Raw genomic sequence first — 53,031 nt, forward strand, 5'->3', positions numbered from 1 at the left:
GTAACAGGATGACTTTTCAGTATATAGTAAAATTCTATGATAACTGGTAGGAATCATAATGAACTGTTCACACATTTACCGTAGTTTAAGAAGTCTTTAAGTATATATGCTTATCTACATATCTACATTGGTCAAGTAAGTCGTTCTGATGATTCTATGTAACCACCTGAGATCTAAGCATATAGTGGATGATGCTGAGTTACGAAAAGTGGTAGGCAAATTAAAAAATTGATCGATCAAACTTTGTTAAAACCCAAGGACCAAACAAACGCGGAAGTAATTACTATCCAATGAGCGATCAGTCAGTTTAACTAAGATTAAAATTTAATGAATGACACGAATTAAGGTATTTTTTGGTGAATAAACACCTTCCACATTGTTTAGATTTCTTGTTCTCTAATTTTATGTCTAATTCACGAGTTCAATGCTGCTCATGATCAGTCGTATCAAGCATCTTCCTTTGATCTAAAAACTATACTCACTTCATGTTAATATGTTCATTATTTTATGAAGAACACTACCATACGATAAAATTCACTTCATACGGGATTAGATCTACTTAATAATTGAATCAGGTGTCTAATATAAAGTTTGTGGAAATCATTAAATTTGGTAGTTAACACCATCAACTGACTTAATTTAGACAACCACTGAAAGCCATGGGGCATTAAATACTTATTTTGTCCTGATATTGCACTCTCTAGAGTCGCTCATCCACGATTTCACCAAGGACCGAACACATGATTTTCAGGTCCCTTCACAAGTGCTTAAAATATGGACAACTAAGCTAGTGTCTAATGCTTTATATGTCTTTAAGTTAATCAATATTTTAAATAACTAAAGTTTTACCCATTTAATTTGTCATATCCAGTCACACACACACACACAAGTAGCCAAGTGATTCCAATTTTCAGAAAGTTTGATGTGAAATATTTATTTCTCGAATAATTAATTCATTTACTTATCTCTCGAAAGATTGAATGGAAACGACAAATCATTCTATCGCCTTGATGATATTTTAATTTGCAGACCTTAAGTTGAATTACGTTAGGTAAACATTTATGTTGGTTGTCGGCTCAGTGGTCTAATGGTTAAGTGCTCGCGCGCGGAACCAGTAGGTCCTGGGTTCGAATCCCTCTGGGCGCGGGATCGTGAATGCGCACTGCTGAGGAGTCCCATACTAGGACGAAACGGCCGTCCAGTGCTTCCAGGTTTCCCATGGTGGTCTAGCTTCAACTGACTCATGATTTCAATCTGTGAAATTTATGTTTATGTTTTTCGAAGAGGTTAAACACCATGTAACGAGATGCCAATCTTTTTTTTTTAATGATGAATCATCAATTAGACATTTGAAGAATTACCGAAACCTAATTGGAACTAATAATCAATTAGAATGATTAAGCATTAGAAGTTTACCTCACATCAAAAAGAACCAATCTAATTCTGTTTTAATGTTTTATGCTAACACTGAACGGTTGATTATATCCCTACATATTGTATTATGCTTTTAATATGTATATATAAGCTAGTAATTATACAAATTTTGGAAGTACAGACTCGACGACGACTTGAAAAAGGTGGAAAGAAGATTACAGTCAAGTCTATTTGAGGATATATGTATGGAAATTAGTTTTTTATAGTTATACATGAAGGTATGTATGTATTTGATGTTTGTTATAACAGAAGGGATATTGAGGGGTCTAGTTTAACGATCATTTTCTTTATAATTAGCAGATAATTATGTTGTAAGCTTTCAGTGAACTTATTAACTACTGTTATACATTATACTTTTCGTTAATTATTACTAATTGATTACGTTCAGTTCGCTTCGCTCTCTACTACCTATGGTATGATTGTGCTTAATGTTTTGGTTCTTATTTAGCGTACTGTATGATCAGACATTTTCAGTACATTATTATGAGTTGTTAGTTATCAACAAACTGGATAAAATAAGAAATCAATCATCCGGCCCTCTTTTCATCCTACTCAACATATTGATGTGAATAATTAAGAACTATGGGCTTTATATCATCTGACATTGTTCTTTCAAGATATTATCACACTGTTTCAACGCTTTTAACATTGATATTATCATTAACTCTTTATTCAGATCTATTTACACTTATTCAATATTTACACAAAGTTCGAAGAATGATAAATCATTCATTCACAATTGATTGATCACTGGGTGGTGACCAATGTCATGTGTGTCAAGTCCTTATTAGTGCAAATCGAATGCTATCGACCATGTTGCAATGTGGGCACCAGTCTAAATGACTCGACACTGTGTGCACTATTGTGAGATTAGATGGGTGACACAGGATAGAATCCGTCAGGGAGCACCAGTTCCCTCAAGATTACAGGTACACCTTGCTGACGAGTGTCAAATAGCACAAAACCCGGGTCCAGGGTTTCCTGTCGACTACCTCCAACCACCATCTAAATCATTCATTCCTTAGATATTACACATAATACAATTCCAACAAAATCAACTACCTCAATTACAAATCTTCTCTACCACCCTACATAATATATTTAAAATAATAACAAGTTGTATATCGATTTAAAATTTGGAATTTATTAAACGTTAAAATTCATAATTTATTCAAAAATAACAAATCAATTAATCAATTAATCGATCAATCAATCAATCATTAGACCATCAAAGATTTATAGAAAGAATTCATTCAGTTTGACACATGATGTAAATCGATAGAAATATGTGAAATATCAAATTAATCATGACTAAGGTATAAATTCTGAAATTCATGTAAATGGAGTAATAGATAAATAAGATTAGAATAATATTGTTAAGGTTAGTTTTGGGAATAAATTTAAAGTAGATTTTTATTAGAAGGGATATTGTGGAAATTGTAGTAATTTTAATAGTTAAGAGCATGGGTCCACATTCAACAGTGATATATGTTCTCTTTTTAATATAGCTGGTACTTCTAGGAAGAGCGTGTCAACTTACTTACTTACTTACTTACTTACTCCTGTTACTCTCAAAGGAGTATAGACCACCAACCAGCACTCTCCAACACACTTTGTACTCGGCCTTCCTTTCCAGGTCTGTCCAACTTTTGTTCATTTTCCTCATGTCTGTCGCCATTTCTCAGCGTAATGTGTTATTTGGTATTCTACTCTTCCTTTTGCCTTGAGGATTTCATGTGAGGGCTTTTCTTGTGACTCAGTTGGGTGATTTCCTCAATATGTGTGCCCTGTCCACCTCCAGCGCTTCTTCCTCATTTCTTCCTCCACAGGGATCTGGTTTGTTCTCTCACACAATAGGTTGTTGTTGATAGTGTCTGGCCAACGGATCCGAAGTATTTTGTGTAGACAACTGTTAATTGTCCAAGTTTCCGCCCCAGTAGACAGTAGAACTGACTCGACATTTGTATTGAAAATTCTGACCTTGGTTTTGGTTGACAGACAGTTGTTTTGAGTTGCAGATGTCCTCAATTGTGAATATGCTTCTCTTGTTTTGCCGATCCGCGCCTTCACATCTGCATATTATTATTATTACCATTATTATTATTATTATTATTATTATTATTATTATTATTATTATTATTATTATTGGTGATTATTCGAGAAATATCCAAGTGCACATAATTTTTGTTAAATTTATCCGAAAATATTCGAAAAACATGGTGATGTAACAGGAAAATATATAAGTAATATATGTAAAAGTATTATAAGAACTGTTCATTGGTTGGATCCTTTTCAAGCTAATTATACAAATATTCTAGAAAGAGAAAAATTGATAGTTATATAAAGATCGGTTTCTTAAATAGGAAAAACAGAAATCATTGGTCACATAATACCAAACTTATTTAATTTCTCAGGTAGTATTGTATTAATTACGGTGTCATTTTGATTGAGATCATGAACCGATTGATGTTCAACCATCACTGGAGACCTGGAACCACTCGCGCGTTCGCGCGTGAAGCTGAAGACCCTGGGTTCGAGTCCCGTGGGCGGGATCATAGATGATCACTGCTGAGGAGTCCCGCAATAGGATGAAACGTTCATCCAGTGCTTTCAGGTCTTCAATAGTGGCCTAACATCAATCGGTTCACGTTCTCAATCAATACTTACTAATCTCCACAACCCCATACGGTATCGTATTGCTGGATTCAGTACATCTTTTACTCTGAATAGAGTAAACGTTTTCTTTTTGCTACAATCTAATCTCTAAAACTATACAACAGTGTATAATGTTATCATAATAACTTACAATTTTCATATGACAATTTGTTACTAAGCATAAACTAGGTCAGACAGAGAAGAAAATTATTGTTTCCAAGTGCTTTTATGTCACAGAAAAAAATTGAAATTCTTCAGTGTTTTTTTCTTTTTCAAAAAAAATGGTGTATCAACATTTTATGTTTGTAGTCTGTGAGAGTAAAATAATAATAAAAAAACTAGAGGGTGCTGAGTCGGCTTTCCGAGAACTGCAACAGAGCCTCCAGAGACCCTAAAGGAGCCGAAGAGTCCTAGCCAGTCAGAGCATGAGGGAGCTTTCTAGAATGTCAACGTGGCTTGCTACTATTGGTCAGTAGCGTAATATGTCTTTTAGCGCATTGGCAAAAATATGATGTTGATTTAACAAATCTTAACATCTATAAATACCCATGTTTTCTGTACAAAAATGAACCTTTGGAGTAAAGTGTTTTCGCTTATTTTGTGCCCTTTCTCTCGAGTTAAGTTCGCTGCGTAGTTATAGCTTGCGGGTTGCCAGAACAGCTTAGTAGCTTTGTAGCTTAGGTGGATAATTTTGATAAAGTTTTGTTCTTTGAGCTGGACGGTTTGGTCGTGGAGAGATAATCGTTCTTCTGAATAACATCATCAGCACAAATTTCATGTAGAAGTAAAGTGTTCAAATTTCTTCACTTGTGTTTCTTGTTGACCTTAAACCTGTCATTGTTTACTTCTTTGTTTTGGTTGTCATCTCCTCATATGAAGTTGTTGACTTGAATCAGTTTATAAGTGAAATGAAATTGTGAGATAAATAATGATCAGAATAAATAGGGTCAACATGGCGTGAGAGGGTGGGTTGGAGTGTGCTGGTCGGCGGCCTATGCTCCATTAGGAGTAACAGGCGTAAGTAAGTAAGTAAATAGGTAAGTGGGGTGAGAGAGAGAGAGAGGATAATGTAATTACAAATCAGAAATTACGTAATATGTAGAATAATATGAATTAAAGCATAATAAATAAAACTTTCGTCTAAATTTCATCGAATCGTTTCACAGTATCTAGGCGCCGAGTTGATATGAGACATTAAAGAGGAAGAATGTTGTATTTGTAAAATCTCAGTGAATGAATTTGAAGTAAATCCAACAGTTTCCCTTAGGCGGCCTGCTTGAATATCTGGGCTACCTGTTTCTGCCATCTGATTATTTCAACAAGTTATCTGTTTTCATTTGTTTTAATTTATAATTATGTCCATTAATCGCATAACCTATTCAGGCGCTTTTATGAAAAGCCTACGACCTTTCGCTGCACAAGTTACGAAAAAGTACTATAAAAGGCATCGTGGTGGTTGGCAATATGCGTTAAAGAGAATGAACATTAATCGTATGTCAATTCCCGAGCTACTAAATTCTAACTGCCGATCACTAATCAACAAAGTGGACTATCTGCAATTCCTACTTACTCAAAATACGTATCGTAATTGTGGTGTCATCACAATTCAAGAATCTTGGTTGAATGATTTACAGGATGACTGCCTTGTATCACTATGTGATTTTAAAATTTATCGTCAGGATCGATCGAACAATAAAAAGAGGTGTGGTGGCGGTGTAGCTACGTTTGTAAACATAAACTGGTGTCGATCTTCGTTTGTGTGTTTCAAGTTTTCAAATGACTTTATCGACTGTCTAACTCTAAGATGTCGTCCAAAACATCTGAATAAATACAAATATGTTTATGTTACCAATATCTACGTGACTCCAGATTGCACATCATCTGCACTATCTGTTTTTGCTGATGAATTCACTGAGTTCGCTGTTACTGCCTTCAGTGATTCACTTTCAGTTGTATGTGGGGATTTCAATTCATGTGACTGTAGCTTCCTTACGTCTCTAGGTCACCAAAACGTAGTAGATTTTCCTACTCGTTTGGATGCTCATTTAGACTTCGTTTATATGCGACTCGTAAACGTGCCCTATTGTCTAGCTCGGATCACTGTATAATTCCTGTTCTACCTAAAGTATATGGAAAGCATGGGAAGAGTACACTCTTACATCAAACCAGGAAAGTCAAATATAGGAATTACTCAGAAGAAAATATCCGAAATCTGAAAAACATGTTTCATACGACTAACTGGGAATTATTTACAGATGACTCACTCGAAAACACTACTGATGTTATCACTTGTTACCTTAAATTCTGTTTTGATATTTGTTGTCCCACTGAAACCATTTTTGTAAGTTTTGATCGACTTACATCTTCACAACTAAAACGACTACGAAGGATGAAAGAAAGAATGTACAAGGAGAAGAACTCTAATGAAGTTCGTAAACTAAATGGTCTGATAAACCTAGAGATTAGACGTCTCAACTGTATGTTTACTCAAAAGCTCTTATCTTGCAAAAACTCTCCAAGTATGTGGAAATTCTTTAAAGAACTTACAGATGACAGAAAGTTTAGAAGCGACAACCAGCTGAATGTTTGTGACTTAAATAAGTCTTTTGTACGTCAGTCATCTGATGTGATGCTCCCTCTATCCACGGGTTTAAAAAATAGCTGTGTTCCTACTTTCACTGAAACTGATGTATGAGGATGTCTCCAGTCGCTTAATTCATCTCGATGTTTGGGACCTGATGGTATCCCAAACATCCTTTTTAAAAAATGTGCTGACGTTCTGTGTCATCCGTTCACAACTATATTTAACAGATCCTTCTCATCTAATCTCATACCGAAAATGTGGAGAAAGATGAAGATAATTCCTGTACCCAAGAAAGCATTTGGTGATAAGAATGTAAAATTTAGACCTATTGCAATAACTTCACCCTTCCTCAAAGCCATGGAAAAATTATTAATACTTCCACTTCAGCCTGCGATAAAAGAGCATACTGACCCATACCAGTTTGCATACAGGCGCAAAAGAAGCACTTTAGATGCTGTTGCAGTTCTGCATCACAACATAGTGTTCAACTTAGAAAAGGGTAAGAAGTATGTTCGATGTGCTTTTCTGGACTATACTTCAGCTTTTGACTCTATACCAAGACAACGTTTACTTAACAAGTTAATCAGCGTCAACACTGACAGCTGGATAACCAACTGGCTATGTTCCTACCTCTCTGGAAGGGAACAGTACACTGTGTTTGGAGGAAAGAGTTCAGAGTCTCTACTGTCTCATGAAGGTGTACCACAAGGAGCTGTTCTTTCACCTCTTCTATTCTCCTTTTTTCTGCATGACCTGCCATCTTCCACAGAAAACACTTTTGTGAAATATGCGGATGATCTCACTGTATGTATGCCTATATCTTCCTCTTTACATCCCATAGAAACGAATGAGTTTTTGTCTCGTATTGATTGTTGGTCTGTTGGTAATGGTCTCATACTTAATCCGTCTAAATGTCAAGCTGTTAACTTTAGCATGAGACATGAACGGAATCTAAACACCATTTTGAGATCCCATAGTGCTTGTACCATCGGAGACTCTTTGATAAACACAGTGTCGAAGGTCAATTATCTTGGTGTCACCTTTTCCTCTGATCTGTCTTGGTCTTCCCACGTTTTATTGTTATCAAAGAAGGTTTTCCGTCTGACCTACTACATAAAGAGATTGCATGCTCTTGGGATTACTCGTCATTTACTCTTACAATTTGTCAATTCTTGCATATTACCTATTATTCTTTACTGTTCTCCATTATTCTTTCCCGGGCTTTTGAGAAAAGATTTTGCTGTATTGCGAAGAGTGCTGAAGGCAGTCAGCAAGGTGTGTGGTGAATCTTTCGAGGTCATGATTAATATGGTTGTGGATAGACATTTAAAATCATGCAAACTCCTGGCAGGTGTCATTTTATCAGACACTAGCCATCCCCTTCACTCTTATCTTTCTCCTTGTATATCTTCTGGTAGAACGAGACGTAATTACATTAAAATCCATGCATGCAAGGAAAAGTATAAAAGTTCTATAATACCTTACCTAGCAAATATACTCTGTGACGAACAGGTTGTTAGAATTAACCTAATCAATAACTTACATTCTTAACATGTCTTTAATTTTAAAAAGTTTGTACAGTTTTTTTTTAGGGTTTTTTTTTAAAAAAAACCTTTTTTTTATTTCTTTTTGTGTTTGCTACTGCCTTTTTGTTCGTTGTTCAGTAAGTAACTTGTTGAAATACCCTGTGCTGAGAATTCTATATTGTACCAAAAAGATAATATTGAATAAAGCCATTAATAATCATAATAATAATTATTATTATTATTATTATTATTATTATTATAATAACGTCTTGCCTAACAATGTGGTCCATGCTTTTCCTTGAAAAAGCTGAGATTTTACAAATACATTCTCCCTCTATAATATGAATTAGGTCAGATATAGTAGATAGGGATGAATGATGAATAAACTTCTCATAAAGGTTAGCAAGTGTAATGATAATAATAAAAATAATAATCATAAGTTAGGGACATAAAAATGAACATTAATCAAACCTTTATTATATAATTGATTATTAACTAGTTGACCCCGAAGTTGGTCAGGGTAAAAGGATCGGCTTTGAACCAGGTTGCCAGGTTATACTTTGGATTTACTTCAAATTCATTCACTGAGATTTTACAAATACAACATTCTTCCTCTTTAATGTCTCATATCAACTCGGCGCCTAGATACTGTGAAACGATTCGATGAAATTTAGACGAAAGTTTTATTTATTATGCTTTAATTCATATTATTCTACATATTACGTAATTTCTGATTTGTAATTACATTATCCTCTCTCTCACCCCACTTACCTATTTACTTACTTACTTACGCCTGTTACTCCTAATGGAGCATAGGCCGCCGACCAGCACACTCCAACCCACCCTCTCACGCCATGTTGACCCTATTTATTCTGATCATTATTTATCTCACAATTTCATTTCACTTATAAACTGATTCAAGTCAACAACTTCATATAATTCAACCCCAACAATAATCCTCGATTCACATATTACAATTTTAAATGATGTACTCTACCTTAAATCTGTCCAATTCTATGGATTATTAACTTGGATATAAGTGTAGGACCTGATGAGGAATTATTGGAATGGAATTTAGCCAGTAGTGAAATCGAGAACACGTGTTTCGACTGTGATTGAATTTCAGTCAAAATATCAACAATGAGATAATACAAACCATTACAAATTTAATTAAAAATTAGACTTGTTGCACAAGTGACTAGCTATCAGGACTCAGCAGCTAAGTAGATAGCGTGATAGTGTTCGAGGCGAACGGTACTGAATGGAAGTCGCGGAGTGAACATCAACTCTCGAATGAAGATACTTCCAGCTGACGAGCTATATGTAAAACGAAACGCATGTACTTAATTCCACTGCTATCGATATCCCATATATCCTATACTCCCCAGTGTTGTGAAGTGCGGTGTTTGAAATCTGATACATGGTATGTTACGCGCTACCCCCCCCAATTGACTGCCTGAGAGAGAACACAAGGGTGGGCGAGAAAGTGTATTGTACTGCCGAATTATATATATACATATATATCGGTCTACCCTTAGGAAATTTGCTGATTTTGACTCCAATTAAGTGCACTTGACCTTTATGTCACTTCTACTTGCCATCGATTGACCTTTTTCTACTTCTGATTGATTCTCCATATCAACTAGTAGTTAAAATCTCTAGTCAAAAGTCGTCAAAGCAACAACACCGAGATTAATTCAGTTATTATTGATAGTTTTTTGTGATAAAAGACTGTTCACAGTCAAGGAGTAGTCACGTAGATTGTGAAGGTAAAGTACAAACTAGTTAGTATCTTTTTGCAATAGATCATAAATTAGGCATTGTTGTTTACATCAATAACAAGGCGTTAGTTAAATCTCAGTCAAAAATTACTTTTCAGTGAAAATTCTAAATATTGAAGTGATATGCCTTTAGTTTTTCTGTCTTTCAAATACATTCATCACTTTCATATACAAAATCAGCATACCAATTTATATTATCGTGGTCTGGTTAATGAACGCTGAAGCGTTTACTCTGAAATATAGTTTATTTGAGACCATCTACCGGTAAAATTTTGTAAAGGACAATGGAAGTCCATTACATTCTCTATTCTGTAACATTTAATGGATTTTGGGCATTCAACTTGTACTCTGTTTTTTTAATAGTTAAATCCATGAGTCGATTAAAGCTAGACCACCACAGAAAACCTGGAAGCATTGGACGGCCGTTTCGTCCCAGTATGAGGCTCCTTAGCGATCAGTAACCACAATCCCGCACACGAGACTCGAATTGGGGATCTTCAATCTCGCATGTGAACGATTGACCCCTAAACCACTGATTCGACATCTAACGGTATTAATGTCTAAATTCAACCGATCGATTCATGGTCTTAATCAATAACACAACAATCTCCACAACCCCATACTGATAATGCAACCATATATAATATTGTTGCCCCGTAGCCCTATTCTTATTCATTCAGTTGGATTTACATTTATCTTAATTGTAATTATCAACAGAACAAATGATAACATGATATTTATCAAACGGGTTTTGTGGATATTATAGTAGTTTCAATGGTTAAGATCATGAGTCAGTTGAAGCTAGATCACCATGGAAAACCTGGAAGCACTGGACGGCCCCCTGTGGATGTGTCGCTCAATTTCATGGATTAGCTGAAGTTAGACAATTACACTGTTGGATGCCGACTCAGTGGTCTAGTGGTTAAGTGCTCGAGCAAAAAACCAGTAGGTCCTGGGTTCGAATCTCATCGTGGATGTGCACTGATGGGGAGTCCCACGATGCGACAAAAAGGCCGTCCAGTGCTACCAGGTTTTCCATAGTGGTCTAGCTTCACCTGACTCATGATCTTAACCATTGAAACATAATATTTCACAATTCTAAGTTTATAAATACTATACATTTCTGATTTCCAACATTTTTGTACATAACTTACTAGTATGTGTTCGATTCTTTATATCAGTTCTATATACTGACTAATCAGTAAAACAAAGAAATGAGTAAGTTAAGCTTTAATAAATGTATAATTTAACATTTACTTATCTTTATTTACATTTTTCTTTCTAGGTTTGAAATTATTGAATGACATATGTATGCTTCGTTCTATGATAGTATTATTCTATCATATATGGATATTTATGAAATTGTTATACATAACTACTTCATATCATTTATCAGATATTGCTAATGATCATATTGAATTAACACAATTAATAAGTAATGATAATCAAATACGTATTCGATGCGATGCTAAAAGTCGTAATACAGTTGAAAGTTTAATACTTTTAAGTTGTCCACTTAGTAAAACTGGTGTATGTCGAGAAAATTGTATCAATCCATGTCCAGTAAATGAAAGTAAGTAAACTGGTACTATTATTATTTATTATTTAAACACATAAATATTGGTACAAGAGGGCACCAAATATATATGCGCCACACCATATTTGTGTGTGGGGGGGCTGTGATACTGCCCGGGTGCCCAAATCGAAGCAGGTGGTTTTCTTTGGGGGCCACACCCCGAGCCTTTGACCTAAAGGTCTAACCCACAAGGCAATGGAACATCGTGAGGAGATGCAGTCCCATGGTAGCCAGTGACCAACGATCGGTTCATACGCCATTTGTTCCCGCAGGATACCGGAGCCCATGGGCACCAGCGGTTTTGGATCCCGTTAAAGCCCCGGACATTCGCTTTTCGCCCTCTCATTTTCGTAAACAACACCCCAGCCACGAGAATGCAGTTAGTAGGACTTCCCTGGCAGAGGCTATATACGCGTGGTCGTGTGAGAGCATTTCGAGAGGGAGAGCGGGCCCACCCCACTCTCGGCCATTTCGTCCTAGTATGGGACTCATCAGCAGCGCGCATCCACGATCCCACACCCCGCGAGATTCGAACCCAGGACCTACCAGTCTCGCGCGCAAACGCTTAACCACTAAACCACTGAGCCGGCCGGCATTTAACAGTGTTAATGTCTAACTTCAACTAATCCACGAAATTGAGCGACACATCAACTATTGTCATCAATGAGTTACTATTTCACAACAGACCCGTTTGAACTCTATTGGTCACTTTAATAAGCTAGTGGTTTTCTTTATAAATCTATACCAATGATAACTTCAAAGAAAACCAAATAGTACCAGTGATCTATGTCGTTTTATTTATGCATGCAAGTTTTATTTGCCCACTTAAGAGATCACTAAGGTATTAAATCCACTAATGGATCCATTTTACTCCAATAATACTAATGACCACTTAAACAGTTAGCTCTCCATGGTGCGGATACATTAGACCATGAAAATTGTTTTCACGATCAACTAACCCAATCAGAACACGAGTAGATTAGGCCAGTTTGTTTTCTTACATTCATGTATCGAAAGCTTACGTCACAAAAAGTCTTGAACTACATGACTGTAATACACACAAGTGGAAAACTACAACTTGTGCATAACTCAGTCATTTGTGCTACAACACAGATTAACCAGTATATAATTATTTTTTTTGATTGAGATCATGAACCTATTGATGTTAGACCATCATTGGAAACATGGAAGCACAGGACGGCTGACTCGTCCCATTATGGGACTCCTCAGCACCGCGCATCCACGATCCCGCACCGCGCGAGATTCGAACCCAGGACCTTCAGTCTCGCGCGCGAACGCTTAACCTGCTGGACCACTGAGCTGGCATCCAATGGTGTTAATGTCTAAGCTCAACCAATCCACGAAATTGCGCGGCCATCTTCCATTGTACTGAGGTAGACACCTGTTCCTACCCGACACGGATTAATGTGACTTAAGATCTATAAAACACAGATAACAACAGTTGATGAGTAATGAATATTTTCAATAAATTCTTTTCAGGTTCTACTGTTATATATATAAGTGAATAGTCGAAAAAAGTGGTTGGGTTTAAGATAAAATACATTGTTTAAAACTTTAGTACATGAATTTAGGATTTATGGATGACCCTCGAGAGATGCTTAGGTGACCGTGGGAATCTCCATCTACTGACTAAGGTTAAAACATGGTTATCGATTAATGTGAGGAATTAGAATTAGGATCTATAGTGGACGTTAGAGTTAAGGTCTTCACTACGAACTGACACTAACTATAATGATAAAATGATATTTAACCAACATGGATGAGTGGATTTCGCGCCAAAATCCAAAATTATTCTAGATCTGATTGGTTCGTTCATGATGATGATGCTAGTCTGTGATGAAAACTCTGACTACGATTTCTAACTCTAACTTCTAACTCCAAGTCCTAATGCTTATTCCTCACATCAATTTTTAACTGTTCCTTGACCCTCGTAAGTGGCTGAGGCTTCTCAAAGTTACGTTAGTATTGTTTAGAGAACATTCACAAATTATAGTCTCATCATACTGATTCGTTATACTAACGCATAACCCTAACTTAATTCTTATTACCCAACCCAAACTGTCATGAATTATAGCTGATGTCAACTGGTGACTGAAACCCTATGAGGTTTTAACCCCAACTCGCAACAGCAACTCAACTCACAATATGTAAGCCTGACCTCTCTCATTAAAAAGCCATCTTAAGACCATTACTCCATTGTAATTTTACTGCTTTTTATTATTAATTGCGTATAACTAAGCAGTGTTTCCTGATTGTCTGATACATTGGTCAAGGTCGTCGTATAGCAATTTTACCGCTATAACTTAATGACGTCTGAGAATCACGCAGTTGGTAGGTTTCTTCTTCAATCGGTGTAGTAAAAGGTACAACACCACATTTGATTTCATTCCTTCTTGATAAATAACTATCACAATGATATAAACATATCTGTCAAAATGTATTTTCTTTTTGAGGCAATAAAATTTCATTGTGGGTAGGAATTCTCTCGAAATTCCTAGGAACAGGAACAAATTACATCTAAACTTATTTAATAATGCAATTCTCATCCAGTCTTACATTCATGGGGTTACTTCCTAGTTTCATCTAAGAAGATATAGAAGGATTCAATGCAAAAGCAGTTAAATATTCAAGACACCTAAACATCGTTCGAGGTTTGAAATTTCACAAAAATCACTATCTTAAATTCACTTGGTGTTGTTTGGTTTATTTCTTCCCACTGAGGTTTTAAGACTGGAATTGATCAGTCTGTTATTGACATATGTGCATACTGTGCATATGCCTCGACATTGACTTAATTCACATGCTTTTTGTAAGCAATGGTGGATATTGGCTAGCAGTGGAATCCAGGACGCGCGTTTCGTCCTATTTGAGACTTGTCAGCTGGATGTATCTGCATCTCAGAGTTGATGTTCACTCTGGGACTCGAACCTAGTACTATTCACTTCAAACGCCATCGCTTTATCCACTCAGCTACTGAGTCCTGATAGCCACTTGCTTGTGCAATGAGGTGAATTTAAATTCACTTGGTATTGTTTGGCTTGTATTTTCCCATTGATGTTTAGGACAGCAATTGATCAGTCTGTTATTGGCATATATGCATACTGTGCGTATGCATACTGGGTTCGAGTCGCAGAGTGAACATCAAATCTGAGATGCAGGTACATCCAGCTGACGAGTCCCAAATAGGACGAAACGCGCGTCCTGGATTCCACTGCTAGCCACTATCCAAGCACTATCTTAATTATTATTCATTCACTCAACACTGTCAGCATAGCATACCTTTTACCATTATGATCCAAGTAAAGCCTAGAGCAAATGTGTATCACCCCAAATCGCCATATCACAAAACCATAACTAGATAGCGTTAGGAAGATGAATAGCAAAGGAGTCATAATAATAATAATAATAGTATTAAGGATAATGAAAAAGACTGGACACCTAGAACATGATAATAAATACAGTTTTGTGATGTTCCAATGAGTAGAAAATTGTATTTCTGACGTTTATTGACTTACATGAAGTCACTTCTATAAATAAATAACTGAAATAAAATCAATACAAGTTTACATAGTACAAATGAAGCAATCAAAAACACAATAGGTCTGAACATGTCAATGTCGTGTTATTTTCGGTCAAGGTGATTCTTCTGTGTTACGTATAACCGTATAAATTTATGCGTCAGATAGTGGGTATGAAAAATATATGAAGTAGTGGAGTTAAAATTGGGTCTCTGTGTGTGTGTGTGTATGTGTGTGAAGATTGTGTGTTAAATCAATAGGGTCAAATGTGGTTATTTGAAAAAAACAGTCTAGGTTGAATAAATAGCCAGGTCTTGATTTTATTTCGGTTATTTAGTTATATACTCTATAGAAGTAACTTAATGTAAGTCACTAAACATAAGAAGTACAATTTTCTATTCATTGAGATATTACAAAAATATAGTTACAGTTTACTTTCTACCGAGAATGCTCAATTTAGTTGAAGTTATAAAGTTGGACCTTAGGATTGATATATTCAAACTCAGAACGTAGTTTGAGAAAAAAAGGAATTAAAATAAGTCGGTTAAAAAGGACAAGTAAGTTTAAGATTTATTGCGAATGAATGAATCTGCAAAACTGTCACTGATTCTTAGTCACCCTTTGCCTCCAATAGGACCTCCTTCTGGTAAATCACATTTACAAACACTTCTGAGTGTAACAGTTAATGATTTCATGGGTTGATTACATACCTTCGTTTGATTGTTCCTAACTTCCTTAGAATCTACTCCTACCTCATCCGATATCACTTGTCAATGTAAGTGGTAGCTGGGCATATGTAGCACATAGCCAGAAAACTTTATAGCAGCTCATGTTATTTTCAAAAACCATTAAAATGATATCAAAAAACTGAAATAATACAAAAAGACGAATAGCTGAAGCTTTCCATATAATTCTATTGCTCTCAATAGAAAAAAATAGGCCTCAGTATCCAGCCAACTTGGACTATCTATCCAAGTTACCATGTCTGATTCTATTCACATTATTATCGTACATACAAATTAAACTCTAGACTTTCTCACCACTAATGTCACATTTTTTCACCCTTTTAGCAAACATCCACTCACACAAATATATGAACATGTCTCATATGAATCACTTTGACTGGAATAACATAACACTGACTTGGTCAAACCTATTTTGGATCAATCACACATAATATTCTTGGTTCGTTCCTTTGTACTATTTAAACTTGGGTTATTTGTTCTCTGAAGAAGTGGCCTACACTGATTCATGAAATGTCAGAAAATTTAATTTTTCTACTCATTATGATATTTTTATTTGTTTTTTGACTGAAATCATTAGTCAATTGAAGCTAGACCACCATGGAAAACCTGGAAGCACTGGACGGCCATTTCGTCCTAGTATGGGACTCATCAGCAGCGCGCATCCACGATCCCTCACCCCGCGGGATTCGAACCCAGAACCTATCGGCCTCGCGCCAGGCGCTTAACCAACCAGACCACTGAGCTGGCATCCAATGGTGTTAATGTCTAAGCTCAACCAATCCACGAAATTGCGCGGCCATCTTCCATTGTACTGAGGTAGACACCTGTTTCTACCCGACACGGATTAGCTCAACTGATTTCAGTCAAAAAAACTTAACAATCTCCAGAACACCTAAACTGATTATTATTTATTTATTTGATAAAGATATGTTGCTTTAAAATCCGATGTAACATCTTAAGCACCTTTCTTCGAAAAAGGTGAAATTATCAGGTTTATTTCTAAACTTGAATACCCTATAATAATCTGAAACTATGTCCAATCATTCATAATTCTTTAACTTCTAAGTAGTTCCACTGACCACCATAACTTTAGAAGGTCAAGTTTCTTGGGAATCCTAAGGCAGTGGTTGATTTGAAGTTTAATTAGTCATCCAGGTTAAATCTGACTTTATTAAATGTCTTAAAATCTGTGGAGATTTATATGTTTGTGCTGTTCGCAAAGCAAATATACATATACAATTAATCATATTTTCAGAATAGTGGTTTTGTGGAAACTGTAGTAATTTAATAGTTGAATTCATGAGTCAATTAAAGCTAAACCACCGTGAAGAACTTTGGAGCACTGAATGGCCGTTTCGTCATAGTATGAAACTCCTCAGCAGTGTACATTCACGACGCCGCACGCTAGACGGAACAGCCATCCAGTGCTTCCAGTTTTTCTATGGTGATCTAGCTTTAATAGACTCATGAATTCAACTATTAATAATATTTTATAAATTTTTGATTGGCATTTTCTGTGTTAAGCCGATCCTTTCTGAAATGACAATCATTCTGAATAGCTGATGCATTTACTACTTCTGATAGAAATGATTTTTCTTTGGTCTTGTTAAAATGCATGAGACTTTTGCAGTATATTGTTGCTCAAAACAGACTGATCACATGATTCCCTTAATAGTTGACTAATACATGCATATCAGTTACTATGACGAAGAAATCTGTTTATTTATTTACCATTTCGACCACATAATATGTATTTATTGTCATGAAGTAATTGATTTCAGATATTTCTCAAGACTTTTGTCAATATCGACTCACTTAGACTAGGGACCACGTTGTAAATTGATCGATAGAACACGATCATTGCTAAAAATGAACTAGAGAAATAGTGGCCACTTCTCCGTAATCAATCAGTTATAAATACTTTAGTCTTACAAATCAGTCACGAACTGCAAAGCTCACTTATAATATCTAATATTGTGACTGGAATCTTGTTAGGACCCGAGAAACATAATGAATGGTAACTTTGGGATCCTTTTATGGACCAATACTAGACGTATATTTTTATCGTATAATTGTTAAATAACTAAACTATTCATATTAATGTTCCTTTTATTATAAGCTTTATTTTGACCCATAAATTATTATTATACGTTTTACCATTCTCGAATTATGCACTGTCTATTAGTCACTGCCTCCACCATTCACAGCCACATTTGGCCAAATCTTGTACAAATGTTGTTTTCTATTTTATTGGTATGTTATGGTCTGTTTGATTGGTATATAAACAGAGTATGTTTGAAATATAATGATTAATATCGCAGAGGCTCAGATTAGTGTTCTGAACTTAACTGGCTGGGCTAGGCGGAAAGCAGGGCCAATCGGACTCTAGGCTGCTCGCACGTGTTTTACGCGTCATTGATCCGATCGACAAGTCACTGCTCTCTAATTGGTGGTCACAAGATATAACAAATCTCACAAGAAGAATCAGTTCCCTCAAGGTTCAAGGTACATCTTGGTAATGAATGACAGCTAATGTGAAACATAAGCCAATGTTTTTCCTTCTTCTTTTTCAATCACTTAACATTTAACCCTTTTCAGGATAGCAGTGACTAAAATAACTAAGTTGATTAGTCTCGTAAAGTGATTCTTCATAATGATGTGCACTCCAACACCAGATTCCTTATGATTACTGAAACCCCTTTACTGAAATGTGTTGATTCGTACAAAATGTAAATTCAAAGTTTTTTGTTGATTACTTTCAACTCAACAGTTTTCATCTTCTCATATGTCTTTAATAATATTCAAATTTTCAACTTCTGTCTTTTTTTATTCTTATTATAATGATGATAAATAGCATCAACAATTTGTAATGATGCAGTAACATTGGCTATTCCTAAATGCATTTATAGATCTATGTCAAATGATCATATACAAATTGAATATTTAATACATTTAAATGCTATTAATGAGAAAGGACAATGGTGGTGTACATTTCGTGGGAAACGATCTAATTCTATTGAATTAGATTCATATCATATTCAACAAAAATTAACCACGACAAATATGAAAACAGTGAACAAATATGATACAGTTATAGATATTACAACTCCAATAGGTAAGTTCTATTGTTAAACATGTATATTTATTTACTTAACATAATGGGGAATTCTATGAAGGAAATGATGATAAACAAATTAGGAGGCAATTATTTATATAAGTTCATATTATCATTCGATCGAATCCGTGATTATTAAGTTCACTAATTACGAGTTAGTTTTACAATTATCATAATAATGACGTTTAATTTGACCAATAATACAATCAACTCCGCCTGTAGCTCTTATAGGGTTACTGTCGGTCCCAAGCCCGGGTAAAGGAGGAGGGTTGGGCATGGGGTTAGCGTCCCCATCCCGTAGAAAACTAACTCGCTAGAAAAACGCTTACCAGAAAAAATAATTCAAACCATTTTAACTCTGCCCTGGGAGTTAGAAGGTCTTCATTTAGTAGAATTATGACGCTTCATGGTGAAAGCCGAGCTCCTTCGGAAGCCACGAGGCCGATGCCCCTTCTAACAACCAGAGCAAAAAATTTTATAGGTACATGGAACGTTCGAACAATGTGGGAAACCGGGAAGACCAGTCAAATAGCAATGGAAATGAGGAGATACAACTTGGCAGTACTGGGAATCAGCGAAACCCACTGGACCCAAGCTGGACAGAAAAGGCTAGCTACGGAAGAGTTGCTGCTATACTCCGGTCACGAAGAGAACAATGCTCCACACACTCAGGGAGTCGCTCTTATGCTATCCAAAGTAGCACGAAATGCACTTGTAGGATGGGAATCTCACGGATCCAGAATCTTAAAGATTCCCATTGTGAAAATTAGAACAACACATATAAGCGAACAATTGTTTTCAATTAGATCGTCATCAGGCTTTACTCTAATATACATGAATATTTATACGAAAATTTTTTTAAACCAATCAAGGCAATATGAGTCAATAATCACAATGAAATAGAATAAGTCACTACACATAATAGGTAAAAATACAAGTTGATAGTAAGAAGACAACTGAACTGATAATAGTGAGAATAATAAAATACAATAACAAAACTCTTATCAATAGTTAAACGTCGGAAATAGAAGGTCAAACAAACATGGGTAAATAGACTAGGAATAGTAATCACAAAACATTGAAATCATTACGTAATAAGATGTGTGTAAATAATTAGATAGTGAAGAATACAAAGAGGCGGAAAATTACAAACAAATACTAGATGTGAAAATAAGGTTAACGATAACACGAATAGAATAAAATAAATAAATAATGATAATAATAAAATTTAAAATAAAAAATAAAATAAAAATTGTTAGTTAAGTTATAACTGGCCATGGTAGGGATAGGGGAGTCACGTATTTCTTCTGTACACATAAATTGGGGTTATATGTACGAATTCCAATGGCTTCAGCTATATATAGGAGACGGGAACGGACTCCGTCGGGAAATGATGGAGGTATACGATAGATAACTCGAAATGATTTCGATTTATCTACTGCATGACCGCTATCAATAAGATGTGCCAATATAGAACTGCGAATAGTTTTTCTCTGGCCCTTTATGTACCAAGTTGGTAGATGTTCACTCATTCGTTGGTTAAGTTGCCTGGTAGTACGCCCTATATAGCTATCTCCATAGGAGCAGCTGAATTTGTAAATGCACATGGAAGAGGCCAACTCGGGTAACTTATCCTTCGTTTGAGTAGACATCGCTGGTCGACAAGAGAAGGTCAACGCAAGATTGGCTGCATAGAATGTCCTGATGATTACTTTGGTTAACCTATATTTCAGAGTGTCACTAGCCACATCCCCGTTGAATTGCACTTTCATGTATAAAGGTTTCTTACGAACAGAATCATCCAGAATCATCAAAGCATCATTCAAAACAAAGAAGGAGGGGATCTTAATGAATATTATCCAATGTTATGCACCCACCAATGATAGCAACGACGACATTAAAGATCAGTTCTACGAGCGGCTGCAGTCAATCATTGAGAAATGCCCAAGAAAGGACCTCACCATTCTGATGGGAGATCTAAATGCCAAAGTCGGAATAGACAACACTGGATATGAAGATATTATGGGACGACATGGACTGGGAGAGAGGAACGAAAATGGAGAAAGATTTGCAAATTTGTGTGCATTCAACAAATTGGTCATAGGAGGCACAATATTTCCACACAAACGTATACACAAGGCTACATGGATCTCACCGAACCACACTACAGAGAACCAGATAGACCATATTTGCATCAACAAAAAATTCCGAAGGACAATGGAAGATGTGAGAACCAGGAGAGGTGCTGACGTAGCTTCAGATCACCACCTAGTTGTAGCCAATTTAAAACTGAAGCTAAAAAAGAACTGGACAAGTGGACAAACAGCACTACAAAGGTTCAATACAGCCTTCCTTCGAGATACTGACAAACTCAATGAATTCAACATAGCTCTCAACAACAGGTTTCAAGCCTTACAAGATCTACTGAAAGAAGAAGAAACTAGTATGGAGGACAACTGGAAAGGCATCAAGGAAGCATTAACTTCAACGTGTCAAGAGGTTCTCGGTCTCAAGAAATACCATCATAAGGAATGGATCTCTACAGAAACACTGGACAAGATCAAAGAAAGGAAGAACAAGAAGACAGCAATAAACAACAGCCGAACACGAGCAGAGAAAGTCCAAGCACAAGCTGAATACATGGAAGCAAACAAACAAGTGAAGAGGAGCATTAGAGCCGACAAGAAGAAATACGTGGAAGAACTAGCAACGACGGCAGAAAAAGCTGCTAGAGAAGGAAATATGAAACAGCTTCACGATACAACGAAGAAACTATCAGGGAAATACAGTAAACCAGAGAGGCCGGTCAAAGACAAAGAAGGCAAGCCAATCACTGAAATTCAACAACAGCGGAACAGATGGATAGAATACTTCGAGGAACTCCTGAATAGGCCGGCTCCAATGAATCCACCGGACATCGAAGCAGCACACACAGATCTTCCTATAAATGTCAACTCACCAACGACGGAAGAAATTAGAATGGTCTTCAGACAAATCAAGAACGGGAAAGCAGCAGGACCCGACAACATACAAGCTGAAGCACTGAAATCAGATATCGAAACAACCACAAGCATGCTTTATCTTCTGTTCAAAAAGATTTGGGAGGAGGAACAAGTGCCGATGGACTGGAAAGAAGGACACCTCGTCAAGATTCCAAAGAAAGGAGATCTGAGCAAATGTGAAAACTACAGAGGCATTACACAACTGTCAATACCAGGGAAAGTCTTCAACAGAGTGTTGCTGAACCGGATGAAGGATGCAGTAGACTCCCAACTTCGAGATCAACAAGCTGGATTCCGTAAGGATCGGTCGTGAACAGACCAAATTGTAACACTACGGATCACCGTCGAACAATCAGTTGAGTGGAACTCATCACTATACATCAACTTCATTGATATTGAAAAGGCATTCGACAGTGTAGATAGGAGGACATTATGGAAACTTCTTCGACACTACGGAGTTCCTGAGAAGATTGTCAATATTATCCGGAACTCATACGACAGACTACAGTGCAAAGTAGTGCATGGAGGACAGCTGACAGACGCACTCCAAGTAAGGACCGGAGTCAGACAAGGCTGTTTACTCTTTCCCTTCCTCTTTCTTCTGGTGGTCGACTGGATTATGAAGACCTCAACATCTGAAGGAAAACACAGAATACAATGGACAGCTCAGAATCAATTAGACGATTTGGACTTCGCAGATGACCTAGCCCTCCTATCGCACACACATGAACAAATACAGATAAAAACAGCCAGTGTGGCAGCAGTCTCTGCATCAGTAGGCCTCAGCATACACAAAGGGAAAACCAAGGTCCTCAAATTCAAAGCGGAGAATAGCAACCCAATCACTCTTGATGGCGAAACTCTGGAAGATGTAGAGTCCTTCACATATCTAGGAAGCATCATCGATGAACAAGGAGGTTCAGATGCAGACATAAAGGCGAGGATCGGCAAAGCAAGGGTCGCATTCCTACAATTGAAGAACATATGGGACTCAAAACAACTTTCAACCAATATCAAAGTGAGAATCTTCAATACGAACGTCAAGGCAGTTCTACTGTACAGAGCTGAGACTTGGAGAACTACAACAACCACCATCAAGAAGGTACAAGTATTTATAAATAGCTGTCTACGCCAGATACTCAACATCCATTGGACGGATACCATGAGCAACAGCCTTCTGTGGGAGAGAACAAACCAACTTCCAGCTGAAGAAGAAATTAGGAAAAGACGATGGAAGTGGATAGGACATACATTACGCAAATCGTCGAACTGCATCACGAGGCAAGCCCTAACTTGGAATCCTGAAGGGGAGCGAAAAAGAGGAAGGCCAAAGAACACATTGCGTCGGATAATAGAAGCAGATATGAAAACGATGAATTACAACTGGACGGAGCTAGAAAGGATTGCCCAGGACAGGGTTGGATGGAGAATGCTGGTGAGCGGCCTATGCTCCTTCACGAGGAGTAATAGGTGTAAGTAAGTAAGTAATAATACAATCGAACAACATTAAGGAATATGACATTTCAATGGTTGAGATCATGAGTTAATTGAAGCTAGATCACCATGGAAAGCCCAGAAGCACTGGACGGTCATTTCGTCCTAGTATGGAACTCCTCAGCAGTTCACATTCACGATCCCGCCCCCTGACACCGAGATTTGAACCCAGGACGTATCAGTCTCGCAAGCGAGTGCTTAACGATCGGACCACTAAGCCAGTATCCAACCGTGTTAATGTTTAATTTAACGTGATTGTGTTCGAAATGAACAGTACTGGGTTTGAGTCCCGGAGTGAACATCGAATCTAGGATGAATATATATCCAGCTAACGAGTCTCAAATAGGACGAAATGCACGTCCTAGATCCCATTGCTAACCACCATCCATATTTGATAAAAGATATGGTTAATACACAATAGTTCAATACCTGAGAATCAACCAAATATTCCCAACAGTTTGGTATCTGATATCTGTCTGCAAGGATTCTAGTAACCTGAAACAGAGTCAAAAGTTAACAGTCACGCTCTGAACCACGCCGTGACCTTGAGTTCAGTCAACACTACCTTAATGTCGATAGTTCGGCAACATGCAGCACTAGAGTTAAGTAACTGAAGGTAAGTCTTTAACTAACGACTAATAATAAAATCTTAGACGAGGAAGATTAAAGGATATAAAGGGCAATTAAAAGAGATTTAAATAAAGGTTAAAATACAAGACAAGGAGAAGAAACAAATAAATGACAATACTGTTCAATAAAATGCTGTGGATGGATTTACATTGTGTTCTTTCCATTACACTCTTTGACAAAATGGTTTATGAAGTTTCAAAAATTAGTAACAAAAAAACAAATCATCTAAATTAACTTGAAAACTTCAAAAAGATTCATAAAGAAATAAGGAATTTAGTTTAATAATTAATCAGTAGAGGATTGTGGAGATTAATAAGTTTTTGATTGAGATCATGAACCGATTAATGTTAGACCACCATTGGCAACCTGGAAGCACTGGACAGCTGTTTCGTCCTATTGTGAGACTCCCCAGTAGTGCACATCCACGACCCCGCTCACAGGACTCGACCCCAGGGGCTTCGGTGTCGGGGAGAGTCAGGTATCTATCTCAGTACGACAGAATATGGTCGCTCCACTAGTCGAGGTTGATTGAGGTTAGACATTAACACCGTTGGATGCCTGTTGGCTCAGTGGTCTAGAGATTAAGCGTTCGAGCGCGAGACTGAAGACGCTGGGTTCGAATCTCGCGGGGCGGGATCGTGGATACACACTACCGATGAGTCCCCCAATACGACGAAACGAACATTTAGTGATTTCAGGTTTTCGGTAGTGATCTAATATCAATCGGTTCGTGTTCTCAATCAATCTTTTGTTTCATTATATTTTGTTTATTTTTGTTACTTCCAGATATTTCACCTAACCTGATACAACTTATTATTGGACTTGTTGGTGTTTCAATTGCTTTCAATATATTCTTTTTTGTACGATGTTTTACTGTGAAAAATTATTTGAGTAAGTTGATGTACATATTATTTATTGAACAATGATATACAGGATTATTGTGTATAAGACTAAAAATACTCACGACAGATTTGTTTTTCTGTTGTTTATCACCAACCAAATAAAATTGGGAGAAGTGTTCCACAATTTGGAAATAATTCAACTAGTTCGTTCCGCAAATATTGTAACCAGTTTTTGCTCAACTACAATCCACCCAACTCGTTCACTGACATTTCCTGATTCAAATATTAATTAAACATTTTTCCCGTATTTTTGCAAACTGATGTTAGCGGGCCAAAGGGCGTCGCCAGGAAGCTCTGGTTGGTATAAGTTTTATACTGGCAGGTACTTGTCAGCAAAACAGAGTTGGAGGTAAGTTTGGATTTCGCTGGAGATGTTAGTTTATAAGACTAAAAATACTCACGACAGATTTGTTTTTCTGTTGTTTATCACCAACCAAATAAACGTGGGAGAAGTGTTCCACAATTTGGTAGTAATTCAATTAGTTCTTAGATTGAATTAAGTACTAGAGAATTAGGTGAGAATATAATTTATGAACGACATTTGAGAGATGCTAAAATGATCTTGAACATGTCCAGCTACTTACTAGTGTTAAATGAGAGTTATAAGCCAATGTGAGGAATTATAATTACGATTTACAGTTGATAGTTAGGGTAACGAACTAGATTTGAAGTTTTCGTCATGAAATGACATCAGCTAAAATGCTGAAAAACACTATTTAGCCAAATGAATGAATGAATTTCACACCGAAATCCAAGACTTGTTACCGTAAATATGATTGGTTTTATCGAGAAATACAATATTGTTTATCACTCATCTACCAACTACTATCGATGAGATCGTTTCTATTTTTAACTCTCTTCAAGAAAATCTTCATATCGGTCATTCAAGAAATAATTGTCTTGATCAACTACTCTGTATAGATCAGCCAAGAAAATTATCACCAAAAACAAGACTAAATTATATTCAACATGTTAGTCCATCGGAAACGCCAAAACTCACAGTGAAATTATCTACCACAGTAACTACAACAATCTCAACTACAAATGAACAATGGACTGAACCAATCAACCTGATGACAATGACACATAATAATCATTCACCATTTGTTTATCATAAATCAAATTCTATTCCATCATCACCTACTACTAATTATCCTATTCTACATCAAAATCCATTACAATATACGCAACAATATTCAGGTTTACCACAAAATTCATTTTATTCCAAGTATCCAATGCATAATTCATTCATTAATCCTAATCCTAATCCTAATAATAATGGTTCATCAATGGAATTTATTTACGATGAAGTTCATAATTCAATTTATACAACAACCATTAGTCAACCAAGTGATCATGAGAAAAGAAAAGACACTACAGTAAATACTTTTCTTGTTTAGTTTCCTAATTCCCTGATTACAACTGACTGTATGTTACGACGTAACAATAATGATTGGACTATTTATTATAGAGTAATCAATTCTCAGCTCAGTATGATTGTAGGTCATCACTTTAGCGGTAAATAAGAAATTCAATACTGGTTAAGTTAGATGAATTAATTTCAGACAAGCATTAAAAATGAAAATTAGGAAAGCGATAACGAACAAGGTAAATATGCCAAATCATTTTGATAAAGCATAACCAGATGAAAATAAGTTAAAAATAGATGATGGATGAATAGGTTAAGCAATGGATACAAGTATGTTCACATTAAAAAAACAGTCAAGGTTGCCTAGTGAATAACTGAGACGGTTAAAATATGACTCAAGAAGAATAAATAAATTGGTCTGTCTGGAGGCTAGAATAACCCACGTGGGTTTGACAGAGTACTAGTGATAAATCTTCTGACTGTACGCTTGAATCGGTTGACTAGGCTCTTTTAATTGCGCCAGGCTAACTCTACACCGTAACTTTAACATGAGAGGAAAGACATGGAATATGGAAAGAACACTTTACTCCAAAGGTTAGTTTTTGTAAAGAAAAACGAGGGTATTTATAGTGTTTCAGATGTTCTTAGGTTTTTTGAACGTTCTGGAGTCCTACGAAACATAGTAACAGGACAGGCAATCATCCAATCAGAAATGTAACAGCCTACTTTTCACTTTCTAGATGTGTCTGAGATACTTCTATTCAATGCTGACTGGATGAAATGTTTCCAAGTGTTTTCAAAACCGCTTCATGTGTTTTTGTCGTGGAATATTCTAGGTCTCTCCAACAATTAGACACTACCATATGCTAGGTTGTAACAAATTCTGCTCCAATCGTATTTATCTGTTTCATGTATATATTCCAATAAAATAATACCCTGATTGTTTTTCCAAAGAAAATAGATAATTAGGGAAATATACCAATGATTAGTTTAGTTGCGGTTATAAGTTTTTGAAGTAATTTTAATAGTTATAGGTTGTCAGAACTTTTTTAAAACGCAAATTCAGTCAGTCATCATCAACGTGAAACATCGTACGTACGTACATCAGTTCCAGTTGGGATACCATATTAGCACACAGATACAATTGTCGATCCAAACTCCATAGTGGTAGAGGTAGTAAAAGTATAAGCAGTAATCGGAAACATTACGGTTTGAAGATGTTATCTAAGGAGTATAATCCAGTGAAATAAATTTGGAAAGAGAAAAGAAGGAACATGAAGAATTCAAAAGATCAAAATTAGGGAGAACACAAAAAGTGAATGAACCTGCACCATTACAAACGATTTTGAGTCATGTCATTCAAGATCTATAACAATCGATTGCTATCATCTCGCTGATCCCAACCAGGTAGTCGACATCTACCAACATGGCTCAGTCCACTTTAATGTAATTGTTAATTAATTAATTAATTTTAATAACTAATTAGTAGAAATATTTATTCTTGTAAAAAAAACTATTGGGAATCTTTGCTTGATTAGAGAATTAATCAGCCCATGATTTAATTGGGGTACTAATAAAGTAATATTGTAGTGAACAAGAACTCGAGTGGGGAAATACATTCTATACCTGACCACCGTTATATACTACTTATGTGGATATAACTAACCCATACCACAATATTAACTAAGTAATTTCGCTTAGAGATAACAATAAAACTATACCTATACAAAACATTTTCGTAGTTGAAACTGAATAAATAGTTTCAATGTTTCACTTATTAAAATCAACTTGAATACATAGTGCAAAGACCTTCCCAGTTTACAGAATAAGCCGAAGATACCTTGGTCAAGCTAAGTAGATAATAATCAATATAGGGTGGTAGAGATTGGTAAGTTTTTGATTGAGATCATAAACCGATTGGTGTTAGACAACCAGTGAAAACCTGGAAGCACTGGACGACTCTCTCGTCCTATTTTGGGACTCTTTACCAGTAAGCATCCACGATCCTGCCCGCGGGATTCCAACCCAGAACATATCGGCCTCGCGAGCGAACGCCTAACCTCTAGACCACTGAGCCGGCATCCAATGGTGTTAATGTCTAACCTCAACCAACCTCAACCAGTGGGGCCAAACTGTGTCAGATATCTACCTCAGTACAATAGTGAATGTGTCGCTCAATTTCGTATATTAGTTGAAGCTAGACATTAACACCCTTGGATGACGGTCGGCTCGGTGGTCTAATGGTTAAGAGCTCCTGTGCGAAACCGTTAAGTCTTGGGTTCGAATCTCGCGATGCTAGGTCGTCGATGCGCAGTACCACGGAGTCTCACAATAGAACGAAACGACCATCCAGTGCTTCCAAGTTTTCCATGGTGATCTAGCTTCAACTGACTCATGATCTAAACTATCGAGATTTTATTTTCTCTTCATACAATATACTTTTATTTTTTTAAAATTTTATTTATAAGAAGTTTCAGAAATTTCCTAATAATACAGTCCGAACTGTATATGATATTGGTGATTGGCTTGTAGATAAATCTGGTCAAATTTATATTCCATATGCACAAATTACAACAAAACCTCAAAGAATTATATTAAATAATTTTGATTATTCAACATTAAGAAAAAATGATTTTTTTAAAAATTCTCCCTTATTAAATACAATTATAAATAATCAACAACAACAGCAACAACACCAACAAGAACGGCAACAGCAACATCGACAGGAACAACAACAGCAACACCAACAAGAACAGCAACAGCACCACCAACAAGAACGGAAACAGCAACAACAAACATATTCATCAACAATTCCAATACAAACCAGAGATCCAAATTCGATCAATAATAATAATAATCCGATGATCAGTTCTACTCTTAGTTTACCATTGGTTCCAGTTAATATCACAAAGGATGTATCATTCACTAATGAACAATTATTTATTCAAAATATTCCGATTGAAGTCAATGAATTAGATAATGTTATTGAACAAAATGTAAATTAAATGAATTGCTTATGATAGTTTTATTGAAGAATTTCTATTTTTAACAATGTGTTATTGTCATAAATAATAGCTGTATATATTTGTTATATCCTATTGAGTAGAAAAATTATATTTCTGATGATGTTTCGTCACTTAATATATGTTACCTCTTCAGAGTAAATAAATAACCGAAATTAAATTAATATACGTTTAAATAGTACAAAGGAAAGCAATACAGATCATAATTTATGGATAACCTTTGAGTGATGCCAAATTGATCTTGGGAGTGTCTACCTACTTATTTGGGCAAAACGAAGGTTATAAAATAACTTGAAAAATAAGGATTATGATTCACAGTTGATAGTTAGAGTTAGGAATTTGGTTTACGCTTTTTTATCACTAACTGACATGAGCTAAAACGACAAAACGTTATTCGTGGATTGGTTGAAGTTAGATATTAACACCACAGGATGCCAGCTCGCTGGTCAAGTTGGTTAAGCGCCTGGCGCGGGACCGACAGGTTCTGGGCTCGAATCTTGCGGGGTCGTGGGTGCGCACTGCCGGGGGGTTCCTCCCTAGGACGAAACGGCCGGCTGTACAGTGTCCCCAGGTTTTCTATGGTGGCCTAGCTTCAATTGGCTCATGATTTCAATCAGTGAAATTTCTAAAATCTCCACAAAACCCCTTCTGATAAAATGTTATTTAACCAAATGTATGAATGTATTTCGCACCAAAATCTATGACCTAATATTCTTAAATCTGATTGATTCGTCTATAAATTATAATCTCACTATAGTTCACATTAAGTTATAAAATGTCAGAACATCATAAAAAGAATGTTTCTTATAAACTTTCTATCTAACGTTCAATTTATTTGAAACTGTTAAGTTCAACCATAGCATTAATACATAAACAAACATGTTACTGTATTTATTAGGAGATATTTGTCAGTAACTATGCAGTTTATTTTATTTATATGAATTTTGAAATATTTTTTAAGAAATGAGATTATGAACATCAATGAAGATGACTTAGCATACATGATTATTCTTTCTAGATGTAGAGATTATCTGAATCGTAATAAATACTTTTAATCCAGGGATCTATCTTCCATGAATTTACCAAATCAATTGCATAAAATTACGTTACATCAATAACATTTACCTTCAAAATGGAGGTAGTCTGTAATTTAATACATTTCTTGATTATCTTATATAGATGCTTTTCATATCATTAAGTAATTTCAATGGTTAAGATCATGAGTCACTTAAAGCTAGATCACCATGGAAAATCTGGAAGCACTGGACGGCCGTTTCGTCCTATTATGGGACTCCTCTGCAGTGCGCTTCAAGAGGTATATCCTGGAGTTCTAGTGAGAAGTAGTGACCAGTGGAGTTCAACTGTGTCATCTATGAGATAGTAACTCACTAAAGACTGGTGAATGTGTCGCTCAATTTCGCGGATTAGTTGAAATTAGACCTGGGTTCGGACCTCTCAGGGGGTGAGGTCGTGGACGCACACTGCTGAGGAGTCCCTTACTTGGAATCCTCATGGCCAAAGGAGGAGAATAGGAATACCAAAGAACACATTACGTCGAGAAATGAAGACAGACATGAGAAAAATAAAAAAATTTGGATAAACCTGGAAAGGAAGGATGAGTACAGAGTGTGTTAGAGAATGGTGGTTGGTGGCCTATACTCCATTAGGAATAACCGACGTAATTAATTCAATATGAATACTGTCAAATGTAACATTTCAAAATGTCACTTTATTTTCATGTCTATCTTTTTTTGTTTTGCTTCTTCCAGTCTAATTTGCAAAATTCTAATTTGTCAATCAATAAAAACAATAAACAATCAATCAACCAATTCGATTTATTCAACCCACAAGTGTCAGATCCATTAAATACTCATCAAAATATTGATCAAAAGTTCATTACTAATAATATCAATAAATCAATTGAATGGAAACCTTCAATTAAATTACTTTCACATAAAACCACTAAACAATTAAATGGAAATTCTACACATAAAATAAATGAAAGTCATAAGATTGCTGATTTAGAGGATTGGTCTATGATAGATCAAGATTAATTAATTTTTGAGAAAAAATAATGATAAATATTACTGAAATGTTTCTTCTTTTTTATTTAGTTGACATTATATTACTTTATTATAAATAGTAGTCAGTTCTATAAATTACAAAACGTTTAGAAGTAATAAATTAAATTGTTTGTTTTTTTTTTGTTAATTAAAATAATCCATAGTGTCATTGAATAAGAAAAAGAGAATTCAGTGAAGAAAATTTTTCTCTTTTCGACGAAGTCATTTACTTAAGCTGTACATTCGTATATATAGTTATATGGAAAATGTATGTCTATAGAAGGATAGAAGGGATTGAATCGCAAAAATGGATTCGACAATAAATAACAAATGAGGTTAACGTACTAATCAAGGGGTAAGGAAATTCGGTACTTCGACCAATAATTGAAAGATTTCATTTATATAAAAGATATATAGATGACACTTTCATTATTTGCGAAGAAGATAGTGACTTCAATGATATTTTGAATATTTTCAATAACTGCCACCCATCAATTCAATTCACCTTAAAAGCAGAGAGAAACCATGAAATTCATTTTCTTGATATCCATTTAAAAAGAATGCCTGACGGTTTATTACAGAGATCGATATACAGAAAACCCACTTGGAATGGACAATACACGAACTTCCACAGTTGGGTTCCATTAATTAGAAAAAGGAACTTAATTCATTCTTTATCCTCAAGGACCAAGCGAATTTGTTCCAATGACACAATAGATGGCGAACTATTTGATCTTCGACAGACCCTCATCAAAAATGGTTATCTACCGAGATTCATCGATAGAAACTTGGTATCTAGACTTCATGACAAAGCATTGACAGCAGAGAAAAAAACCCGATAAAGGATCTGGTGTTGTTATTATGAATAAGTCAGATTACAAAAATAAAATGGAATCCATTCTCAGTGATAAAACCAAATTTTTGGCTGATGTTGACTTTGATGGATTACGTAAATTAGAAAAGAAAGTAAACTCGAATCTTGTGAAATTGTTAAACATGAATGCTATTAACAAGGATGAGTTTAATTTATTAAAACCTATGGGTTCGGCATATCCTAATTCATATGGATTACCGAAAATTCATAAGCCTAATACCCCCCTACGTCCAATTCTATCGATGTGTCGGTCACCTACACACAACCTTGCAAAATGGCTTACAAAATTATTAAACCCTATCAGAAATCAATATTGTAAGTATTCTTTGACTGACTCATTTGAATTAATTAATTACTTAAAGGATATAAATATAAAGACAAAGACAATGTGCTCCTTTGATGTAAACACTTTATTTACAAATGTACCTCTTAGGAAAACCATTGATATTTTGTGTGACTTTATTTCTTCGAAAAACCTTCCACTGCCTTTTCCTGTTAAAACTCTTAAAGATTTATTATTATTATGTACAGATAATGTAAAATTCACATTTGAAGGTGAACACTTCAGACAAATAGATGGTGTAGCTATGGTCAGCCCTCTAAGACCATTGCTGGCTGATGTGTTCATGGGATATATGGAAAATTTAGTTGGAGACTCAATTCGTAAGATGGGTCTGTATAAACGATATGTGGATGATATAATAATCATAGGTGATAAAATTGAAGACATAAACTGCTTGTTAGAAGAAATCAATAGTAGTCAAAAGCACATTTCTTTTACATGTGAAGAAGAGAAGAACAACCAACTTCCTTTTCTTGACATCCTGATTACTAGGAGAGATGATGGTTCCATCAAACGTGCTATATATAGAAAACCAACATGGACAGGACAATATCTTAATTTTCATAGTCACTGTCCTATTCATTATAAACGCGGTTTAATAAAGAGCTTATTCAATAGAATCAATCGTATTTGTACTAGTGATACTATTGAAGTAGAGATGAAGCTCTTGACTGATGCGTTAATCAATAATGGTTACTCTTTGAAGTTCATAAACCTCTGGAGGGGTTGCAATATGACTAGACCTATGACGCTTCTGGCACCCAAAAAGCGAGTTTATATTACGTTACCAATCAGAGGTGACACAAATAGTCTCATGTTGAAACAGAGACTTAAATTAGCTATCAACCGGACATTTTATGCAGCCCAACTTGTCATTATCGAAAAGACAACGTCTATGTTTCACCAAAAGCCCAAACATCACGAAAACGATTGTGTCACATCCCATTGTGTCTATAAATTTACATGTATGTGTGGAAACACGTACGTAGGGAGGAGCAATCGTGATTTGCAATTAAGGGTGGGTGAACATATACCAAAATGGTTGCAGAATCAGATGAATTCCAATGGTGAAATGAGATCACAGGATAGACAGACATCATCATCCATTGCGAAACATTTGATTGAGACGGGTCATAAGGTTGATATCAAATCAGCATTTGTAGTGTTATACAAAAGCCTTCAAGGATGTATACTAAGGTTTATTGAAACCTTGGCTATACGAAAATTGAAACCAACTTTATGTGTTCAAAAACAATTTGTACTTACACTTAACCTACCCTGGTAATACTGATTTATTACCCAGAGTGATTATCACATTGTTTTTGTGTACTTTATGTATTTGTCTAGTTGACCTTTTAATTTTCATATATAAATGTTCTTAACAAGTATGTAATGTGTGATCAGATTGTTTGAAATGTATTGCGAAAATATATCACGTAATTCTGATAAACTACGTCTTCTCATTGCATTATCGAAATTTATCAAAGGGACTAACTGTTTTAAGTTATTATTATTACCTTTTACAAGTTTTCTTGATTATTATTCAGTCTATTATTATGACCTTTGTTGTTTTGTCGTTTTTCTTCGTATCTGTCAATTGGACTATTATCTGACCCTTAAATTTTGTTCTTCCTTACCCCTTGATTAGTACGTTAACCTCATTTGTTATTTATTGTCGAATCCATTTTTGTGATACAATCCATTCTATCCTTCTATAGACATACATTTTCCATATAACTATATATACGAATGTACAGCTTAAGTAAATGACTTCGTCGAAAAGAGAAAAATTTTCTTCACTGAATTCTCTTTTTGTTTTTTTGTTATTTGTTGTTGCTGTTGTTGTTCTGTACTTGGTATATAATCAAAAGAAAAAGTTTCGATAATGTAATAAGAAGACAAAGATTATCAGAACTATGTGATGATATATTAGTGCGATACATTTCAAACAATCTAATCACATATAATACACTTGTTTACAACATTTATATATATAAAAAATAAATGGTCAATTAGACTGGAAATGGGGTCAGAGGAGACAAGGATAATAAAGGGTAGGTTTAAGGTGAGAATAAACTGTTTTTGAATACACAAAGAGGGGTTAAATTTTCGTATGACCAATTCTTCAATATACCTTAGTCTACGATCTTTTACACTTTTACACAACACCATAAAAGCCGAGTTAAGATCCATCTTATGGCCTGTTTGGATTATGTGTTTAGCAATAGAGGATGATGGATGTTTAGCCTCTACTCTTATTGGGTCGCTTGATTGTATTCGTTTCTGCAACCATTTTGGTACATGTTCACACACCCTAATTTTGAGATCACGATTACTTCTCTCTATATATGTGTGACCACACACACATTCCAATTGGTAAACACAGTGGGATGTGACGCAATCGTTTCCATGTACTTTAGGTTTTGAATGAAGCATGCACCTTGTTCTTTCTTTGATGATGACCTTTGCTGCGCAATAGGTTTTATTGATGACTGATTTAAGGCTTTTGTTTCAATAACAGGCTATTTGAATCACCTCTGAATGGTAAGGTGATGTAGACAGGCTTTTTCTCTACCGAGGCTACAGTAGGTCTCGCTGTATTTATTTATGAATTTCAGAGGATAGCCATTTTCTATTAACGTTTTATTTAACAACTTAACATCATCATCAATGGCGTCATTGGTACAAATACGGTCGAGTCTGCTGAAAAGACACCTTATCAAACCACGTTTGTATTCAAACCCCCTTTATGTGTTCAAAAACAGTTTGTTCTTACCTTAAACCTACCCTGGTAATATTGATTTATTATCCAGAGTGATTAAGTTTCGCTTTGTGTTCACATTATTATTATTATTATTATTATTATTATTACTCTTATCACTATCCTTATCTCCTCTTACCCCGTTTCCTGTCTAGTTGACCTTTTATTTTTATATATAAATGCTCTTAACAAGTATATGTGCGACCAGATTGTTCGAAATGTATTGCGCTAATATATCACATAGTTCTGATAATCTTCGTCTTCTAATATTATTATTGAAATTTATCAAAGGGACTAATTGTTTTAGATTGTGTTAACGTTCGTATTGAAGATTGTGACTTTGATATTGGTTGAAATGACAGTTGTTTTGAGTTACTAATGTTGTTTGTCCAATTGTAGGGATGTGGTCCTTCCTTTGACAATCCTCTCCTTTACGTCTGCATCCGATCCTCCTTGTTCATCGATGATGCAGCTGATCACTAAATCCGTGAAAGATTCCACATCTTCCAGAGCTTCTCCATCAAGTTTGATTGGGTCGGTATGTCTACGTGTTGTATTTGAGGATATTGCATTTTTCTTTGTGTTTATTGAGAGCCTACTGATGCAGACGCTGCTCCGACTACACTAGTTGTCTTCATCTGCGTTTGTTCGTGTGTATGGAATAGAAGAGACGAGTCATCTGCTAAGTCTAAATGATCTAGTTGATTTCAAGCTGTCCATTGTAATCCAGTCAACTACCAGGAGAAAGAGAACAAAAGAGTGTAAACAGCCTTGTCTCACTCCGGTGCTCACTTCCAATACATCTATCAGCTGTCCTCCATGAACGACTTTGTAGTGTAGTGCAACGTATCAATTCCGTATGATAGTGGAGATCTCCTCAGGTACACCATACTGTCGTAGAAGTTTTCATAATGCTAAAAAAACACCATCCAGACCTCTATCCAATTCTCCTTATTTTTTTTAAATTGACGAGAGTTTTTAATGAAAATTAAACTCATATTTCCATTTGCTTAGAACATATACGCATAGTCGTAACCGGAATGTGATTATTGTCTATTTAATAATTGGTAAACACAATATGGATAATCTTATACAGTAGCAGAAAGAAAATCTTGAGCACAAAGCAATTCAAACAGTTAATATCCAGTTCAGTGGCTCAGTACTTCAGTACCTGTTTTGCAACTTCTAGTTTTACACCAGTTTTTGGTTAATGAGACTGAAACTTGTAGGAATAAGGAAGTAAACTTATTGTTTCACGTAAGTAAAGAAGTCGTGACTATTGTTTATCCAAGGCCCTATTTGTGGTGTCGGTAAAAAATTGGAACGTATGTGGCTTTTAAATTTTCAATCATTGATTTATTATCCAGGTGATTTTTAATCAACATGATTTTAGAAGATCGTTAAAAGACCAAGAAGCTAGTTTCCATGATTTTCAAGGAAATCTAAAGATAATTTAAATAATGACCATGTAGATAGGACAAGTTTATGTCCACAAACTGGAAGTATTAAAAGAAGAAAAAAAATTGTTGTACCGTATTTGTATAGCCATTTTTAGAATTAATCTAACAGACTACTTAAAACAAATGAGTAGATGAACTTTGTGTCTCATATTTTATAATTCAAACCAATCAACCCCCCTATCCAAATACTGAATCATTCTTTTGCTTACTGGAATACTCAATTGAAGTTAAAAATAAGAAACAAATGAGTTTACATATGAATCTGCAATGGTATAAAAGTATTCACCAGGAAGCTATAAACATCCAATGATTTATTAAACATATTACACCATGTGTTGTGATTACATCACTTGGGGTAATTTTATAAGACAGTGTACAGTACCAGTTAATCTGATAATGTAACATCCGTAATTGTTAATCGATTACATATTTTCTTAATAAACTCATCTAATCTGAGACTAGGAAAAAAAGAGTTGTAATAATAAACTTGTTTTAATATATTAAATTTAAAAAAATAATAAAGAATCAGACTAATAACTACATGAATGTATATAAGTAGTATCAACTTATCACTAGTTATTTTAATTGGTTAGTGAGGTAGTAACTCACTGATGACAATAGTGGATGTGTCGCACAATTTCGTGGATTAGTTAAAGTTAGACATTAACACCGTTGGATGCCAGCCGGCTCAGTGGTCTCGTTGGTTAAGAGCCTGGCGCGGGGCCGATAGGTCCTGGGTTCGAATCCCGTGAGGCGGGAGTCCCATAGTAGGACGAAACGGCCATCTAGTGATTGCAGGCTTTGAGATGGTGGAGAAGATTTGTAGCTCAGGTGGATGATTTTGGTGGAGTTTTGTTCTCTGAGCCGGATGGTTTGGTCGTGGAGCTTTCATCGTTCTTCTGAACGACATCATCAGCACAAACTTCAGATAGAAGTGAAGTGTTTGAATTTCTCCATATGTGTCTCAAAGCTTGTTCTGTGCACCTCGACGTTGATTGGTTCTTATTGGCCTTAAATTTGTCGTTGTTTACTTCTTCGTTTTGGTTGTGTCTCCCATTGTTTTGATTTTTGTTCTTATGTTTGTGCATGATTTTTCTGATTGGTTGATAAATTGGATTGATTTCAATATGCTTGTTGATTGCTGATTGACCTGAGTGCCAGGCTTCTAACCAAAAGATGAAATAACAAAGGAAAACAAATCAAACATCATCTACAAGATAAATTGTGCCAACTGCGAAAAACACTACATCGGACAAAGCGGACGCTCCCTTCACCTTCGCCTACATGAACATCAATTAGCAGTCAAACGGCATGATATCTCTTCACTTATATCAATACACGTGGACAACTGCGGACACTCATTCGATTGGAAAAATGTGGAAATCTTAGACAGAGGAAACTCCAAAAACACCAGAGAATTTTTAGAAGCCTGGCACTCGGGTCAATCAGCAATCAACAAGCATATTGAAATCAATCCAATTTATCAACCAATCAGAAAAATCATGCACAAACATAAGAACAAAAATCAAAACAATGGGAGACACAACCAAAACAATCATGCTGAGCTACTCTTACCCGATGAATATCTAAGCCATTAACTATCAAACTTTCCTTGTTTTTAAAAAATTTTTTTCTAATACCTTTGTTTATTTAACCTCACTGTCACCATGTATATCACAAGTTTATTATCAGTATTATTATCACCCTGTAAAAATAAGTATATATATTTGCGATTGTACAGCTATGAAAATGAATTCGCCGAAAAGAGAACTCTTCGCTGAACTAATCTTTCTTTCTTATTTAATGTCATAATGGGTGTATTCCGGTTATTAAAAAGAAGTAAACAACGACAAATTTAAGGCCAATAAGAACCAATCAACGTCGAGGTGCACAGAACAAGCTTTGAGACACATATGGAGAAATTCAAACACTTCACTTCTATCTGAAGTTTGTGCTGATGATGTCGTTCAGAAGAACGATGAAAGCTCCACGACCAAACCATCCGGCTCAGAGAACAAAACTCCACCAAGATTGCAGGTTTTCCATGGTGATCTAGCTTCAATTGACTCATGATCTCAACTGTTGAGATTTTATGTCCTTAAAACGAATACAAGTTTAAATTCACTTTGTATTGTATGTTTGAATCTTCCCATTGATGTTTTCTGATTTATTTACAAAAATGATTTGATATAACATTGAACTATTATGATTTCTCTTTCAGAGTAAAATATATTGATGGAAGTCTTATCGATTTAGATTGTTGTGCTTGTGAACACTTCCTTATATGGCTAAGAAAAAGTCTACTGAAGAAAGTAAACAGCTTAATATTGATTTATTTAGTTTAAACTAGTCATAATACCAGTATAATTTCTTAATTTCTCTCAATTATTTGTCAGGCCAGTAACTTTTACCAAAGTCTGATGCTATATATACAAAATAATTATCTTCAATCACTTCTCTTTTCCTGGCCAACCCTAGGGCCAATTAAATCAATATTAATCTTACCTATTGAGTGGCTTATTTCGATTAACGTACTTACAACATTTCTTAGTGTTGGGGTGACCCAGAAAATTTCTCTCAAAGGTCAAGCAAGGATCAGGAAAACACTAAGAAGCGTTCCTCCAATCAGCATTCACTTGCAGTTTTAACCAGAAATATCAAGGGGGGCGAAATGTCACATGGCTGATTGCAACATTGCTACTATATTTAGTAACACTCCAGAATCTTCTAGCAACCCGAGGACATTTAAAATATTATAAAAACCCTGTATTTTCTGTATTGAAATGAACCTTTGGAGTAAAGTACTTCTCGCATACTTTGCGTCTTCTCTCTCGTTGTTCAGATCGCTGTATAGTTCTAGCTTGGAGGTTTCAAAATAGCTTAGGAAACGAATATAGCGTTCAATTCGCAAGACTTATCACTTTGCTTAACGTAATTGTCTTTGTTGTCTTTAATCATACGGTTGTGTATTATTATTATTGTTTCATACATCCTGATCCCATGATACATTTAAATAAAGCGAGAAGAATAATATTAGCAGAATAAAAGGAATGGTTTACATTTCAAGGCTTCTCATCTGTTGTAAATGACCTAAATTTACAATACAAATCTTACCATTAAAATGTGTTATTGCATAACATAATCAATGGAGTTTAGTTCGAAACGATTTAAGAAACAAGAGGAAGTAATATATTAAATATTAATAGTTAAAATTTATTAGTATGTAGGGCCAACGAAATGTCACTAAGCCCTAGCCAAATCATCCGGCAGTTGGGTCATTGAATATCGAGCAAATCATCGATCCTCGTCAAGGTCAGGGGCAACCAACGCGCATCAGTTAATCATATGCCATGGACTGGCCCTTGCGGCAGTGGTCTTACTTTCGTTTGTATCTACTTTAACTAATATATTTCTGTATTAACGTCCTCTGTGTTGTACACTCTTCAAAGCATCTATGGTACCTTGATACGTCAATGGGGTAGTCCACGTAAAGCGCTGACCACGAGGTGTGCCTTCGACGTTAGCTAGTTTGTCACACCATTCACATCTAACTCGAGTAGGCGTCCAATCATTTCGACATAGATCATCTACGTTGGTGATCTACAAGTATTTATATGAAATGAAAAATGGAGAAGGGGTTAAATCCGTAAGTAAGGGACAATGGAATGACCGAGAAAACTATACCCAGAAAAGAAACATGAATAGGGCTATATTTAAGTTATAATAGTTACTATCCTGTTAGTTATAAACGTTGTTTAGTAAAAATCCTACTTAATAGGGTTAGGAAGTTGTGTTCCACCTACAAAATACAAGAAGAAATGGCATACACTAAAGAGTGCCTTATAAAAAATGGATATTCAAAGAAGTTTATCATGGTATACGAAAAACGATTACAGAAAGTCCTAAACAAACATTAGTTGACAGAAAACTTGTCTTTGTCCATCTTGCATTTAAAGGTGAAGAGGTTTCAAGGAGGATCGACAATAGGATTAAAGTAACGCTAAACAATAGCTTCGCTAAAGCTCAACTATTTTCAGTTTATGATGAAAGATGTTTCTTAAATCAGTCAAATATGGATCAATACCCTTATGAGGTCACCTCCAAAGAATTTACGAAGTTACATGTACTTGTGGAAGCAAGCATATAGGAAGGACTGAAAAATAGGCATCTACAAAGTTTCCGAACTATATTCCTTCGTAAGTTGTGCCTAAAAGTAAGTAAAGTATAATCACTAAACTTTTGATGGATAGTGGACAAAACGTTGATATCTCAAAAGCATCCATTTTTCAGAGGACATTCCCACTTATCATTGCCATGGCGAGATAGTTGTATTTTTTTAACTCAACCTAAAAAATCCCATTGACATTCACTCAAAACGTTAACTTTAATTTCATGTTAAAGAGGTGACTTGATTATCATTCATTTATCAACAAATTGTTTTCAGTCATTTTCTGTTCATTATCACTTACATCTTTAACCTCTTCTCCATTTTCGATGATTTCGTGTTCGATACTAATTAATCTTAACTTCTATATTTAGTATTTTACTTTCTGAAGGGGTTTTGTGGAGATTGTAGTAATTTCAATAGTTGAGATCATAAGTCAATTGATGCTAGACCCCGCATGATAAACCTGGAAGCACTGGACGGCCATTCCATCCTATTGTATGACTCTTCAGCAGTGCACATCCACGACCCCGCCTTGTAGGATCGTAGGTCACTAGTGACTGGCTTCAAGAGGTATATCCTGGAGTTTCAGTGAGGAGCAGTGACCAGTGGAGTTCAACTGGGTCTGTTGTGAGATAGTAACTCACTGATGACAATAGTGGATGTTACTTTCTCTTGTTTCTTAAGTCGTTTCGAACGAGACTCTATTGATTATGTTATGTAACAACTTTTATTGATAATATTTCTTATATGTGAAAATTATATTTGAACTAATCTCAGCGATTGAAATAAATAAAAAAATAATTCCAGTGTTTCGTCCATCAAACTTGTCTGAACTTCTTTAGGATAATAATCAAAATCATCGAAGAACGATGATATGGCGTTTTAACAATCAAATATATACTGTGGTAATCCAATCATATTTGGGTGCAAAGAGGATAGTAAGAAATATAACATGAATCATGTGAAAAGTTCACAATGTGAAAATAAATGACTGAACGAATTGTGTGTGTATACGTATGTATGTGTAAGACTGAGTTATTAATGAATGAATATGTTTTTATATGAGGGAAAAATAAAAGTGCAAGTTGAAGGTTGAATATTGTTCCTGAATCATTAATATGCATGTAAAATAAGAATCATCAAATACAGACTGATAGGTCCTAGGTTCGAATCTTGCGAAGCGAGATCCTGGATGCGCACTTCTGAGGAGTCCCACAGTAAGACGAAACGCCAGTCCAGTGCTTCCAGGTTTTCCATGGTAGTCTAGCTTCAAATGACTCATGAATTCAAGCACTAAATATACATAATTGTATCGCTAATAATAACTCACATTAATGCATATGAAATAAACAGGTTAAATAAAGAAAGGGTCCAATTACTTGTTAACGAATATTTACCAAGTAGTTGCTAGTTGAATACAACCCTTTCTGTTTAGACTGTTCTTATTCGCCCATATATACAACGCTTCTGCTGTTAATCTTTCTTTATGAGTGTTAAAACCTTTCTAAAGTATTTTGGTCCCTTTAAAAATTAATCTTGTTTTCTGTTTCCAACGCATGTAACGCTATGGCAGATTTATTCTCAAATTTCTTTAGGTTAACCGATTTTGATTTTGATTATTACCCTGAAGAAGCCCAGATATGTTTACTCGATGAAACGTCAGAATTATGTTAAATTTCAATTGTTGAGATTATTTCAAATATATTTTTCACCTATAATAACTTCTTTATACTCGGCGCCCAATTTTTGTCAGAGAATTCCTCCTAATTGTGACGAATATTCGTTTATTATTATTATTATTATTATTATTATTATTATTATTATTATTATTATTATTCCGTGAGGAATAATCTCCAGAGCGTATGATTCATATAATTAACACTCACCCGACTTTATAATTTCTTACTACACAATATAGTTTTCCACTAAACATTCGATCTGATTTGTAGTTACACTATTATTTCTCTAACCCTGACTGATCCGTATTCATTTAAACCATGAATCTCCTAATTTCACCTAACGTATAAACTGATTCAAGTTAATTCTAGATATTAGTCATCTCAATACAAACAATTTTATGTTACTTCACAAACGATCCTAAATGTATATGTTAAAATTTGAAAACAGCGTACTTTGCTAGACCACCAGTGGAAACTCGGAAGCATAAAAAGGTCGTTTTTTCCTAATGTGAGACTCCTCAGCAGTGTGCACCCACGATCCCTCGTGCGGGACTCGGACCAAGGACCTTCGATCTCGTTCATGAACGCTTAACCTCTATACTACTGAGCCGGCATCTAACGGTGCTAATGTCTAACTTCAAATGCCTCCCACCAGACACGGTTGAACTCCACTGGTCATGGCTTCTCACTAGAACTCCAGGAAATTTATCTCGAAGCTAGTCACAAGTGAGCACATGATAATTATTAGTATAGAGTTGTGGAGATTGTTGGGTTTAGGTTGACATAATAAATGGATCAATCTTAGACACCACTCAAAACCTGGAAGCACTGTCTGTTGTGTGGCAGTTACTCACTGAAGACAATGGTGGACATTGGCGTAATATCGTGAACTGGTAGAAGTTAGATTGTGCGGCCCTTCATTTTGACGTCAATTTGATTGGACGATGTTGTCGACGGGTTCATTACTTTTGCGGACCCATGTCTGACTCCAATTAGATTGTACGAATGATTGTTGTCGAAATATATATATATATATATATATATATATATATATATATATATATATATATATATATATATATATATATACGAGAATGAATGTTTGAATATGTATATTTTGTACACTCGTTGATCAGAACAGAAAATCAGAGAATCGCAGCGAGTTAAGCGAAGAAGAGAGAGCTAAGCGAAACGAAAGGAAGCTCAGTGGAGAAAGCATGTGAGTCGATTCCATTTAATCAGGCTTTAATCAATATTTATAACCAGATAAAATTAGGTTACAGACATGTGATGAATAGGATAAGAAGTGTACACACATACGCTCATATAAAAACAATCAGGGTTGATAAGTGAATAATTGACAAGGTTAAAACCTGACTCAAGAAGACTGGATCGAATCCCGTATTCAGGATCGTAGATCCGCACCGTTGCGGAGTTTCACACCAGTACGAAATGGCTGTGCAGTGCTTCCAGGTTTTCAATAGTAGTCTAACAGTCATCCATTTATGATATCAATCTAAACTCAATAATCTGTACAACCCTATACTGATAACGTACTTTACTTTAAATCTGACCACTATTTGGATTATTAATTTGGATATATATATTGTTGAACCTGAAAAGATTTTTCTTCGTTCATATGTCTGTGATTCAATGTGATGAGGATTTTACACAATTAATATGTACTACTTAATTATTAATACATAGCACAATGTACAATACAAAAAAAGACGATAGTAAAGAAAAAATGAAGTCATTTAAAGACAATAACAATAGTTGTGGAATCTTAACTAGTCTTCTAATAAAAGTAAAAATGAATTCCAAATGCAGTTCAATATCAAATTTTGAGACTTTTTCATTTAAACAGTTGATATCATGAGTCAATTGGAGCTGGACCACCATGGAAAACCTGGAAGCACTGGACGGCCGTTTCGTCCTATTGTGGGACTCCTCAGAAGTGCCCATCCACGACCACACCTCGTGGGATTCGAACCCAGGACCTATCAGTCTTTATAATATCAAATCCCCATCTCAATTTTATTTGCTCAAGTTTGTCGGACCATTGTTTCCGGTCGTATTGTACTTAGTTGCTAGTGATTATGTGAATAGAAAGAAAAAGATTCAAGATCGTTTATTAAATGGTTTCTTATCATCTTAATAAGGCTTGTTTTTGTCTATTAAACATAGAGGACACTGAAATGTATTTAGCTAAGATCCCTAGTTTTTATGTTCAATAAAATTCGGTAACAGCTCAGTCTCTTCATTGGTCAAAGGAAACATAACAGATTGCATGAATATTCTTTTTTTCCTTTTGTTTGTTTCTTCTTTTCTTCTTTACCATATGCATACTTAAGCTAATTATTCGCATGCTTCATATTACCCAAATTCTAATGATTATTGATTTAATTTGTCTGGAGAGGTTTTTAGAGTTTTGCTTATTTTGTAGGGTGTATTAATCGTGGATTGATCTCAGTTAGGGTAACACTAGAAACTAGAGAGTACTAGACAGATGTTTTGTTCTAGCATAAAGCTCCTCAACAATGGACACCAATCATTTCACTGGAACTCCAATCATGGGTCAACGTATAACCATTAGAACCAATGGGTTGGTACTTAATAGTCTTATTTTAACGTGAATCAATTGGCTACATAGCATCACTAATGACAATCGTTTTACTCTATTAGTTATAATTTCTGACGAGAATAATAATAAAATTACTTTCTCAAACTTTGACTTACTACCCATGTCAATACTTTTTGTTCATGATATCAAGCTGTTTATATTTACTACTATACTTGCCAATTTACTGTCGATTTATACTGTTTACTTACTATAATTAGTTACGCAATCGTTTTTCTTCTTGGCATTTTCAAAATTATCAACATAACTAAATGTACGCATCCACGATCCCGCTCGCGAGACCAGAACCCAGGACCCATAGGTCTCGCATGCGAATGTTTAACCTCTAAACCACTGATCCGGCACCCAACGGTTTTCCATGGTGATCTAGCTTTAAGTGACTCATGAATACAACTATTAAATAACCAAATATATGAAATAATTATAAAATCTGTAGAAAAGGGGGTTATAAAGTTAAAGAATGAATTAGCCGCTTATTAAATGTGTGCATAAAATTTACAGCTACTGTATATTGAGAGAGGAAATGGGAATGTATAATATTAAGTACATCTTTGTATCAGTTTGAATCAGATTTTTATGAGAATCATTTATTGTAAAATATCAATGGTTTATGAGTTAATTATGAATACTGAGAACATTGTGGTGGCCGGTATTCAATATAATCCTTTAACTTCGTATACAGTTCTTCCTGATGACCGTTACTAGATAGCGCTTCAACGGTATACTAATCAGAGGGCGAATATGAAGTACACCACGCACAGATCACCAAAATTACAGGTAAGCTAAGCAAGTATAAAAGAGTAGTGCAGAAAAGCAAACGGACAAGCGAGAGAGCGTGCAAGTCGAATGAGCAAGTCAATGAACAGGATAAAAATGTACATATGCATGAATCATTGAATCAATTAAGTGACTAACAGTAAGGTTAGTAGAATGAATATGTGCATAGGCAGTAAGCAATGCTCAAGCATACATATTCATACAAGTGTAACAATAATAAAGGTACAATGATATAAGATAAGTTGTTATTGTACGAATGACTCTATCTGTTAAATAAGTTAACAAAAATGGTTTAACCAAATTAAATGTGAACAAACTCAATTGCACGTAAGCTGGCTAAAATAGCTCCCCCCAGCAAACAAAGATATAAAAATGTCTGTGTTTGCGAAACAAAAGAAATTATCAGAAGGGGTTTTGTGGAGATTTTAGAAATTTCACTGATTGAAATCATAAGTCAGTTGAAGCTAGACCACCATGGAAAGCCTGGAAGCACTGGACGGCCTTTTCGTTCTAGTATGGGACTCCTCAGCAGTGCGCATCCACGATCCCGCACCCCGCGAGATTTGAAACCAGGACTTATCAGTCTCGCGCCAGGGGCTTAACCAACTAGACTACTGAGCCGTCCAGTGCTTCCAGGTTTTCCATGGTGGTCTAGCCTCAACTGACAAAAAAAATGTTAAATTTAACATGAGGGTAACAATTGAAATTTACGAAATTAAGATGTATGATAGAACTATCATGTAAATTATTACAAATAACTGTAATCTTGAATGCGTATACCTTCGTGAACTGTTATAATATTTTAAATAATCTTCTCAATTTTCAAATTTTACAAATAGTCAGTCAGTAACAACGTAGAACTTCGTACGTGCGTACATCAGTTCGAGTTGCCATACCACTTTACAACAGAGATGCAGTTGGCGATTCAAATCCTATAGTCTGATCAATAATGAATAACTGATCACAGAAATAAATCTTTATTTTGTAATCATCATGACAAGAACTTTCTTTTTGAAGATACTGTTGATACAACAGAATCACATTTGATGCTGATATGAAAGTATCTCAAATGAGATCCTCTTTGAATAAAAACAAAAATACAATATAATAAATATTAGAAGGAACAATATCTTTAAAGGAAATCGGTGTAAATGAATATGAAACTAAATAGGATTACCTAGGGAAGGTGTAACTTCTCATCTGGGCTGAACTGTGTTAAGAATACAATACTTGATTAAATACATTTAACTAGTAGTGTTTCCCTTAAAATTATAATGATCAGTATTAGTGTTAATTTATTATTAGGCTATTTAACTGAAGAATTATATAGAGTTACATTCATATCTATTTCGTTTACTTGAGATTATTTTCTAGAATTCCTGATAAATCATATCTATACAAAATAATAGAATGTTAAATATATTGACTAATTAATTACTACATAAATGAATATTGACAAGACCAACAATTCCTGGGATCTAACCTCACGACGCGGGATCGTGGATGAGTACTGCTAAGGAGTCTCATAATAGAAGGAAACGGTAATCCAGTGATTCCAGGTTTTTCATGATGATTTATCTTCAATTTACTCACGATCTCAACTATTAAAACTACTATAATATTCGTGATTATCGTAAACAATGATTGGAGACTCTTGGTGACATAGCTTAGAAGCTATCACAATGCCGTAGGTGTATATACTCTCTGTCTTCCCTTAAACTAAGAGATTAAAATCGCTTCATATCTTTCTTTCTACGAAATAACTTTTTCCTGTACTGTATACTCATATGCAATCATTCCATTATATATTACACCACTGAGTTAATTGCTTCTATGAATTTGGTGTTCATCTTGCTGTGCTAATGGGGTGTGGCAACTTGGACCGATGCACATATGCGCCTCGTCCCACGTTGCAACTGACTGACTGACTGACTATGATATTCACAAAAACCCCTTCTGATATTATTTAGTTGTTTGTAAGATGGCAGTTGGAGGTAGTCACCAGGAAACCCTAGACCCGGGTTTCGTGCTACTTGGCACTTGAGGGAACTGATGTTCCCTGACGGATTCGACCCCATGTCCCCCAGCTTCATAGTCAGAGACGTTACCACTAAGACATGGTAACGTTTCAATTAATTGTGTTTAGTTGTTCGTGTCAAACTAAGTAACCAGATTATAAATGTTTACATTTCTTTTATTGTAAGTGTTCTTTTGATCCATGAACTACTGTTATACGATGTACTATTGTTGATTTATTCCCAATCTACTAGTTAAAGTTTCCTATACTCACTGACACTTTTGGCTTGATCTTGTATAAGAATTTTTTAAATATTTTGCGGTGTTATGCCGTCTGATCTGCTTGTATACAAACAACGTATGTCTGAAATATATGATTTATATAACAAAGGCTGATATAATGTTCTAGACTAAACAAGTTAAGTTAGGCGAGAAGATACTGTATCGTGAACCAATAAAGATTCATAGTTAACTCAAGGCTATTAATCTGTTTTGAAGCATTATTGACTTAGTTCAGGGAAAAGATCATAAAGGTCGATATTCTGACTGGCAAATTTGCCATGTGATATTTGATGGGAATAAAACATTACATAATTCTAAAAAGCTTTGTCATTTATTACAAACAAAAATCTATAAACAAAGTGTTAACTGATAGATTTGAAGTAATGTCGTTTTTAAATTTACTAGAACAGTTCAAAATGTATGTTCAAAAATCCATGAAGTCACTGAAAAGTGGACTGAGCCTGGTTGGGATCAGCGAGATGATAGCAACCGATGGTTAGAGAATTTAAATGACATGGCTCAAAATCGTTTGCAATGGTGCAGGTGCATCTACTCTTTGTATTCTCCCAAATTCTAATCTTCTGAATTCTTCATGTCCCTTTCCTTTTTCTCTTTCCAAATTTGTTTCACTGGATTATACTCTTTAAATAACATATTCAAACCCTAATCTTTCCGATTACTGCTTATACTTTTACTACCTCTACCACTACGGGATTTGAAATGACAACTGCATCTCTGTGCTAACGTGGTGTTGCAACTGGAACTGATGTACGTACGTACGAAGTTCTACGTTGTTACTAACTGACTGACTGTAGAGTTGATTAGTTTGCAATGATAACAACATAAACAATTTGTAGATTTACATTAAAGATTGTGTTCACCTATGAAAAAAAAAGATTTTTAGTGGCCCGATGTTTGACTCAAATTAGATCGTATGAGTGAATACTGTCAAGATATATATATATATATATATATATATATATATATATATATATATATATATATATCGTCAATTCTCGTATATAATTATCGACTTAACTCGAGTTGGTGAATAACGGAATTGAACAAGTCAAACACGAGAATGAATGTTTGAATGCGTACATTTTGTACACTCATTGATCTGGAAGTCCCAAATAGGACGAAACGCGCGTCCTGAATTCCACTGCTAGCCACTATCCATCTTTGCTTATAAATCTCAAAACAGTTATTATATAATTTCGATAGTTGAGATCATGAGTCAATTGAAGCTAGATCACCATGGAAAACCTGGAAGCGTTGGACGGCCGTTTCGTCCTATTGTGGGACTCCTCACTAGTGACTGGCTTCAAGGTGTATATCCTGGAGTTCAAGTGGAGTTCAAACAGATAGCAACTCACTGATGACAATAGTGGATGTGTCGCTCAATTTCATGGATTAGTTGAAGTTAAACATTAACACCGTTGGATGCAGGCTCAGTGGTCTAGAGGTTAAGCGCTCGCGTGCGAGACTCTTCGATCCCGAGTTTGAATCCCACGAGGCGGGATCGTGGTTGCGCACTGCTGAGAAGTCTCACAATAGACCTAAACAGCCATCCAATGCTTCCAAGCTTTCCATGGTGATCTGGCTTCACTGGATTCATAATCTCAACTATTGAAGTTATTATACAAATTTAGTTTGTAATCAGTGGGCATCTAATCTCACTTTAAAGTAAAATGTTCTAGGTTCGAAACCTAGAATGAACATCAACACCTAATTATAGATACATTTAGCTAACGAGTTCTAAGTAGTATAAAACAAGCGTCATGGATTCCATTGCCAACCATATAACAATTATCCTATGTAATCATTGTATTGATTGAATTATTCATATACAAATACATCAAAATAAACATGTTAAATAGGTCAAATACATGACATTATATAAATAAATAACAATAACAGAAAAAATAAACAATGAATAAAACTATTGAACTTTGGAACAAGTAAGGAATATTTAAACGTTAACATAATTACTATGTAAGGATTTGTATATAACCAATGTTAATGAATAACGTATTGTTGTTTTGAGTGTAAGGTACTTTGTCCAAGTTTCAATGTGAACATTAACACTGGAATGGAATTAAATCCATCTGATAAGTATAACACATGACATAATATGTATCCTCGATTGCATTACTAGTCATAACCTTTTACGACAATACAAGCATATATTATAAGTACATCACTTTACACCTGGTTATCCGTATAAATTACCCCATTTATATTAATCGATTTATTGTTGTTATGTTACTTACTTACTTACGCCTGTTAACTGTTGTCGAGGAGCATGAACCGTCTACTAGCGTTTGCCATTCAACTCTGCACTGGACAATCCTTTCTAGTTGTTTCCAGTTGCTATTCATCCTTTTCATGTGTAAGGTCGGTGAAATGTCACTGAGCCTTAGACAAATCATCCAGAAGTTGGGTCACTGAATATCGAAAGGATTATCGATCCCTGTCAAAGTCAAGGACAACCAACGAGAGTCAGTTGATCGTATATTATGGACTGGCCCATGCGGTTATGGTTTCACTATCTGCTCTGTATTCATTCTTACCAATTTATTTCCGTAATAACGTCGTCTGTGTTATACGATCTTCAAAGCAGACATAATACTTTGATACGTCGAAGAGATAATCCACGTTAGGTGTTGACCGAGAGCTATGACTTCGAAGTTAGCTGGCTCGTCACACCATTCCTGTGTAACTCGAGTAGTCACCAACCATTCGCTGACAACCTACACATGTTTGCTTCCAATGCTCCACGTAGTATGTGTGTTCTTCCACATTCCTCTTTTCCATTTCCCTTCACCATTCCAGGTAGCAAGCGCTTGCCTCGTGATGCAATTTAGTGATTTCCGTAATGTATATCTTATCCACCAACTCGATAGTCTCTTCCTAATTTCCTTCTCATATGGAAGCTGGTTTGTTCTCTCCTACATTTGACTGCTGCTGATTGTATCCGGTCAACTACGGACATTGAGTATCTTTGAGTAAACAAATGTTAGTTTGTTTTCTCATTTAGTACGCCATTTTGTGACGCTTTCAAGGATATTAAGACGTTGTATATATTACTCATAGGTCGTGTGCTTGTTCTTCGTTCTCTTAGGCTGCTTGTGAAATTATATATTTTCCTTGCTGAATCTAACTTTCTTCCTATAGTTAGCAGGGCTGAAGCGTAGATGAATAGTTTAACATGTCTTGTTGTTGAGTTGCTGAATTTCGTTGAGTTCTCCAGTTTAAGATGATAACTTAATTCCTTGAACATAACAGAAACAATTTACATTCATGAAAAAACAATCATGTTACATACATAAATCTTATTTCAATAAGTTCTGTTTTGTTTCTCTAAAAATGGAATACAATGTAAAAGAAAATTCCCCACCTACAACATTCATAAACAAAAACAGTAACTATCATAATAATATTGAAGGTAAATGTGATGTTAAACACTAAGTTGAACGCTAATAAGGAAACTATTTAATGAACATTTTGTGTGAAAGAATTGACATTTACTATTTCAAAAGGCACATGATCTTGTACGTATGCATTGTCTTATCTATGTATTGCAGACATTATTTATTAATGATAGCTTTTTGCTACGAGATTTTTAATCATCACTGTATATATTATGAAGATAGTACTGTACTCGAAAAGAAAATCAAGACTAACTTTACATTTCAGCTGCATGGTATCCCTCATATTATTAATAACTCTGTGATGACTTTGGATGACGTAGAATCCTTCACATACCTGGGAAGCATCATCGATGAACAAGAAGGAACAGATGTAGACGTAAATGCAAGGATTGGCAAAGCAAGGACCGCATTCCTACAATTGAACAAACAACATATGCAACTCAAAACGACTGTCTTTTTAACCAATATCAAAGTCAAAATCTTCAATACAAACGTCGATACAATCAGTTCTACTGCACAGAGCTGAAACCTGGACAAATAACATAACCATTATCAAGAAGGTGCAAGTATTTGTAAATAGCTGTCTACGCAAGATACTCAACATCCATTGGACGGATACCATCAGCAACAGCCTTCTGTGGGAGAGAACAAACAACCTTCCAGATGAAGAGGAAATTAGGAAAAGACGATGAAAATGGATAGGACATACATTACTCAAATCATCAAACTACATCATGAGACAAGCCCTAATTTGGAATCCTGAATGGAAGCGGAAAAGAGGAAGGTCGAAGAACACATTACGTCGGGAAATAGAAGCAGTTATGAAAAGGATGAATAACAAGTGGAAAGAGGTGGAAAGGATTGCCCAGTAAAGGGTTGGATGGAGAATGCTGGTGATCGGCCTATGCTCCTTCACGAGAAGTAACAGGCGTAATTAAGTAAGTAAGATGACCAAAATAATACACGCTTTTTAATGATGCTTGTCTTGTCTCAACCTGATCTTGCCCATAAATTGACATGAATTCCATGATAATTTTTAATATATATATATAATTAAAGTTCTGGGTGTTGACTATTAAGCGCTAACTGACTGATCTAAAGGTATTATGTTTACTGTTATACTCTCAGGTCATATATTCTTTTCCATGTAAATTTGT

At 35.4% G+C, this 53,031-nt stretch overlaps 1 protein-coding gene across 2 annotated transcripts; it reads left to right on the forward strand.

Moving 5' to 3' along the window:
• Positions 1 to 11,194: 11,194 nt before the first annotated feature.
• MS3_00010497 (uncharacterized protein) lies at positions 11,195 to 31,560 on the forward strand (the record flags this gene model as incomplete). 2 transcript variants are annotated; one of them, XM_051218874.1, is made up of 7 exons in its annotated part: positions 11,195 to 11,198; positions 11,266 to 11,553; positions 18,696 to 18,956; positions 24,869 to 24,973; positions 25,849 to 26,363; positions 28,822 to 29,349; positions 31,146 to 31,560. In XM_051218874.1, 7 exons carry the CDS (start codon positions 11,195 to 11,197, stop codon positions 31,428 to 31,430), a joined length of 1,986 nt encoding a protein of 661 aa, XP_051072544.1. In that variant the 3' UTR covers positions 31,431 to 31,560. The 2 variants fall into 2 exon arrangements, with proteins under 2 accessions (XP_051072544.1, XP_051072545.1); XM_051218875.1 differs by having other exon boundaries at positions 28,825 to 29,349.
• Positions 31,561 to 53,031: the final 21,471 nt, after the last annotated feature.

Source organism: Schistosoma haematobium, chromosome ZW (genome assembly GCF_000699445.3).
Source record: "Schistosoma haematobium chromosome ZW, whole genome shotgun sequence".
NCBI lineage: Eukaryota > Metazoa > Platyhelminthes > Trematoda > Strigeidida > Schistosomatidae > Schistosoma > Schistosoma haematobium.